This window comes from Henckelia pumila, chromosome 4 (genome assembly GCF_033568475.1).
Source record: "Henckelia pumila isolate YLH828 chromosome 4, ASM3356847v2, whole genome shotgun sequence".
In the NCBI taxonomy this organism is placed as follows: domain Eukaryota; kingdom Viridiplantae; phylum Streptophyta; class Magnoliopsida; order Lamiales; family Gesneriaceae; genus Henckelia; species Henckelia pumila.
The window spans coordinates 115,606,030-115,678,118 of record NC_133123.1 but is presented as its reverse complement, the minus strand read 5'-3'; the positions used below and the strand labels follow the sequence as shown (position 1 = coordinate 115,678,118).

The 72,089-nt window shown below is 37.8% G+C and overlaps 3 protein-coding genes across 4 annotated transcripts; 1 reads left to right on the top strand and 2 right to left on the bottom strand.

Annotated features, from left to right (window-relative positions):
- Window positions 1-41,657: 41,657 nt before the first annotated feature.
- Window positions 41,658-42,260, bottom strand: LOC140861597 (uncharacterized). The gene has a single exon (XM_073264619.1). The coding sequence runs from the start codon at window positions 42,258-42,260 to the stop codon at window positions 41,658-41,660; it is 603 nt and encodes a 200-aa protein (XP_073120720.1).
- Window positions 42,261-46,665: 4,405 nt separating this feature from the next.
- On the top strand, window positions 46,666-55,498 carry LOC140866057 (28 kDa ribonucleoprotein, chloroplastic-like). 2 transcript variants are annotated; one of them, XR_012144794.1, is made up of 5 exons: window positions 46,666-47,064; window positions 47,152-47,250; window positions 52,551-52,841; window positions 54,563-54,717; window positions 55,228-55,498. XR_012144794.1 is itself a non-coding variant. In XM_073270925.1 (4 exons), the coding sequence occupies exons 1-4, from the start codon at window positions 46,672-46,674 to the stop codon at window positions 54,659-54,661; spliced, it is 882 nt and encodes a 293-aa protein (XP_073127026.1). In that variant the 5' UTR covers window positions 46,666-46,671; the 3' UTR covers window positions 54,662-54,832. The 2 variants fall into 2 exon arrangements, 1 of the variants encoding a protein (XP_073127026.1); XM_073270925.1 differs by lacking the exon at window positions 55,228-55,498 and having other exon boundaries at window positions 54,563-54,832.
- Window positions 55,499-61,364: 5,866 nt separating this feature from the next.
- LOC140865549 (transcription factor bHLH71) lies at window positions 61,365-64,204 on the bottom strand. The gene is made up of 3 exons (XM_073270224.1): window positions 63,714-64,204; window positions 62,433-62,822; window positions 61,365-61,660 (listed from the first exon to the last, which is right to left on the bottom strand). Exons 1-3 carry the CDS (start codon window positions 64,053-64,055, stop codon window positions 61,562-61,564), a joined length of 831 nt encoding a protein of 276 aa, XP_073126325.1. The 5' UTR covers window positions 64,056-64,204; the 3' UTR covers window positions 61,365-61,561.
- Window positions 64,205-72,089: the final 7,885 nt, after the last annotated feature.

Here is a 72,089-nt window from a genome sequence, read left to right as displayed (position 1 = left end):
TGGGACATTATAGAGATGGATGGACTCGACGATGAGAGTAGTCATTACAATGACAGACATTGAGGTGATGACCAGAGGCATCCCCAAGACCGCCGTCACCAAAACGATCATCGTAGATTTGATCTGAATAGATCTATCCGGTTGAAGCCTAGACCATTTGAAACGTCCTAGAACTTTTGCTGAATTTTTTTTATTATTAAACTCTCTAACTATAAAATAATGAATATAAATATATATATGCTCATACATATATATACATCATACTTAAAAATAACTTTCCTTAATTTAATATACATAAACACAATAAGTACAATAAAAGTACACGCGTGCAATTAAATACTTAAAATTAATTACTAAATAATAATTTATAAAAATTCCATAATAAAATTCCTAAATAATAATTATACACAAAAATACATGAAAACTTAGAAAATAATTACTTAAATCTAAAATCCATGCGTACTCTAAAAAATCTAAAATAATGAAACGTGTGCGGAAATACGTATTTTAAATCTCAACGTAAATATCATAATAGAGCGATGGTCACGGGTACTAGCCGCCTGGATACTTATACGCCCTCGCCACCAGTCGGAAACATATTAACTTCATTAACATTCTGCTCACCTGCACCATTTAAATCTAGTGAGCCTAGAGGCTCAGCACGTTCTATCCTTAAATAACAAGATGAAACCACATACAAGAACACATCATATAAAATACGTGAATAATAATTATATGTGCATGATCTTAAATTTATATGCATATAAACATGAAATAAATAATTATATTGTTTAATCATCATACTTAATAAATCTCATAAAAATGACTTATCATGATTTCTTAGTTCTCAACAGGTTGTATACATGTCGGTGACCTCATACTAAGCGATTGATCAATCTTAAAACCAACGTACGCGGTGGTGGGGTTTTCACCTCTGTGTTGCCACTTCACCAGCCCTCTCAGCTGGATCCATAAGCTCATCATACATAAACATTATCAGGAAGGTCACCGGGCCCAGGTATCCCGGCCTACAACCACATCACTTTCCACCTTCACTTCAACTTGCATAAAAATGTATTTTTCTTAACATACATTTAAACTTATCATAAAAATTCTTAATGATGCATGAACTTAAAATTCTCATTTATTCCTTTACTTCACGAAAATTTGCCCGTAAATATATATTTAATTTATTTTCTTAAAAATCATCATTTTCTTAAAAAATCATCCTTATATAACTAATAAAATACATGCATGAATTAAATATATATTTACGGACCTTTTATTTTCCAAGGACTTGTTCGAGCTGCTGACCACTTGACTTAAACCCAAAAATTTCTAAACTGGCCCAATAAGCATTAAGCCCAACATGATCTGGCCCATTAATTCTCATTGATCTCCAGGTCCATGACGAACTAATGGGCTCACTTAAAACATTAATTAAGCCCATTAAACTATTTAACTTAAAATTAAACTAATAAATTATTAACTACTTCATTAACCTAGAGATTACACCGTTAAAATTAATAAACCCGACACAACTTGGCCCAATAAATTCTCATGGATCACGCGGCCCATGAAAAACTAGTGGGATCACTTCATTAATTATTTAAGCCCATTAAACTAGCCCAAATAATTTATTTAACCAAGCTCAATCTCATTAATTAACAAATTAAACTCTTAATTAATTAAAATAAAAATAACCAAGCCCAAATGATCTAACCCAAACCGGGACCAAAATAATTTAACCCATAATATTTTTAGACCTGACCCGGACCCAAAACCCAAGCCCGGCCCGAAAAACACCAAAATGTTGGGCTGTCCCATGACCAGCGACCAGCAGCCCTATATGGGCTTCGGCCGCCCGAATCCGGCCACCACCGGCCGGAGCACCACCCTCCATACCTAGCCCACATCTAGACGGTTCCAACAAGACCAACCACAGCCCCTAACTCAACCTATGGCAACGAAACTAGCCCCTTCTTCCTCAACCTATAATCTGCTCGCGTGCAGAACACAAACTCAGCCTTTAGGCCGTTCGGCCGCCCATATCCGGCCATAACCGGCCGGAAAATACCAGTAATAGCTTCCCCAAGGTCTTGGGGTTCTAACCCAACTGGAATCACCCTAAAACACGCCCTGTGGACCAACGAGCCAATCTCCCAAAACTGCTCATCCTGCGCGCACAGCCCTATACCAGCGGCTTTCATGCCTGATTCAAGCCACTCCAGACCCTTTCCACCCACCAAAACTGACCCTAAGGGACCCTAGGACGACCCCAATACATGGATCAGTAGCTTCGATCTATCCATAATCAGAAAACAACCGACAATCTGGACCTATGCAGAAAAACGTGAAACACATGCATGATCTTGTAAGATTTTTCATTCACGCCACATTATACATGCATTAACAGATAAATCATGTTAAAATTAGTGTACTACGATTTGAACGGTGAGCAAGAAGGGATTCAAAATGTGCCTTGTTGAAGATTTGTACAAAACAAAGAAATCGACGCGTATCGGGCTCGCCGGGACGAATGGCTCGTAAAACCTTGCCGAAAACCTCAAGAAAATCGTGTGTGTTGTGTTCTCTGTTGGAACGTGATGAATGTGGTGAAGAACTGATGAGGCAGGCAGCTAAGGGGAAAGAAACGGGGTTTAAGGAGAAGTTTAGATTTAAGTTTAGGCTAAAATAAACTTAATTACACTAATTGAATTAATATGATAATTATACTATAAAATACATTTAAAAACTCATAAATAAAAATATAAGTCTGATAACATGCTGAAAATCCCGAAATAATAAATAAATGGATTTTTAAAAGTCATTAAAATGGCTTAATTTGGGGCAAAATGGGATACTATACATATATACTTAAAAATACTATAATTTTCATGAAATAATACCTTAAAATAATATTTTAAAGTCTATAAAATCCCATAAAATATTTTGGATGAAAGTCCAACATTTCGTTCATCCACGGTCCCGACTACGCGATCGCAAAATAACCTTTCACAAAGAAATCATAAATTCCATAATAGCGATTTAAACGCCGTAATAACATTTAAAACATGTAGATAAATCACATAATTCACATAATAACACATAAAAGTCATTTAACACCTTTTTACTTTATTTTAAAATTATTAAATCCCCTAGTTATGCATGCGGGTTTACGTAGCAAATTTCTGGAGGTTACACCATTGGTGGGCAATAAGACACCGGAGGTTGCAGAAAATTGGTTGGGGTGAATGGAATTGGTGTTTCCAATCTCTTTTTCCGTAACCTGTGAAGATCCTCCACAAGCAGTTGGAGAGATTGTCATGAAGATCCTGCCTCATCTACCAGATAATTGACTCCACATTTGGAAAGATCCGGTAGATTGGTAAGATCTTGTTGATCTTGAGAGAAATAGGTTCTGCCAGAAGTCTACATGGACGCTTAGTAGAGGCAGTCAAAAACCCCACGTTCAAGATCAGCAGATACCAAGAAGCATAAGACAATTAAGTTGAATAGATTATCTTAGACGGAATGTAAGATTTATGCATTTAGTCAGATTGTAAATATTTCTATTGTAAGCAATTGAATCACTTGTATTATTGATTCCAGACTTTTGAAAATTTCCTAGTGGTTGTAACTAAGGATCTGTAATAAAAAATGTATTAAATCTGGTTTAGTGGTTTAATGTTTTCAGTGTTGGATTATTCGGTTAATTCCAGTAATTTCTAGTTTATTAGTGTTCAAATACTGTGACTCATATATTATTGAGTAAACTGGTTGTAAGTAACTGGTATGGTTTGATTTAAATTGAGACATTGTTGGTTGTTGTCAGGGATGATGAGTTTCATTTGGGGCAAAGGGGTGGTTTATACCAAGTGTTGTGGACTGTGTTGGTTTTCGATTTAGACTTTAGAGGAGGCGCGATCCTATGCTGGTGTTTGTTCAGTGAGCATTTTGTGTTCCAGATAGGCTTGCAGGGAAGACTAACATCACTCTTAATATTTTACGCAGTTGCAGAAAGGGGTATAACTACCAAAAGTTTTTTTTCCAATGATAGCTGAATTCATTTTATTAAGTTGGGTACTGGGTTAGTACTAAGAAATTATAGTATATCTATCGTCTGATCCATCATAGATCCGGATTAATGTTTTATTTTGATAGTATTGTCGGAGATAGTGGATCATTCCTTAATCAGAGTAAGTTTAGAAATAAGTATGCAATAAAGTATCTATCTAAGTTTGGACTGGAATTGTTCTGTTGAATAGTTTAAGTCTGGTGTAGTGTTCGTGCCAGTAGTTACTTGCGGTTATCGTCTGACTTTGTCAAAGGTATGAAGGATAAATCTTTGGTATAAGGTTTCTGTAATTCCAACATTCTTGGGAAAGGGTAATTTCTTGATTGAACTGTGATCCCATGAATTGGTCAAGGGAACTCCATGTTTAGAGTATGTCGGCCCATAGTGTTAGATTCCAGCAGGAACCAGGGACCGGAAGCGGTTGACATAAAATTGATCAATATTTTTTAGGCTGAGTATGAGCCTCATTTGTAGTGACCCTTACCCGGATCACCTACTAAATAGAACTTAGGCATGCAATTAACTTAATTAAACAGATATCAGAATAAAACTGCGGAAACCATAAACATTATACAATCCCAAGTAAAGGAATCTGTAATTTATCCAAATAATATACAACCAAATCGAATAGCTGTATCAACCCAAACAACAGTGATAAAACCTAGACGAAGCTCCAGCTGGTCAACCACTGACTAGCCCCTCCTGGATCCACCCTCCTCGTCCAATCGCAAACCTGCCCCATGGAATAGGGTGTCCAGAAACACAGAGTACGAGACGTGAGCATAAAACGCTCAGTACGAGAGTATGAGTATACATGCATGCAAAGTGAACTCCCTATAAACTCGAGGTCAAGGATCAGATAACAGAGACAGACCGGGCCCTGGTATGTAGCACGTTGTGCCGTCGCTTCAGGAGGTGGCTCCCATACCATAATACCAGTGGATATTCCGGACCCAAATCGATGGAAGTCCAACCACTAACAGGATAGGGAAAAACCCTACTAACAGACATCTCGAAGGAGATAGCTCAGTATGCAAATGAATGCAGCATAAATCAATGACATATAAACCATGCAGTCACATAATACATGCATACTCAGTCAGGATATCTCGAATAGTACTTCCGTACCTCAAATCAGTGCAAGTTCTACCAACTCTAGGTCCATGCCTATAGTCTGCTCTACACTGCCAAATGATACTACTATCATTAAAGTGCTCTAAAAGTCTTAACTAAGCTATTGCATACTCCTAAATATTTATAGGAAGCAAAAGCTATACCTTCGTCCGTCGTTAGCCCTTTGATGTCGATGCCTCCAGAACTTGGGCACAACTCCGCTACGACTATCGAACGCCTCGCCAACCGCCGGGTCAAGCCTAGGAAGGCTAGAACAACTCGAATAGACTAGAAAGGAGAGGGAAATACTCGGAATTGGCAATTGGAAATGAAGTCTCGGCCCTCTATTTATAGACAACGATCGGAACGTCCGAACCTCGATCGGAACGTCCGATCCTGCCATCGGAGCTTCCGAAGATCCTGATCTGCCACGTGTCAAAATATCACTTGTTGACTTTGGATAGGGGTGATCGGAGCTTCCGATCTAGCCAATCGTCATGCCTGACGTAATATGATCGGAGCTTCCGATCCTGTTCGGAACTTTCGAACCTACCTTCGGAGCTTCCGAATTCTATTCAAGTAATTATGCTTAATCCCTTAATTACTGATTTTGGTTACGGGCTACTATATTCTCCCCCACTTAAGATATTTCGTCCTCGAAAATAGATCTTAAGTACTGAATGCAATACAGAAATCAGGAATATTCTTAATTCAAATCAAACGTTTACAGAGTTTGCAACTGAATACAACTTAAGAATGAAATCAAAACAACTCAGGATGGTCTTCACGCATCCTGTCCTCAAGCTCCCAAGTAGCTTCCTCAGTGCCTCGGCGCTGCCACTGAACCAAAACCAAAGGAATGACTTTGTTCCGTAAAACCTTATCCTTATAATCTAGGATACGAATAGTTTTCTCAACATAGGTCAAATCCTTGTTCACCTGAACCTCAGACCGTTGCAGAATATGAGATTCATCCGCCACATACCATCGCAACAGAGATACGTGGAACACGTCGCGAATACTGGATAGATGTGGTGGCAAAGATAGTCGATAAGCCAAATCGCCAATGCTCTCTAAGATCTCAAACGGACCGATAAACTTGGGAGACAAATTTCCCTTAAGGCCAAATCTGAGAATCTTGCGGAAAGGTGACACTCTCAGAAACACTTTCTCCCCGACATCAAACTGCAAAGACCTACGCTTGATATTAGCATAGCTGGCCTGACGATCCTGTGCAGTCTTAATCCGTTTCTTGATCTGATCAACAACGTTTATCTCTTGCTGGATAAACTCCGGTCCCTCAGCCTGTCTCTCCCCCACTTCTTCCCAGAAGAGTGGAGTACGACAACGTCGCCCGAACAACGCCTCAAAAGATGCCATCCCAATACTAGTATGGTAGCTGTTGTTGTACGTGAACTCGATCAATGGCAAATGATCCTGCCAGGCTGAACCAAAATCCATGACGCACACTCTAAGCATATCCTCCAAAGTACGGATAGTGCGCTCTGACTGACCATCAGTCTCCGGATGATAGGCAGTACTCAAACTGATAGTAGTACCCATCGCACGCTGAACACTCCCCCAGAATCTAGAAGTAAACCTGGGATCCCGATCACTGACAATGCTCACAGGCACTCCATGAAGTCGAACGATCTCCTGAATGTACAACCGAGCCATACGATCCACATTGTACTCTCGGCTATAGGAAATTAAATGCGCTGACTTGGTGAGTCGGTTCACCACAACACAGATAGAATCACAGTTCCTCGGGGATACCGGCAGATGGATCACAAAGTCCATTGTGATAAACTCCCATTTCCATTCAGGAATAGGCAGACTGTGAAGCAATCTTCCAGGTCGTCGGTGCTCTGCCTTGACCTGTTGACACACCAAACATCTCGAAACAAACTGATAAACACTGTGTTTCATTCCTTTCCACCAGAAACGAGTATGTAGATCCTTGTACATCTTGTTGCTCCCAGGATGAATACTCAACTTAGTGCGATGTGCCTGGGACAAAATCTCCTCTCGCAACTCTTCATCCTGCGGAATCACAAGCCTACCAGACAAACACAGAAAGTCATCTGACTGATAATGAAATCCAGACGAGCTACCCTCGTTAGCTAGACGAGCTAAACGCTGGGTCTTCAAATCAGTCATCTGAGCATCTCGGATCCACGAATACAAAGCTGGCTCAGATAATATCGCAAACATCTGGATACTCTGCATACCTTTCTTATGCTTGAAGGTATAACCTGAAGTACAACAGTCATTGATCGCACTAGACATCGAACAAGTCTGAAGTGCGGATAGTCGCACCTTGCGACTCAAAGCATCAACGGTAAGATTAGCAGCTCCCGGATGGTACTTAACCTCGCAATCATAGTCCTTAAGCAAGTCCATCCAACGTCTCTGCCTCATGTTCAACTCCGCCTGAGTGAACAAATATTTGAGACTCTTATGGTCGGTCAAGATCTCAAATTTCTCGCCATACAGATAATGACGCCAGATCTTCAAAGCGAACACAATGGCTGCTAACTCCAAATCATGGACTGGATAGTTGTCCTCGTGAAGCTTCAACTGTCTAGAAGCATATGCGATCACGTGCCCATTCTGAGTCAGAACACAACCTAACCCCTGAAGAGAAGCATCAGTGTATACCACATACCCTCCAGATCCTGACGATAATGCCAACACGGGCGCAGAAGTCAACCGCCGTCGAAGCTCACAGAAATTCTCCTCACACTCGAAGGACCACTCAAAATCCACACCCTTGCGGGTAAGCTGCGTCAACGGTCGAGCTAACTGAGAGAAATTCAGAATGAAGCGACGATAATACCCTGCTAGACCCAGAAAACTACGGATCTCAGCAACTGTCGTCGGACGCGACCAATTAAGTACCGCTTCAATCTTGCTTGGATCAACAGAAATCCCCTCCATAGATATGATATGGCCAAGAAAGACCACTCTATCCATCCAGAACTCACACTTGCTCAGCTTGGCGTACAACCGCTCATCTCGAAGAGTCTGTAGTACCAACCGCAAGTGAGAAACATGTTCTTCCGTATTACGCGAATACACCAAGATGTCGTCAATGAAGACCACGACAAACTTGTCCAAATACTCCCTGAAGACACGGTTCATCAGATCCATGAATATAGCTGGCGCATTAGTCAAACCAAATGGCATCACTAGGAACTCGTAATGCCCATAGCGAGTACGGAATGCAGTCTTAGCTACGTCCTGATCACGGACTCTCAACTGATGATACCTAGATCTCAAGTCAATCTTGGAGTAAACTGACGTGCCCTGCAGCTGGTCAAACAAGTCATCAATACGAGGCAATGGATACTTGTTCTTCACAGTGACTTGATTCAGCTGCCGATAGTCAATGCACAGCCGCATCGACCCATCCTTCTTCTTCACGAAGAGAACAGGAGCTCCCCAAGGAGATACACTAGGACGAATGTACCCCTTGTCCAAAAAGATCCTGTAGCTGATTCTTCAACTCACGCATCTCTGACGGAGCTAGACGATACGGTGCTCTAAAAATAGGCAAAGTACCCGGCATCAACTCTATGCCAAACTCGACTTCCCTAACAAGAGGAAAACTCGGAATCTCATCAGGAAATACATCTGAAAATTCATCCACAACAGGAATGCTCTCTATCCCAATGCTCTCAGCGGACAAATCAACTGCATAGATAATGTATCCTTCCCCGCCAGACTCTAGAGCTCGACAGGCTCTCAAAGCTGATACCAAAGGCAACGGAGGTCGCACTCCCTCACCATAGAAAAACCAGCTCTCACTCCCCTCCGGATGAAAGCGTACTAATATTTGATAGCAGTCCACTGAAGCTCGATAGGTAGTCAACATATCTATTCCCAGAATGCAATCAAAGTCATCCATCGCCAGGACCATGAGATTCGCTAACAGAATGTTCCCTTCGAACCCTAAAGGGCAACCCATCACTAGACGCTTAGCCAAAACAGATTGGCCCGTCGGAGTAGAAACAGACATCACTACGTCTAGTACAATGCATGGTAATTTATGCCTCTTAACAAAACGTGCAGAAATGAAGGAATGAGATGCACCAGTGTCAATAAGTACAAGAGCAGGTATACCATAAAGAAGAAATGTACCTGCGATGACTTTCTCATTCTCCTCCACAGCCTGATCATGCCTCAAGGAAAACACCTGGCCAGAAGCTCGTGGCCTCAAATGAGAACTCCCAGCAGGCTGTCCCTGCGACCTCTGCTGAACGGTGGCCTAAGAACCCGATCCTGAACCAGAACCAGAACCGCATCCCCCAGACAGTGGACAATCCCTCCGAATATGACCAGTCTCTCTACAACGGAAACAAGCTCCAGAAGCTCTACGGCACTTGTCGGATGGATGGTTCTTCCCACAGTGATCACACTTGTCCTTCTTACCGTAACGGACAACACCAGCAGAGTCAGAGGAAGAAGAAGTAGATCCAGACTTCTTGAAAGTTTGGGCACGGGGACCCAAAGAACTAGCAGGCCTCGACTGAGGGAAAGACCTGTTCCGCCGAATGCTGTCCTCCGCCTGGTGACAACGGCTCACCAAACCCTCGTAGAACATGTCGTCGCCAACCGCCACACGGTCATGGATCTCAGGGTTAAGGCCCTGAAGGAACAGATTATACTTCATCTCTGAGCTATCAGCAATCTCGGGGCAATAGGATAGCAGATCAAAGAACTTCTGCTGATACTCATCGATAGACATGGCTCCCTGTCGCAGACTCAGTAGCTCGCCTGCCTTCGACTGACGGAGTGCAGGAGGAAAGTACCGTTTTTGGAAAGCTGTGCGGAACTCGGCCCAGGTGGCCACTCCTCTCGCCGCCACAAAAGGTGCAGAAGTAAACCTCCACCACTTGCGCGCATGTCCATCCAGAAGATAACCCAGGGTCTCCATATTCTGCTCCTCGGTGCATTGGAAAGTCTGAAAAGTCGTCTCCATGCGGTCTAACCAATTCTCCGCATCCTCCGGAGACTCACCTCCAACTAAGGGCTTAGGACCCATAGCTAAGAATCGACGCACAGTGAAACGCTCGTCATCATGATGACGATGAAGTCGTTCTCGACGATGCTCTCGGTCGGCATCACCCCAATACTGCCATGAGAACTCTGGTCATCACGATTTGCCATCTACAAAAATACCTCATGATGAGACTAAATCCCAAGAATTCTTTTGCATGCTCTGATACCATAAATATAGTGACCCTTACCCGGATCACCTACTAAACAGAACTTAGGCATGCAATTAACTTAATTAAACAGATATCAGAATAAAACTGCGGAAAAAATAAATATTATACAATCCCAAGTAAAGAAATCTGTAATTTATCCAAATAATATACAACCAAATCGAATAGCTGTATCAACCCAAACAACAGTGATAAAACCTAGACGAAGCTCCAGCTGGTCAACCACTGACTAGCCCCTCCTGGATCCACCCTCCTCGTCCAATCGCAAACCTGCCCCATGGAATAGGGTGTCCAGAAACACAGAGTACGAGACGTGAGCATAAAACGCTCAGTACGAGAGTATGAGTATACATGCACGCAAAGTGAACTCCCTATAAACTCGAGGTCAAGGATCAGATAACAGAGACAGACCGGGCCCTGGTATGTAGCACGTTGTGCCGTCGCTTCAGGAGGTGGCTCCCATACCATAATACCAGTGGATATTCCGGACCCAAATCGATGGAAGTCCAAACACTAACAGGATAGGGAAAAACCCTACTAACAGACATCTCAAAGGAGATAGCTCAGTATGCAAATGAATGCAGCATAAATCAATGACATATAAACCATGCAGTCACATAATACATGCATACTCAGTCAGGATATCTCGAACAGTACTTCCGTACCTCAAATCAGTGCAAGCTCTACCAACTCTAGGTCCACGCCTATAGTCTGCTCTACACTGCCAAATGATACTACTATCATTAAAGTGCTCTAAAAGCCTTAACTAAGCTATTGCATACTCCTAAATATTTATAGGAAGCAAAAGCTATACCTTCGTCCGTTGTTAGCCCTTTGATGTCGATGCCTCCAGAACTTGGGCACAACTCCGCTACGACTACCGAACGCCTCGCCAACCGCCGGGTCAAGCCTAGGAAGGTTAGAACAACTCAAATAGACTAGAAAGGAGAGGGAAATACTCGGAATTGGCAATTGGAAATGAAGCCTCGGCCCTCTATTTATAGACAACGATCGGAACTTCCGATCCTTGATCGGAACGTCCGAACCTCGATCGGAACGTCCGATCCTGCCATCGGAGCTTCCGAAGATCCAGATCTGCCACATGTCAAAATATCACTTGTTGACTTCGGATAGGGGTGATCGGAGCTTCCGATCCTAATCAGAGCTTCCGATCTAGCCAATCGTCATGCCTGACGTAATATGATCGGAGCTTCCGATCCTGCATCGGAGCTTCCGATCCTGTTCGGAACTTCCGATCCTGTTCGGAACTTCCGAACCTACATTCGGAGCTTCCGAACTCTATTCAAGTAATTATGCTTAATCCCTTAATTACTGATTTTGGTTACGGGCTACTACATCAGTCGATTGTTATCAGTAGATGATATAGTTGTGTTAATAATGATGACTTGAAGTCCTGTCGTAGTTGAATGTGAACACTAGCGACAATAGCAATGGAATTGATGAATGAGTCTTGTTGACTCAGCTAGTGGTGCTCATAACTTAAACCATGAAGAGTGCTAGAGTTAGCATCAGCTTTGGGGTGCGACAGTGTAAAGTCAGATAGACCTTCAATTGTTCAAAACAAGAGTAAAGCAGATTTTACCTATGTAGATGGGTTTCGCTTCTAATGAGAGAACAAGGAATTTGAATTACTTACTCGCTAGCCTTAACTAAGAAGTTAAGAGATGATATTGTGAATCTTTAGCAATGAAGTGCTTGACAAGGGAGACTTAAGTGCCAGATACGGTGCAATTTTCAGGGATATTTTTGTTATAATTGTATTAGAATAAGTTCTCAAGTCAGTATTGCGGATGTTGTAGTCATGTAAAGGATCTAAACGGAGGTGTATTCAACAGGGTATATTGGCTGCTAGAACTTAAAATTTTCTTGTGCTTTAGACCATTCCTCCGGCTGTTTAGTTGTATCAATTTATTTCCGTTTTTTATTGATTATTATGTTTAAAATTTTAATTGCATGCTTAAGTATGATTAGTAGGTTATCCCGGAGTGGGTCACTACACCTGCACTACTAAAGGAAACCCGCAAGATAGACCTACCTTGGTCGGGTGTTGTGCCAAGTGTGTAGGATCGGTTCTCTTGTGCCCGGAAGCGCAACATAAGTTTAAAATTTTATGTAAAACCGAGCACATGTGTAGCATTCAAAAGTATTAAACATTCATAGGGTGTTTAAGATATTTTTACCTATCAATCACAAAAAATTGATTTATGGCTCCAACCAAGTTGTGAACAACTTAGCTCATGAAATGGTAGACACTATCTACAAGCTTCCAAGAGCACACCTTGCTCAAAAGGATTCAACCCTCCAAGAACACACTTTGTTCGAAATTGACTCCTTTCTTCCAATTAGGTCCACGATTAGTCAAACTAGATTCACTCTAAATATGCACTAGAATATTTAGAGCATTTTTCATTGAGATTTTCTTTGCCTTTTCTCCCAAGTTGAAAAACAAAAATATGGAGAATATTTATAGGAAGGGTTCGGACACTACATGGAAAAATTAGAATGAATATTGCTTGTCTTGGTATTTAAAATATGTGTTATTACAAAAGACAAAGCATGCATGGAAAAAGTAAAAGCATGCATAGAAAAGTGTGCACTTTGTCTTTAACCCTTCATATTCATTTTCTCTCATGTATTGTATATATTATATGTCAAACATATATATATATATATATATATATATACACACACACATGGCCCATGAACTTAATATTTAATTAATTATCAAACTCAAACTCATTTAAGTTTAATCAATTAATTAAATCCAACTTGAACTCATTCAAGCCCACTAGTATAATAATTATATTCAACACTTTTCTATTTGGGCTCTACAAGACCCAATAGTGTTTAATTAATTCAAAACTTTAATTAATTTAATTATTTGGACTCTACAAGGCCCACTAGTGTTTTATTAATTCAACACTTGAATTAATTTAATTAAGTTCATAATAATAATTTCGAAAATCACCATTTTCAAAATTAATTATTTTATTCAAGTCAACTTTTAATCTTGGAACATATTCACAAATTAAAAGTTACTTTCCCATTTATTCTCCTTTAGAAATCATACTTATAATTTATTTCACTTATAAACTCCTTTATAAATTGTTCAACACATTGAACTAATTTTATTCTCAACGGGATCTAGTAAGCTAGTACTTGTGTGACTCTTAATGGTTCATTGATACAACTAGCAGTGGGTTCACATCTCAATGTGATTCGGGATCAACAAGTCCCTTATATGAGCATACCATATATAGCTCCATTCTTATTTATCAAATCCTTGATAATAAGAACGTCAGAAAACTCAAGTCTGATAGTACCCAACCAATCATGTTAAACTTCTAGCAGCATCGCTTACATGACTCCCTAGGTATCAAATGATAGTTCCTCCAATAACCAATCAATTATGGTTAGCGTACAGTACGGTCCCTTCAACTCATATATCCCGATTGATTCGACAACCATTGGTTTATCGAGAGTTGTCATTAAATTGATAACTATGTGTCATGTCGTAGTTGTATTGAAGGTGTAATTCAAGAAACCCTTTCTTAATTACAACATACTCTGATCAGAGATTTCAATCTACATATGCATGAGAACACATAGGATATCCATACCCATAGGTAAGCGGTGAATCCCCGACTACAATGCATTGACTCCTATATGTTTCGACACAACACCCAAAATTGCCACCTGATGACCCCACTTGAGCTGGTAAACAAGTCAAAGTGAAGCTCTAGCATATAGAGTCTCCATGTTATCCCGGGTCGTAAGGAATAATGGTGTACAACCATAAACTAGGACTATTCCACTCGATAAGTGATAACCACTTGGAAAGTTTTTTAGTGAGGGTTGTTCAGTGCACTCTACAAGGAGCACCTATTTGCATGCTTGGACATCACCATTTCCCCTACCAATGAAGCATGGTACTCACATCTCAAATACTAGTCTCAAGCTCAAGCGACTTTTATCCTTCTTTGTGGCAGCTGAATCGACTAGGAACAGTTTAGAATATACAGTATTCCAAATATGAGTTTCATCATAGTCATCACATGACCATCTCATATTATTTCTACTATTTGTATATTCAAGGACTTTATCTATGCAGCTAGCATGTGTATACAGATAGGTGTGCCAAATTAAATAATGTTAAATATTATTAAAATAAAGATTGTCATACAAGAGTTCTCTCAAGTACCATCGGACAACACTTGGCTCGACGGGAACCTACTCTAACAATCTCACACTTGCACTAAAGCCAACTACCCATATGTTTCAAACCCATTGATTCGCGATGCTTTTCGAACAATGGTCCTGGTAAAGGCTTATTTAGTGAATCAGCAACATTATCTGTGGAGGCGAATCTGTCTAATGAGACCTCTCCTCTTTCCACAATTTCCCGTATGATGTTGTATTTTCTCAGTACATGTTTGGATTTCTGATGAGACCTTGGTTCCTTCGTCTGATTCACGGCGCCTGTGTTGTCGCAGTACACTGGGACTGGATGAACTCCATTAGGAATAACGCCCAACTCTTGGACGAAATTCCTTATCCAAACAGCTTCTTTTGCTGCATCTCATGCAGCAATGTATTCTGCCTCAGTGGTGGAATCCGCAGTGCTGTTTTGCTTGGAACTCTTCCAAGAGATAGCAGCACCATTGAGCATGAATACAAACCCCAAAGTTGACTTCGAATCATCAATATCGCTTTGAAAGCTAGAGTCGGTATAGCCTTCCAATTTCAGTTCTCCACCCCCATAGACCAAGAACAAATTCTTAGTACTTCTCAAGTACTTGAGGATGTCTTTCACATCTTTCCAGTGTGGAAGATCGGGGTTTGATTGATATCTACTTGCAACACTCAGTGCAAATGCCATGTCAGGACGTGTAGATATCATCCCATACATGATACTACCAATAGCAGATGCATATGTAATGCGTTTCATCGCCTCTATCTCTGCATCGGTCTTGGGAGACATGGACTTGGATAGGGACATGCCATGACACATTGGTAGATGTCCTCTCTTGGACTCTTCCATCGAGAACCTTTTCACGATGGTATCAATGTATGTAGACTGGGTGAGACCAAGCAATCTTTTCGATCTATCCCGATATATTTGTATTCCCAATACAAAAGATGTTTCACCCAAGTCTTGCATTGAGAACTTACTCGCAAACCATATTTTAGTTGACTGCAACATTCCTACATCATTCCCAATGAATAGAATGTCATCAACATAAAGTACCAGGAATGTCACAGCACTCCCACTGACCTTCTTATACACACAGGGTTCCTCAGGATTTTTAGTAAAACCAAACTCTTTGATTGTACCGTCAAATCTGAGGTTCCAGCTCCTAGATGCCTGCTTGAGACCATAAATAGATCTCTGAAGTTTGCATACCATATGCTCACTTTCGATAGATGTAAACCCTTTAGGCTGAGACATGTAAATCTCTTCCTTAATATTCCCATTAAGAAATGCCATCTTCACATCCATCTGCCATATTTCATAGTCATACCATGCTGCTATGGAAAGCAGAATCCTTATAGACTTGAACATTGCGACTGGAGAAAAAATTTCCTCAAAATCAACTCCTTATCTTTGAGTATAACATTTTGCTACCAATCGCACCTTGAAGGTCACCACCTTTCCATCCACCCCAAGTTTCCTTTTGTAAATACATTTACACCCTATAGGAACAATTCCCTCAGGTGGATCTACAAGATTCCACACTTGGTTTGAATGCATGTAATTCATCTCAGATTCCATAGCTTCAAGCCACTTGGATGAATCGACATCAGATAAAGCTTCCTTGAAGGTTCTTGGATCACATCCATGGTCAGGCTCATCATGGCCTTCTTCAAGAAGCAGACCATATCTCATTGGTGGTCTTGAGACCCTATCGGATCTCCTAAGAGCTTGTATCTCCTCTCTTGGTTGTTCGGGTATGGGCTTTACAACCGTGGGTGTTTCTCGAACCTCTTCGAGTTCTATCATCTCCCACTTTCTATCCAATAGAAATTCCTTCTCCAAGAAGGTTGCATTCCTAGAAACAAACACCTTTTTTTCTTTGGGATGATAGACATAATATCCAATCGAATTTCTTGGATTTCCCACGAAGTAGCATAAAATGGATCGATCATCCAATTTATCTCCCACTGTCTGCTTTACATAAGCAGGGCATCCCCATATTCTAAGATAAGAATACTTAGGAGGCTTTCCCATCTATATCTCATATGGTGTCTTTTCAACTGCCTTTGAATGGACATTGTTCAACAACAGTACCGCTGTTTCAAGCGCATATCCTCAAAAGGATGGCGGCAACTCCGTGAACCCCATCATAGATCGAACCATGTCCATCAAAGTCCGATTACGACATTCTGAAATACCATTCAACTACGGTGTAGCAGGAGGATTCCACTGCAAGAGAATCTCATTCTCCCTAAGATACTCTTGGAATTCAGCACTCAAGTACTCACCACCTCGATCCGATCAAAGTGTCTTGATGCTTCATCCCAATTGTTTCTCTACTTCATTTTGAATTCTTTGAACCTTTCAAAAACTTCAGATTTGTATTTCATCAAATACACATACCCATACCTTGAGAAATCATCGATAAATGTGATTAAGTAAGAATGTTCATGTTTAGTGGTGATGCTAAGTGGACCGCACATATCTCTATGGATCAAATCCAACAGTCTTTTGGCTCGCTCCACATGGCCCTTAAAGGGAATTTTGGTCATCTTTTATTTTAGACAGGGTTCAAAAGTAGTAAGAGAATTAATATCAGACATATCAAACATGCCTTCTCCCACTAGCTTGTTCATCCTTCTTAGGGATATATGACCTAATCGAGCATGTCACAAGTGTTTCGGATTCAAAGTATATTGCTTTCGCTTGTGTTGTTGATATTGCTTGGACATTGTTCAATGGAATATCTTTTTGATGCAATCATAGATAGCCCACATGTGGATCGAGTGGCAAAGGGAGTTCGAGATCCATTGGAGTTGCCACGCGGACCAATCACAAGGAGTCGAGCTAATAAATTCAAGAAGGCACTTCAAATTTTGATGTTAATTTATCAAGATCCATATCATTTGGTATCAAAGCCAAGGTTTTGAATCAAGTAAGTATCTTATCTTCATCTGTTCTTCGTGTTCTTCGTGTTCGTCGTTCTTCATCCTTCGTTTTTCGTTCTTCATCTATCTCATATCAAATTTATGTGTCGTTTTTTTTTCAAACTTGTTATCCAAGTCTCTGTCTTGTGCTACAAGTTATAAATTCAAAAAAAAAAGAGAAAAATCAAAAATTTCAAAAAAAAAAAAACTTCAAAAAGAAAGGGAAGCAAAATAACTTTTGGTCTATTTCTTTGTCTTTATTCATCCTTGAAGCCCTTCAGAGTCAAGTTTTATTACTAACTTTTTTCTTGCAGGTACAATGTTTGAAAGAAAATTCGATGGGTATAGGGAGAGTGAAAGGAGATTTGATCATGTGAGTAGGAGAGATAGAAAAATTGATGTGTATAGAGATGATGATGGTTGTCGTGGAGAAAAATATTTTGAATATTATTTGGATAGAATTAAGAAAAATAAAATTCCGTCGTTCCATGGAGATATGGATTCGGAATCATATTTGAAGTGGGAGAAAAGGGTAGAGTTTTTGTTTGAAGGTCGTGATTTTTCTGAAGCTAGGAAGGTTAATGTAGTGACCCTTACCCGGATCACCTACTAAACAGAACTTAGGCATGCAATTAACTTAATAAAACAGATATCAGAATAAACTTGCGGAAACCATAAATAAAATACAATCCCAAAGAAAGGAATCTGTAATTTATCCAAATATAATACAACCAAATCGAATAGCTGTATCAACCCAAAACAACAGTAATAAAACCTAGACGAAGCTCCAGCTGGCCAACCACTGACTAGCCCCTCCTGGAACCACCCTCCTCATCCAATCGCAAACCTGCCCCATAGAATAGGGTGTCCAGAAACACAGAGTACGAGACGTGAGCATAAAACACTCAGTACGAGAGTATGAGTATACATGCATGCAAAGTGAACTCCCTAGAACTCGAGGTCAAGGATCAGATACAAAGACAGACCAGGCCCTGGTATGTAGCACGCTGTGCCGTCGCTTCAGGAGGTGAATCCCATACCATAATACCAGTGGATTTGCCAGACCCAAAACCATGGAAGTCCATCCACTAACAGGATAGGGTACAACCCTACTAACAGACATCTCGAAGGAGATAGCTCAGTATGCAAATGAATGCAGCATAAATCAATGACATATAAACCATGCAGTCACATAATACATGCATACTCAGTCAGGATATCTCGAACAGTACTTTCATACCTCAAATACTAGGCAAGTGCTATCAGCCCTAGGTCCACGCCTATAATCCGCGCTACACTGCCAAATGATACTACTATCATTATAACGCTCTAAAAGCCTTAACTAAGCTAAAGCATACTCCTAAATAATTATAGGAAGCAAAAGCTATACTTTCGTCCGTCGTTAGCCCTTTGATGTCGATGCCTCCAGAACTTGGGCACAACTCCGCTACGACTATCGAACGCCTCGACGACGACCGGGTCAAGCCTAGGAAGGCTAGAACAACTCGAATACGACTAGAGTAGAGAGAAAATCCAGAATTGGCAAATGAAAATGAATTCTCGGCCTTCTATTTATAGACAACGATCGGAACGTCCGAACCTTGATCGGAACGTCCGAACCTCGATCAAAACGTCCGATCCTGCCATCGGAGCTTTCAAAGATCCTGATCTGCCACGTGTCAAAATATCACTTGTTGACTTCGGATAGGGGTGATCGGAGCTTCCGATCCAACCACACGTCACGCCTGACGTAATATGATCGGAGCTTCCGATCCTGCATCGGAGCTTTCGATCCTGTTCGGAGCTTCCGAACTCACCTTCGGAGCTTCCGAACTATTCCCTAGTAATTATGATTAATTCCTTAATTACTGAGTTTGGTTACGGGCTACTACATTCTCCCCCACTTAAGATATTTCGTCCTCGAAATCAAATCTTAAGTACTGAATGTAATACAGAAATCAGAAATATTCTTTATTCAAATCAAACGTTTACAGAGTTTGAAACTGAATACAACTTAAGAATGAAATCAAAACAACTCAGGATGGTCTTCACGCATCCTGTCCTCAAGCTCCCAAGTAGCTTCCTCAGTGCCTCGGCGCTGCCACTGAACTAAAACCAAAGGAATGACTTTGTTCCGCAAAACCTTATCCTTATAATCCAGGATACGAATAGGTTTCTCAACATAAGTCAAATCCTTGCTCACCTGAACCTTAGACCGCTGCAGAATATGAGACTCATCCGCCACATACCGTCGCAACAAAGATACGTGGAACACGTTGTGAATACTGGAAAGATGCGGTGGCAAAGCTAGTCGATAAGCCAAATCGCCAATGCTCTCCAAGATCTCAAACGGACCGATAAACCTGGGAGACAACTTGTCCTTAAGGCCAATTCTGAGAATCTTGCGAAAAGGTGGCACTCACAGAAACACATTTTCCCCGACATCGAACTGCAAAGGCCTACGCTTAGTGTTTGCATAGCTGGCCTGACGATCCTGTGCAGTCTTAATCCGTTTCTTGATTTGATCAACAATGTCTATTGCCTGTTGGATAAACTCCAGTCCCTCAGCCTGTCTCTCCCCCACTTCTTCCCAGAAGAGTGGAGTACGACAACGTCACCCGTACAACGCCTCAAAAGGTGTCATCCCAATGCTAGTATGGTAGCTGTTGTTGTACGCGAACTTGATCAATGGCAAATGATCCTGCCAGGCTGAACCAAAATCCATGACGCACGCTCTAAGAATATCCTCCAAAGTGCGGATAGTGCGCTCTGACTGACCATCAGTCTCCGGATGATAGGCAGTACTCAAACTGAGAGTAGTACCCATCGCACGCTGAACACTCCCCCAGAATCTAGAAGTGAACCTGGGGTCTCGATCGCTAACAATGCTCACAGGCACTCCATGAAGTCAAACGATCTCCTGAATGTACATCCGTGCCATGCAATCCACAGAGTACTCTCGGCTATAGGCAATGAAATGCGCTGACTTGGTGAGTCGGTCCACCATAACCCAGATAGCATCACAGTTCCTCGGAGATACCGGCAAATGGGTCACAAAGTCCATTGTGATAAACTCCCATTTCCATTCAGGAATAGGCAGACTGTGAAGCAATCCTCCAGGTCGTCGGTGCTCTGCCTTGACCTGTTGACACACCAAACATCTCGAAACAAACTGATAAACACTGTGTTTCATTCATTTCCACCAGAAACGAGTACGTAGATCCTTGTACATCTTGTTGCTCCCAAGATGAATACTCAACTTAGTGCGGTGTGCCTGAGACAAAATCTCCTCTCGCAACTCTTCATCCTGCGGAATCACAAGCCTACCAAAAAAACACAGAAAGCCATCTGACTGATAATGAAATCCAAACGAGCTACCCTCGTTAGCTAGACGAGCTAAACGCTGGGTCTTTGAATAGACATCTGAGCGTCTCGAATCCGCAAATACAAAGCTGGCTCAGATAATATCGCAAACATCTGGATACTCTGCATACCTTTCTTATGCTTGAAGGTATATCCCAAAGTACAACAGTCACTGATCGCACTAGACATCGAACAAGTCTGAAGTGCGAATAGTCGCACCTTGCGACTCAAGGCATCAGCGGTGAGATTAGCAGCTCCCGGATGGTACTTAATCTCGCAATCATAGTCCTTAAGCAAATCTGTAGTGACCCTTACCCGGATCACCTACTGAACAGAACTTATGCATGCAATTAACTTAATAAAACAGATATCAGAATAAAACTGCGGAAACCATAAACATTATACAATACCAAGTAAAGGAATCTGTAATTTATCCAATAATATACAACCAAATCGAATAGCTGTATAACCCAAACAACAGTAATAAGAACTAAGCGAAGCTCCAGCTGGCCAACCACTGACTAGCCCCTCCTGGATCCACCCTCCTCGTCCAATCGCAAACCTGCCCCATGGAATAGGGTGTCCAGAAAATACAGAGTACGAGACATGAGCATAAAACGCTCAGTGCGAGAGTATGAGTATACATGCATGCAAAGTGAACTCCCTATAGACTCGAGGTCAAGGATCAGATAACAGATACAGACCGGGCCCTGGTATGTAGCACGCTGTGCCGTCGCTTCAGGAGGTGGGTCCCATACCGAGATAACCGTGGATACGCCGGACCCAAATCGATGGAAGTCCATCCACTAACAGGATAGGGTACAACCCTACTAACAGACATCTCGAAAGAGATACAGCAAGATGCAAATGAATGCAGCATAATATCATGGCATATAAATCATGCAGTCACATAATACATGCATACTCAGTCAGGATATCTCGAACAGTACTTTCGTACCTCAAAACAGTGCAAGCTCTACCAACTCTAGGTCCACGCCTATAGCCTGCTCTACACTTCGTCCGTCGTTAGCCCTTTGATGTCGATGCCTCCAGAACTTGGGCACAACTCCGCTACGACTACTGAACGCCTCGCCGACCTCCGGACCAAGCCTAAGAAGACTAGAACAGCTCCAAAAGGACTAAAATGGAAAGGAGAACTCGGAATTGGCAAATGAAAGTGAAGCCTCGGCCTTCTATTTATAGACAACAATCGGAACTTCCGATCCTTGATCGGAACGTCCGAACCTCGATCGGAACGTCCGAACCTCGATCGGAACGTCCGATCCTGCCATCGGAGCTTCCGAAGATCCTGATCTGCCACGTGTCAAAATATCACTTGTTGACTCCGGATAGGGGTGATCGGAGCTTCCGGTCCTGATCGGAGCTTCCGATCTTGCCACACGTCATGTCTGACGTAATACCGATCGGAGCTTCCGATCCTGTTCGGAGCTTCCGATCCTGATCGGAGCTTCCGAACTCTACCCAAGTAATTATGATTAATTCCTTAATTACTGATTTTGGTTACGGGCTACTACATTCTCCCCCACTTAAGATATTTCGTCCTCGAAATCAGATCTTAAGTACCGAATACAAATACGGAAATCAGAAATATTCTTTATTCAAATCAAACGTTTACAGAGTTGCAACTGAATACAACTTTAAAGAATGAAATCAAAACAACTCAGGATGGTCTTTACGCATCCTGTCCTCAAGCTCCCAAGTAGCTTCCTCAGTGCCTCGGCGCTGCCACTGAACTAAAATCAAATGAATGACTTTGTTCCGTAAAACCTTATCCTTATAATCCAGGATACGAAGAGGTTTCTCAACATAAGTCAAATCCTTGTCTACCTGAACCTCAGACCGCTGCAGAATATGAGATTCATCCGCCACATACCATCGCAACAGAGATACGTGGAACACGTCGTGAATACTGGATAGATGCGGTGGCAAAGCTAGTCGATAAGCCAAATCGCCAATGCTTTCCAAGATCTCAAACGGACCGATAAATCTAGGAGACAACTTGCCCTTAAGGCCAAATCTGAGAATCTTGCGGAAAGGTGACACTCTCAGAAACACTTTCTCCCCGACCTCGAACTGCAAGGGCCTACGCTTGATATTAGCATAGCTGGCCTGACGATCCTGTGCAGTCTTAATCCATTTCTTGATCTGATCAACAATGTCTATCGCCTGCTGGATAAACTCCGGTCCCTCAGCCTGTCTCTCCCCCACTTCTTCCCAGAAGAGTGGAGTACAACAACGTCGCCCGTACAACGCCTCAAAAGGTGTCATCCCAATACTAGTGTGATAGCTGTTGTTGTAAGCGAACTCGATCAACGGCAAATGATCCTGCCAGGCTGAACCAAAATCCAAGACACACGCTCTAAGCATATCCTCTAACGTACGGATAGTGCGCTCTGACTGACCATCAGTCTCCGGATGATAGGCTGTGCTCAAACTGAGAGTAGTACCCATCGCACGCTGAACACTCCCCCAGAATCTAGAAGTAAACCTGGGGTCCCGATCACTGACAATGCTCACAGGCACTCCATGAAGTCGGACGATCTCCTGAATGTACATCCGTGCCATGCGATCCACAGAGTACTCTCAGTTATAAGCAATGAAATGCGCTGACTTGGTGAGTCGGTCCACCACAACCCAAATAGCATCACAGTTCCTCGGGGATACCGGCAAATGGGTCACAAAGTCCATGGTGATAAACTCCCATTTCCATTCAGGAATAGGCAGACTGTGAAGCAATCCTCCAGGTCGTCGGTGCTCTGCCTTGACCTGTTGACACACCAAACATCTCGAAACAAACTAATAAACACTGCGTTTCATCCCCTTCCACCAGAAATGAGTACGGAGATCCTTGTACATCTTGTTGCTACCAGGATGAATACTCAACTTAGTGCGATGCGCCTGAGACAAAATCTCCTCTCGCAACTCTTCATCCTGCGGAATCACAAGCCTACCAGACAAACACAGAAAGCTATCTGACTGATAATGAAATCCAGACGAGCTACCCTCATTAGCTAGATGAGCTAAACGTTGGGTCTTCGAATCAGACATTTGAGCCTCTCGGATCCGCGAGTACAAGGCTGGCTCAGATAATATCGCAAACATCTGGATACTCTGCATACCTTTCTTATGTTTGAACGTATAACCTGAAGTACAACAGTCACTGATCGCACTAGACATCGAACAAGTCTGAAGTGCGGATAGTCGCACCTTGCGACTCAAAGCATCAGCGGTGAGATTAGCAGCTCCCGGATGGTACTTAATCTCGCAATCATAGTCCTTAAGCAAATCCATCCAACGTCTCTGCCTCATGTTCAACTCCGCCTGAGTGAACAAATACTTGAGACTCTTATGGTCGGTGAAGATCTCAAATTTTTCGCCATAAAGATAATGACGCCAGATCTTCAAAGCGAACACAATGGCTGCCAATTCCAAATCATGGACTGGATAGTTGTCCTCGTGAAGCTTTAGCTGTCTAGAAGCGTATGCGATCACATGCCCATTCTGAGTCAGGACACAACCTAACCCCTGAAGAGAAGCATCCGTGTAAACTACATACCCTCCAGATCCTGACGGTAATGCCAACACCGGCGCAGAAGTCAACCGCCGTCGAAGCTCACGAAAATTCTCCTCACACTCGGAGGACCACTCAAAATCCACACCCTTGCGAGTAAGCTGCGTCAACGGTCGAGCTAACTGAGAGAAGTTCAGAATGAAGCGACGATAATATACTGCTAGACCCAGAAAACTACGGATCTCAGCAACTGTCGTCGGACGCGACCAATTAAGTACTGCTTCAATCTTGCTTGGATCAACAGAAATCCCCTCCCTGGATATGATATGGCCAAGAAAGACCACTCTATCCATCCAGAACTCACACTTGCTCAGCTTGGCGTACAATTGCTCATCTCGAAGAGCCTGCAGTACCAACCGCAAGTGAGAAACATGCTCTTTCGTATTACGCGAATACACCAAGATGTCGTCAATGAAGACCACGACAAACTTGTCCAAATACTCCCTGAAGACACGGTTCATCAAATCCATGAATATAGCCGGCGCATTAGTCAAACCAAATGGCATCACTAGGAACTCGTAATGCCCATAGCGAGTACGGAATGCAGTCTTGGCTACGTCCTGATCACGGACTCTCAACTGATGATACCCAGATCTCAAGTCAATCTTGGAGTAAACTGATGTGCCCTGCAGCTGATAAAACAAGTCATCAATACGAGGCAACGGATACTTGTTCTTCACAGTGACTCGATTCAGCTGCCGATTGTCAATGCACAGCCGCATCAACCCATCCTTCTTCTTCACGAAGAGAACAGGAGCTCCCCAAGGAGATACACTAGGACGAATGTAACCCTTGTCCAAAAGATCTTGTAGCTGATTCTTCAACTCACGCATCTCTGATGGAGCTAGAAGATACGGTGCTCTAGAAATAGGCGAAGTACCCGGCATCAACTCTATGCCAAACTCGACTTCCCTAGCAGGAGGAAAACCCGGAATCTCATCAGGAAACACATCAGGAAATTCATCCACAACAGGAATGCTCTCTATCCCAATGCTCTCAGCGGACAAATCAACTGCATAGATAAGGTAGCCTTCCCCGCCAGACTCTAGAGCTCGACAGGCTCTCAAAGCTGATACCAAGGGCATCGGGGGTCGCGCTCCCTCACCATAGAAAAACCAGCTCTCGCTCCCCTCCGGATGAAAGCGTACTAATCTCTGATAGCAGTCCACTGAAGCTCGATAGGTATTCAACATATCTATTCCCAGAATGCAATCAAAGTCGTCCATTGCCAGGACCATGAGATTCGCTAACAGAATGTTCCCTTCAAACTCTAAAGGGCAACCCATCACTAGACGCTTAGCCAAAGCAGATTGGCCCGTCGGAGTAGAAATAGACATCACTACGTCTAGTGCAATGCATGGTAACTTATGCCTCTTAACAAAACGTGCAGAAATGAAGGAATGAGATGCACCAGTGTCAATAAGTACAAGATCAGGTATACCATAAAGCAGAAATGTACCTGCGATGACTTTTTCATTCTCCTCCACTACCTGATCATGTCTCAGGGCAAACATCTGGCCAGAAGCTCGTGGCCTCAAATGAGAACTCCCAGCAGATTGTCCCTGCGACCTCTGCTGTACGGTGGCCTGAGAACCCGATCTTGAACCAGAACCAGAACCGCCTCCCCCAGACAGTGGACAATCTCTTCGGATATTACCAGTCTCTCCACAATGGAAACAAGCTCCAGAAGCTCTACGGCACTTGTCGGATGGATGGTTCTTCCCACAGTGATCACACTTGTCCTTCTTACCGTAACGAACAACACCTCCAGAACCAGAGGAAGAAGAAGATCCAGATTTCTTGAAAGTTTGGGCACGGGGACCCAAAGAACTAGCAGGTCTCGACTGAGAAAAAGACTTGTTCCGCCGAATGCTATCCTTCGCCTGGTGACAACGGCTCACCAAACCCTCGTAGGACATGTCGTCGCCAATCGCCACACGGTCATGGATCTCAGGGTTAAGGCCCTGAAGTAACAGATTATACTTCATCTCTGAGCTATCAGAAATCTCGGGGCAATAGGATAGCAGATCAAAGAACCTCTGCTGATACTCATCAATAGACATGGCTCCCTGTCGCAGACTCAGTAGCTCGCCTGCCTTCGACTGACGGAGTGCAGGAGGAAAATACCGCTTTTGGAAAGCTGTGCGGAACTCGGCCCAGGTGGCCACTCCTCTCGCCGTAACAAAAGGTGCAGAAGTAAACCTCCACCACCTGCGCGCACGCCCATCCAGAAGATAGCCAAGGGTCTCCACCTTCTGCTCCTCGGTGCATTGGAAAGTCTGAAAAGTCATCTCCATGCGGTCTAACCAGTTCTCCGCATCCTCCGGAGACTCACCTCCAACTAAGGGCTTAGGACCCATAGCTAAGAATTGACGCACAGTGAAATGCTCGTCGTCATGGTGACGATGACGCCATTCTCGACGAGGCTCCCGGTCGGCATCACCCCAACGCCCACCAACACTGCCATGAGAACTCTGGTCGTCACGATTTGACATCTACAAAAATACCTCAAAATGAGACTAAATCCCAAGAATTCTTTTGCATGCTCTGATACCATAAATGTAGTGACCCTTACCCGGATCACCTACTGAACAGAACTTATGCATGCAATTAACTTAATAAAACAGATATCAAAATAAAACTGCAGAAACCATAAACATTATACAATCCCAAGTAAAGAAATCTGTAATTTATCCAATAATATACAACCAAATCGAATAGCTGTATAACCCAAACAACAGTAATAAGAACTAAGTGAAGCTCCAGCTGGCCAACCACTGACTAGCCCCTCCTGGATCCACCCTCCTCGTCCAATCGCAAACCTACCCCATGGAATAAGGTGTCCAGAAAATACAGAGTACGAGACGTGAGCATAAAATGCTCAGTGCGAGAGTATGAGTATACATGCATGCAAAGTGAACTCCCTATAGACTCGAGGTCAAGGATCAGATAACAGAGACAGATCGGGCCCTGGTATGTAGCACGTTGTGCCGTCGCTTCAGGAGGTGGCTCCCATACCGAGATAACCGTGGATACGCCGGACCCAAATCGATGGAAGTCCATCCACTAACAGGATAGGGTACAACCCTACTAACAGACATCTCGAAAGAGATACAACAAGATGCAAATGAATGCAGCATAATATCATGGCATATAAATCATGCAGTCACATAATACATGCATACTCAGTCAGGATATCTCGAACAGTACTTTCGTACCTCAAAACAGTGCAAGCTCTACCAACTCTAGGTCCACGCCTATAGCCTGCTCTACACTTCGTCCGTCGTTAGCCCTTTGATGTCGATGCCTCCAGAACTTGGGCACAACTCCGCTAAGACTACCGAACGCCTCGCCAACCTCCGGACCAAGCCTAAGAAGACTAGAACAGCTCCAAAAGGACTAGAATGGAAAGAAGAACTCGGAATTGGCAAATGAAAGTGAAGCCTCGGCCTTCTATTTATAGACAACGATCGGAACTTCCGATCCTTGATCGGAACGTCCGAACCTTGATCGGAACGTCCGATCCTGCCATCGGAGCTTCCGAAGATCCTGATCTGCCACGTGTCAAAATATCACTTGTTGACTCCGGATAGGGGTGATCGGAGCTTCCGGTCCTGATCGGAGCTTCCGATCTTGCCACACGTCATGCCTGACGTAATACCGATCGGAGCTTCCGATCTTGCCACACGTCATGCCTGACGTAATACCGATCGGAGCTTCCGATCCTGTTCGGAGCTTCCGATCCTGATCGGAGCTTCCGAACTCACCTTCGGAGCTTCCGAACTCTACCCAAGTAATTATGAATAATTCCTTAATTACTGATTTTGGTTACGGGCTACTACAAAATCCATCCAACGTCTCTGCCTCATGTTCAACTCTGCTTAAGTGAACAAATACTTGAGACTCTTATGGTCGGTGAAGATCTCAAATTTCTCGCCATACAGATAATGACGCCAGATCTTCAAAGCGAACACAATGGCTGCTAACTCCAAATCATGGACTGGATAGTTGTCCTCATGAAGCTTCAGCTATCTAGAAGCGTATGCGATCACATGCCCATTCTGAGTCAGGACACAACCTAACCCCTGAAGAGAAGCATCCGTGTATACCACATACCCTCCAGATCCTGACGGTAATGCCAACACCGGCGCAGAAGTCAACCGCCGTCGAAGCTCACAGAAGTTCTCCTCACACTCGGAGGACCACTCGAAATCCACATCCTTGCGGGTAAGCTGCGTCAAAGGTCGAGCTAGTTGAGAGAAGTTCAGAATGAAGCAACGATAATACCCTGCTAGACCCAGAAAACTACGGATCTCAGCAACTATCGTCGGACGTGACCAATTAAGTACCGCTTCAATCTTGCTTGGATCAACAGAAATCCCCTCCTTGGATATGATATGGCCAATAAAGACCACTCGATCCATCCAAAACTCACACTTGCTCAGCTTGGCGTACAACTGCTCATCCCGAAGAGTCTGTAGTACCAACCGCAAGTGAGAAACATGCTCTTCCGTATTACGCGAATACACCAAGATGTCGTCAATGAAGACCACGACAAACTTGTCCAAATACTCCCTGAAGACACGGTTCATCAGATCCATGAATATAGCCGGCGCATTAGTCAAACCAAATGGCATCACTAGGAACTCGTAATGCCCATAGCGAGTACGGAATGCATTCTTGGCTACGTCCTGATCACGGACTCTTAACTGATGATACCCCGATCTCAAGTCAATCTTGGAGTAAACTGAAGTGCCCTGCAGCTGATCAAACAAGTCATCAATACGAGGCAACGGATACTTGTTCTTCACAGTGACTCGATTCAGCTGCCGATAATCAATGCACAGCCGCATCGACCCATCCTTCTTCTTTACAAAAAGAACAGGAGCTCCCCAAGGAGATACACTAGGACGAATGTACCCCTTGTCCAAAAGATCCTGTAGTTGATTCTTCAACTCACGCATCTCTGACGGAGCCAGACGATACGGTGCTCGAGAAATAGGCGAAGTACCCGGCATCAACTCTATGCCAAACTCGACTTCCCTAGCAGGAGGAAAACCCGGAATCTCATCAGGAAATACATCTGGGAATTCATCCTCAATAGAAATGCTCTCTATCCCAATACTCTCAGCGGACAAATCAACTGCATAGATAAGGTAGCCTTCCCCGCCAAACTCTAGAGCTCGACAGGCTCTCAAAGCTGATACCAAAGGCATCGGGGGTCGCGCTCCCTCTCCATAGAAAAACCAGCTCTCACTCCCCTCTGGATAAAAGCGTACTAACCTCTGATAGCAGTCCACTGAAGCTCGATAGTTAGTCAACATATCTAATCCCAGAATGCAATCAAAGTCGTCCATCGCCAGGACCATGAGATTCGCAATCAAAATGTTACCCTCGAACTCTAAAGGGCAACTCATCACTAGACGCTTAGCCAAAGCAGATTGGCCCGTCGGAGTAGAAACAGATATCACAACGTCTAGTGCAATGCATGGTAACTTATGCCTCTTAACAAAACGTGCAGAAATGAAAGAATGAGATGCACCAGTGTCAATAAGTACAAGAGCAGGTATACCATAAAGCAGAAATGTACCTGCGATGACTTTCTCATTCTCCTCCACTGCCTGATCATGTCTCAGGGCAAACACTTGGCCAAAAGCTCATGGCCTCAAATGAGAACTCCCAGCAGGCTGTCCCTGTGACCTCTGCTATACGGTGGCCTGAGAACCAGATCCTGAACCAGAACCAGAATCGCCTCCCCCAGATAGTGGACAATCCCTCCGGATATGACCAGTCTCTCCACAGTGGAAACAAGCTCCAGAAGCTCTACGGCACTTGTCGGATGGATGGTTCTTTCCACAGTGATCACACTTGTCCTTCTTACCGAAATGGACAACACCTCCAGAACCAGAGGAAGAAGTAGATCCAAACTTCTTGAAAGATTGGGTACGGGGACCCAAAGGACTAGCAGGCCTCGATTGAGGGAAAGACCTGTTTTGCCGAATTCTATCCTCCGCCTGGTGACAACGGCTCACCAAACCCTCGTAGGACATGTCGTCGCCAACCGCCACACGGTCATGTATCTCAGGGTTAAGGCCCTGGAAAAGATTATATTTCATCTCAGAGCTATCAGCAATCTCGGGGCAATAGGATAGCAGATCAAAGAACCTCTGCTGGTACTCATCAATAGACATGGCTCCCTGTCGCAGACTCAGTAGCTCGCCTGCCTTCGACTGACGGAGTGCAGGAGGAAAATACTGCTTTTGGAAAGCTGTGGGGAACTCGGCCCAGGTGGCCACTCCTCTTGCCGCAATAAAGGGTGCAGAAGTAAACCTCCACCACCTACGGTCTCGCCCATCCAGAAGATAGCCAAGGGTCTCCATATTCTGCTCCTCGGTGCAGTGGAAAGTCTGAAAAGTCGTCTCTATGCGGTCTAACCAATTCTCCGCATCCTCCGAAGACTCACCTCCAACTAAGGGCTTAGGACCCATAGCTAAGAATCGACGCACAGTGAAACGCTCGTTGTCATGATGACGATGACGCCGTTCTCAACGACGCTCTCGGTCGGCATCGCCCCAACGACTGCCTATACTGCCATGAGAACTCTGGTCATCATGATCTGCCATCTACAAAATTAATCTAACGGTTATCTTATGTAGAAACTAAATCCCAAGAATACTTTTGCATTCTCTGATACCATAAATGTAGTGATCCTTACCCGGATCACCTACTAAAGAGAACTTAGGCATGCAATTAACTTAATAAAAAAGATATCAGAATAAACTTGCGGAAACCATAATTAAAATACAATCCCAAGGAAAGGAATCTGTAATTTATCCAAATATAATACAACCAAATTGAATAGCTGTATCAACCCAAAACAACATTAATAAAACCTAGACGAAGCTCCAGCTGGCCAACCACTGACTAGCCCCTCCTGGAACCACCCTCCTCGTCCAATCGCAAACCTGCCCCATAGAATAGGGTGTCCAGAAACACAGAGTACGAGACGTGAGCATAAAACGCTCAGTACGAGAGTATGAGTATACATGCATGCAAAGTGAACTCCCTAGATCTCGAGGTCAAGGATCAGATACAAAGACAGACCGGGCCCTGGTATGTAGCACGTTGTGCCGTCGCTTCAGGAGGTGGCTCCCATACCATAATACCAGTGGATTTGCCGGACCCAAAACCATGGAAGTCCATCCACTAACAGGATAGGGTACAACCCTACTAACAGACATCTCGAAGGAGATAGCTCATTATGCAAATGAATGCAGCATAATTCAATGACATATAAACCATGAAGTCACATAATACATGCATACTCAATCAGGATATCTCGAACAGTACTTTCGTACCTCAAATACTAGGCAAGTGCTATCAGCCCTAAGTCCACGCCTATAATCCGCGCTACACTGCCAAATGATACTACTATCATTATAACGCTCTAAAAGCCTTAACTAAGCTAAAGCATACTCCTAAATAATTATAGGAAGCAAAAGCTATACCTTCGTCCGTCGTTAGCCCTTTGATGTCGATGCCTCCAGAACTTGGGCACAACTCTGCTACGACTATCGAACGCCTCGACGACTCCCGGGTCAAGCCTAGGAAGGCTAGAACAACTCGAATACGACTAGAGTAGAGAGAAAATCCGGAATTGGCAAATGAAAATGAATTCTCGGCCTTCTATTTATAGACAACGATCGGAACGTACGAACCTCGATCGGAACGTCCGATCCTGCCATCGGAGCTTCCGAAGATCCTGATCTGCCACGTGTCAAAATATCACTTGTTGACTTCGGATAGGGGTGATTGGAGCTTCCGATCCTGATCGGAGCTTCCGATCCAACCACACGTCACGCCTGACGTAATATGATCGGAGCTTCCGATTCTGCATCGGAGCTTCCGATCCTGTTCGGAGCTTCCGAACTCACCTTCGGAGCTTCCGAACTATTCCCTAGTAATTATGATTAATTCCTTAATTACTGATTTTGGTTACGGGCTACTACAGTTAAACATGTCTTACAAGATTTTACTGACTATGCTTGCACTTGGTGGTATAAAGTGATGGTGAATAGGAAAAGACATGGAATGAGTCCTATTTCTACATAGGATGAGATGAAAAGAGCTATGCGGACACGTTTTGCTCCTAATGAGAAGAAAAGTGGGTTTTCCAAGCGTGAACATCAAGGTACACCTAAACTTTCAAATTCTAGTACCTTTGATATTGCATGCTTATGGTGTCATAGAAAAGATAAGCATGATATGAGCCAATTTTTTAAGGAGGCTATGATGAAAGTGGCGGATTCTTGTGTGGAGATTGAATCTAATGTTGTCGTAGAGGTTGACTCAAAAATTGAAGTAGTTGATAAAATTGAGGATGAAACTTCATTGATTGATGATGTTAGTGTTGAAATTTGTGCGGTGGAAGGTGAATGGTTTGATGAGAAATCTTCTATTGTGCATGACGTGGTTGATAGTGATATTAGTGTCGGCAAATATGAGGTGGTAGGTGAGTTTGTAGGTGTTGAAGAGTCATCTAATATTTTTGTGATAGATGAGAGTCTTATGGATGTTCAAAGTGAGACTAGTAATTTGTTGGATGAGTCTTGTAATATTGCTATTCAATTGAGTCCAAAAGAATTTCTTGAGGATCAATTGGAATTTGAAAATTTGAGTGATATTGCTGAAAAAAAGTGTGGTGAAAAAAGTGAGATAGCCATGGAAAAAGAAAAAGAAAAAAAAAATTAGAGGCTGAAAGAAAGAGAGTTCAAAAGAGTGAGATGACCTTTGAGGTAAAAAAAAAATAGAGGAAAGAAAAGAGGGGAAAGAGACCAATAAAAAAAAATATTATGGTCCAAAATTGTGAGGATGAAACTTTTGTGCAAATGAATAAAATCCCTAAAGTACTTTTGTACAAAGAGATTTTATCTCATTATCATGATTTAGCCGGTTCAATCCCGAGCATCATTTGTTCTTTTTTGCAGGATTTTGGAGATGTGTTGATAAAGAAGCAAAGGAGATACAATACTAAAAAGCTTAACATGTTGGATCCATGTGAAGGTGAGGTTGGGGGTTTGAAGGTTGTTCCATTTGTGAGGTATGATTTCAATTCAAGTCTAAACTACAAATCCAGTGTCAACTTCCAAAGGTATGAACTCAATTCTATGTTGCATGGATTTAATTACTTTATTGAAGGATTTGAGAAAGAATTAACTAAGAATTATGTTTTGATTTCAGATCTTGATATTAAGTCTCTTGAGTTTCTACATACTAAAAGATTTGATGAGTTGGTTTGTGTTGATGTGGGTCAATTGTACATGAATAGTATAGGTGGTCCGTCTTATTTGTTTGAGTGGTTAGTGATGACTTTTGGGCTAGCTTATGTGCGTAATACTTTCATGGGTTTGATGGGTTGTGTTTTGCATGCATCTATAGGTAACTTTGTTGTTGTATGCTTTGATTATATCTTAGTATTTATCAAAAATTTTAATGTGCATGTTGAACATTATCGAGTTATGTTAATCATGTTGGATATGAAGTTTTTGAGTCATGAGCATGTTAGAAAGTTGAATGTGTTTTGTGCAAGAGAACTTGTTGATTTTGGTGTAAGTTCTCATGGATTTAGAGTTGTTGGTGAAGCGTTGATCACGTACCAATGAGGTACGGAAAATATGGTAGTTACTACACTATCACCAAGGTATGAATTCTTATCTTTTTTGGTTACGAGGTGCTTATGATTTGAAAATGTTAAGGAGTTGAATGCATTGAATAAATTGCTTGTTGAGGGAGAATGCGTTTTGAATTTGAGGTGTAATTTTTAGAGATACAAAAGAATGAGTCTAGTAGATGAATATTTGTTATGGTTACACATGAAGAGATATATCAAGATGGAGTTGGAGCACTTGAAGATCAATTTGGAAGTTGCCTATGTATTCTTGAAGTGTAAGGAGTCAAAAACAGTGAAGAAAATAACATTGAGGCAGAAGAGGTCTCGCTTGAGCGCAACCAAGTCTCACTCGAGCGAGCGCATTGAAAGTTTTCAGGCAGAGTGTTTCTCGCTCGAGCGAGCGCAGAGGCAAGTGCGAGGCAGAGACTTCCTCGCTCGAGCGAGCATGCACCTCCGCTCGAGCAAGCAAGTTTTTCCGAAAACTTACACACAGTATGGCATGTAGTGTGTGTTTTTGGATTTTTGAGTATTTATGATATTCTTTTCTATTTTTGAGAGTTTTAATTATACTAGGAAACTTTTAAGAGATATCTTTGATATCTTTAGATATTATTTTGCTATATCTTTTATTATTTTGTAGTTGTATTATAAATACAACAAATACATTCATTATTGAATAACATAATTCAGATTCAGTTTATACACAAATTATTGAAATTCTCTCAAGAATTTTGTTCAAAGCTTTGCTTTGCTTTTCAAATCAAACTTTTTCCGGTTTAATTACTTGGAAGCGTTTGTCGATTGTTTCTCACTGAATATTGTCAGATACAAGTTATCTGGAGGTTTTCTTTGGTTTCAATTGTCGTGATTTCTGTTGTTAATCGTACTGTCGATTAAAGGTGGAAATCCAAAATCCTATCAAATTTACTTGTTTCAAAGATTGGACAAAACTTTGTTTCTTTTGTTTATTGATTAGAGGGTGCGATTCAAATTGTAATCGTGTTTGCTAATATTACACATCAAGATTCATAACACTTTCAATTTTAAATTATAGAGATCGTTTTCCAAATCGCCTGTATCAATTAAACTTTCATTCTTGTAAATATTGCAAACACCTTTGCCAAATAAACAAGAATATCCATCTTTATCAAGCATAGAAATGGAAACAATGTTTTTACCAAATCTGGTACAAACAAAACATCACTCAATACTAATTTAAAATCATTGTTCAAAAATAAGCAAACATCTCCCACGGCTTGTGCAGCAACTCTTGCTCCATTGCCCATCCTCAAGGTCTCACCTTCCCTAAGCCTCTTACTTCTTGTCATCATCTGCAAATCATTACAGAGATGTGAGCCACAGCCGGTATTCAATACCCAAGAAGAAGAGTTAATTGAAATGTTTACTTCAATGTAGAACATACCCTTTCCATAACCATTCTGGTCAAGATATTTCTTGCAATTATGCCTCCAATGTCCAGGCTTCTTGCAGTAATGACAGACGTCACTAGTCTTTTCAACCTTAACTGGTGTGGCTGCCACAACGGGACTCGGATTTTGCATCTTCAAGGGCACTTTCTTCTTGGGAGGAGGAATAGAACGTTTCTTTACCTTCCCACGTGGTCCTTTCTTCGCACCAGATGAAGAACCCACATAAAGAACCGACTTCTCTTTCTTGATTGTGGACTCATACGTAACAAGCATGTTAACCAACTCCTCAAGGGCCGGTTCCATCTTGTTCATGTTGAAGTTCACCACAAAATAATCAAACGATCTTGGCAGTGACAAGAGCAACACGTCCGTGGTCAACTCCGCTGGCAACACAAGATCCATGCCAACGAGCTTCTCCACAAGCCCAATCATCCTCACACCATGCTCATGGACCGAAGCCCCATCTCGCATGTGCAAAGTGATCAGCTCCTTGACTGTTGCATGTCTAAGTGGGCGTGTTTGCTCACCAAAGAGCTCTTTGAGATGCCAATGAATGTCAGCAGCATGCTTTGCACCTTCAAAACGCCTCTGTAGCTCATCATTCATAGAAGCATGCATATAACACTTGGATCTCAAGTCATGGTCACACCAATCCTTGAAAGCCTGTAGCTCCTCAGGGCTACATCCAGTCGGAGCCTCAACAGGGGCGACTTCTCAAGTGTATATGCAATCCTCTTCGAATTCAAGGCGATTTTCAAATTTCTTAGCCAAATGAGGTAATTTGGACCAATCAGTACATGTTTGTCGAGTATTGCAGATAACGGATTGCGAATTGATGATATGTCAAAAACTTTTGTACTGAAAAATAATAACAGATAAATATTAATGACTATTTTAAAATATTTAGTAAGATATAAAGTATGGACTTTTACTTTATAAATTTTATGCTCCCACTGTTTTGACATTTTCACCACCCTCTACTGAAAAAAGAGAAACTCCTTTCCTCAGTACGTAAGGTCCAATTAGCCAATCATGATCCCGAATAATATCAACCAATCACAATTCCTAAAAGGTAGTTTCCAATTGCATCTTCATGCAACTCTTACGTAAACTTTTGTCTCACGCTTGATTAGGACCCAGTAATATGACGTCGTTCATCTTTACGTGTCAAGCCTTACCCATCGATATTGAACCTTAATCGACGGTCGCCATGAGTTCTCCCAATAATATGAGCCGAAATCATGGGAGCTCCACGTAGTTCACATCACCATGTCAATGGAAGTAACAGCTTTCCGGCGTCCAAGCTCCCCCAATAATATGAGCCGAGCATTGACCACGGGTAGCGTTCATCATGCAACCATTGTCGATGGAAGACATGAAAATTATAAACAACTTTATAATTCCCCTTTTCGGGCTTTATATAAATTTTGAATCTTATTCAAAATGAGGGTTTTTAATTTTGAAAAGGTCTCATCATTAATTTTAAAAGCTCGCCATGTTTGTTTGTATATTTTTCGGATTCATGCAACTTTTTTATTATAAAATAATAACGCACATACTCATTATTTATAATATATCATGCATATATTATAAACATTAAATAAACAAGGATGATCAATCACCCCAATACTATTTGGCCCATGTGAGCCAAACACGGGCCTAGGTCCAATCCTAGGAAATGCACGGGATGCAAATGCAACAATTACATAAGTTTCAAATATTTACATGTCTTGGATCTTCATAATTCATAATGGCCCACCATCTTCCAATCTTGATCTTTCACTATCAAATATTTTACATTAAAATATCCATGCCAAATAGGGATACATCTCATGGGGTGCGAACAGACTATAAACCAAGCCCACTTTAAATTTGATAATCATTACAACCTATTCAACACAAAATATCCTAGCATAAACCTAGAAAATTGGGCTTGGGCTTTTGATCATCCTTCATGCATAATATCATATATCATACACCATCAATTAATTATCACAATAATTAATTGATCAAATATTATATATCCTGGTCCAATGAATAACCGCCACAATTATAAATTAAATTAACAAAATAAACAAGCACCTTTGTTTACTTTCCAATTAATTTATTTATAACCGAATTTCTTATAAATCACCATTTACTATAAATAATCAAATTCCCACTTTAATTATTTATTTCATGAGAAAATACATTATAAAACTTCATTTTTCACAAAAATTAAAATTTCAACAACTTAGGGCCCTTGACACTTGGATATCCCAAAACACCTTTTGAAAACTCTAGTCGTCAAAGTCGTTGCCGCAGCTCCGTCGCGGGATTCCAACCAACAAAATTTTATTTTTTTTAAAAATGTGGCAGCCGACGGGATGCCCTAACAGCCCCTTGGGCTGCCCAAAAAAACGTCCCCAAAAATTTTTCAAAACAACCCCTAAGTTGATGGTAATGATTTTCTCATGCGGTTAGAAATTGACCTCAACATAATATTCAACAAATGCTACACAATAAAGAGAAACCTATCTCTGATACCACTTGTAGGATCGGTTCTCTTGTGCCCGGAAGCGCAACGGAAGTTTAAAATTTTATGTAAAACCGAGCACATGTGTAGCATTCAAAAATATTAAACATCCATAGGGTGTTTAAGATATTTTTACCTATCAATCACAAAAGATTGATTTATGGCTCCAACCAAGTTGTGAACAACTTATCTCTTAAAATTGTAGACACTATCTACAAGCTTCCAAGAGCACACCTTGCTCAAAAGGTTTCAACCCTCCAAGAACACACCTTGTTCGAAATTGACTCCTTTCTTCCAATTAGGTCCACGACTAGTCAAACTAGATTCACTCTAAATATGCACTAGAATATTTAGAGCATTTTTCATTAAGATTTTCTTTGCCTTTTCTCCCAAGTTGAAGGACAAAAAAATGGAGAATATTTAGATGAAGGGTTCGGCCACTATGTGGAAAAATTAGAATGAATATTGCTTGTCTTGGTATTTAAAAAGTGTGTTATGACAAAAGACAAAGCATGCATGAAAAAAGTAAAAGCATGCATAGAAAAGTGTGCACTTTGTCTTTAACCATTCATATTCATTCTGTCTCATGTATTGTATATATTATATGTCAAACATATATATATATATATATATATATATATATATATATATATATATATATATATATATACATGACTCATGAACTTAATATTTAATTAATTATCAAACTCAAACCCATTTAAGTTTAATTAATTAATTAAATCCAACTTGAACTCATTCAAGCCAACTAGTATAATAATTATTCAACACTTTTTTTATTTGGGCTCTACAAGACCCAATAGTATTTAATTAATTCAACACTTGAATTAATTTAATTATTTGGACTCTAAAAGACCCACTCGTGTTTTATTAATTCAACAGTTAAATTAATTTAATTAAGTTCATAATAATAATTTCCAAAATCATCATTTTCAAAATTAATTATTTTATTCAAGTCAACTTTTAATCTTGGAACAAATTCACAAATTAAAAGTTACTTTCCCATTTATTCTTTTTTAGAAGTCATACTTCTAATTTATTTCACTTATAAACTCTTTTATAAGTTGTTCAACACATTGAACTAATTTTATTCTCAACGGGATCTAGTAAGCTAGTACTTGTGTGACCCTCAATAGTTCATTGATACAACTAGCAGTGGGTTCACATCTCCATGTGATTCGGGATCAACAAGTCCCTTATATGAGCATACCCTATATAGCTCCATTCTTATTTATCAACTCTTTGTTAATAAGAACGTCAGAAAACTCAAGTATGATAATACCCAACCAATCATGTTAAACGTCTAGCAGCATCGCTTACATGACTCCCTAGGTATCAAATGATAGTGTCTGCAAGAACCAATCAATTATGGTTAGCGTACCCTTCAACTCATATATCCCGATCAATTCGACAATCATTGGTTTATCGAGAGTTGTCATTGAATCGATAACTATGTGTTATGTCGTAGTTGCATCGAAGATGTAATTCAAGAAACTCTTTCTTAATTACAACCTACTATGATCACAAATTTCAATCTACATATGCATGAGAACACATAGGATATCCATACCCGTAGGTAAGCGTTGAAACACTTCGACACAACACCCAACATTGCCACCTGATGACCCCACTTGAGTCGGTAAACAAGTCAAAGTCAAGCTCTAGCATATAGAGTCTCCATGTTGTCCCGGGTGGTAAGGACTAATGATGTACAACCATAAACTAGGACTATTCCACTCGATAAGTGATAACCACTTGAAAAGTCCTTTAGGGAGGGTTTTTCAGTGCACTCTACAAGGAGCACCTATTTGCATGCTTGGACATCACCATGTTCCCTACCAATGAAACATGGTACTCACATCGCAAATACTAATCTCAAGCTCGAGCGACCTTTATCTTTATTTGTGGCGGCTGAATCAACTAGGAACAGTTTAGAATATACAGTATTCCAAATATGAGTTTCATGATATTCATCACATGACCATCTCATATTCTTTCTACTATTTGTATATTCAAGGGCTTTATCTATGTAGCTAGCATGTGTATATAGATAAAAGTGTGTCAAATTAAATAATGTCATATATTATTAAAATAAAGATTGTCATACAAGAGTTCTCTCAAGGACCATTGGCCAACACTTGGCTCGACGGGCACCTACTCTAACAAAGTGTTGCAAACATAGAGTGCTAAGAAGAAATCATCCAAGCTAAGGATGATAATGAGTACTATAAAGCCTTATTGACTGAGTACAAACTACAAGTGTAACAACCTCTGAAGCTGGAAGCCTGGATCCTCTTGAATTAAAGGGACTGAAGTTGACGATACTGGAGAAGAATCTACTGATAGTGATAATTTTAATCTTATTTTTGGTTTTTATGTTTTTTGTTTTTATTAAGCTTGTTTAAGTCTTAATATATCTGCTTTATACAATGTTTGCTGTATTTTTATGTTGTCGTGGCGCATTGAGAGTTTTTAGAAAGCACTTCTCATCTTTTATTTAACAAAATTTTTAACTAAACAGAGTTTGGTAATATACTAATTAGTTAATATTTGACTTTAATATAAGAAATGGTTTTTTCATGCTTTTGGTTTTTTTTCCCCCATTTTTCACATCACTAACATTATACGTGATATTGTTAACGTGTATAAAACTAAATTTCGACCAACTAAAAAAACCAAAAGTCCATGCAAACTAATTGAGTTTATTTTTGGCAATTTCCCCAAAAGTTTCGATTTTTTTTTTTAAAAAAGAATTTATTATATCCCTCTATTGTCCAGAAACTCTCAACTAACTGTTCATATACTATTTTTTAAAATAATCTGAAATCAATTTTTTTTTTGAGTACAAGTACAACGGATTTCAAATTACATCAAATTGTATCACTAAAGAATGAAATTGTCCGCACACAACCGACGAGACTTAAACATGGACTCGAAACATGCTTATCTCGAGCTAAGAAAATAACTAAATCAACCTAAATAAATTAGGAAACTAACCCGCAGCCAGCGAAAATCGAATCTAAGACCAAGTCTTGACCACTAGGTCAAGACCTCATTGGCCTGTTCATATACTATTATTTTGACAAAGCTGATTTTTTTTATGGTATTAAAAAATCCCTTATTTTACAATCAATGTTTGGTCAATTATATTACAAGTAGTCAAATGTCAATAAAAGTAGTTTGCATTATTTGAAAATATTGTGGCCCTTTTGACAATTCTTCCAAACAAAATTAAATGATATCGCACATGCTTCATAGTTTAACCACAAATTGTTCGCATGTCCATGTCAACCCAAGAGCCAAAATTTTATTTTCTTCCTAAAACAAAATGACAGCAACCTAAAATCGAGTAAATATTATATTAATTAATCCAAAAAAAATACACAATTTACTAATAACATTTTTTTATCACATTAAAAATATATAATTTCAAATATTTTTACAATATGATACTAATTAATTTGGGGGGGAAAAAAAGAAAAGAAAAAGAAATTTAGTGAAATATCAACCTCTATGCAAAGGCGATCGATCTTGAACCATAACCTTGGCGCTCCGAAACACCTTCATCGGGCTCGGAAAATTCCACCATTTCCACTTCGCCGGAGACGAGCCCACTTCGGTCCGCCGGAAAACTGTCGCCGCCGTCGTGGTACTGACGGACCTCGATCTCGTGATCATCCTCGAGAAGTCTTCGATCCTGCTTTTGCTTTCGGAATTATCATCAATAATATCAATATTGATCATATTGCTGTGATGATCACTGAATTCTTCCTTCTCTTTCGTCTTCTTCGTCCCACTTCTCTTCAGGACCGACACGAACGACGGCGACTTGGAGCGGAGGCTCCCCGACCGGATGAAGGGGATCGCGACTGACCTCGAACGGCGGAGGGACGGTTCTCCGTCGCTGAAGAATGAGGATGAGGAAGACGACCCCGCAGGGGAAGGGCAGGGGCAGGGGCAGGGGCAGGGACGGGAATTCGCGCAGTTGGGGCAGAGGATGCCGAGGCGGTGGCGGAGGCAGGCGGGGCAGACGCCGCTGCGCTGCTTCTTGGAGGGGTGTTTTGGACATTTCCATGCTTCCTCTTCTTCTATCAAATAGAGCGCCATTTGTGTGTGAATATATTTACTGTGTGTATATAACTATATATATATATATATTGGGGGGTGTTTGGCTCACAAACTTTTACCGACTTTTGGCGTCTAAAATTAAATGGATACTTGACATTTTCTTTCCTTCTTTTTTTTGATGAGGATACTTGACTTTTAACATACAAAATTTCCACCTAATCTAAAGTGGAGTTAACTATTTGGCCAAACAACTTTGTTTAGGTGTCAAAAATCTATGTCCACCTTTCACACTGAGTAAATATTTTTTCTCAAAAATTAATATAAGACGGTTTAAGAGTCAATTTTATGAGATAATCTCTATTTAGATTATCTATTAAAAAGTATTAATTTTATTTCAAAATTATGATTTTTTTAATTATAAATATGCATAGATAGGGTTGACTTGTTGGATAAATAAATCCGTGAGACCGTTTTACAAGAGACATAGTTATATTTTTTGTTGCTATTATATATAAGTAAGATCAATTTTTTTTACAATATTTCTAAAATTTCTAACTAATATTTGCTTTTTGCCAAAATAAATAAATAAAAAATAAAACTAATATTTGCTTAGTGGCCGATTTTATACCGTATACTCCTTCAAATCCAAGCGTAAGCTTCATGAACACATTTCTGTATTATTGTGTTCGACCTATTTCATTAATATAAAATTAGGAGAAATCTCATATATAAAAGACAATAAATCAAAATTAATATCTGAATTTATAAGAACGTAAATAGATTGAGATTTGATTTACCATATGTCAGATAAATATAATCAAAATTTGTTTGGGACGATGAGAAAAACCAAGAACATATTTCTACATATATCAAATTCGTCTTATATATTTGATCTAAACAAAAATAAAATGATAATGGAATCTCTTATCAAATTAGTATTACTATTGGACCAAGTTTTAGCTATAGAAAAATTAGTCTGGTCTTCCTAGATCATCTTCATTGCCAGATCAGTTCAGTCTGCCAAACCAAGTTCAGACATTCAGACCAGATCAATTATGTCATTAATTCAATATCGATCTAGGTTGCTGAAGAAAAAGCAAAGAAAATAAAAATTTTATTCTCATATCTAGTTATATTTCAATTGTCTGGTACAGTCAGCATTATATTTGGAAATAAGACAAAGGCATGTGGCGCAATATACTTAAATGTCGGCTAATGTCCAACGTTTTAAAATCTAACATGTGGAGATATGTTCCAAGAATAGCCAACATTTAAGCATATTCTTGGAACATATCTGCACATGTTAGATTTTATAACGTTGGACATTTTTTATTATAAATATCTGAAGATTAAAACAGTTACACTCTCCTAAATTTTTTTTAATGATAAAGCATACAAGTGTTCTCAAATCTTTCATATTCGATATTCAAGCAAAGAACCAGATAAAACACTTAATTCGATCTGCTATCACACCCTTAGTTGTCTTATCATATCAATATGAGTGGTCAACTTATGATACTTATTCAAGTTTTGAAGATCATACTTTAGCATTACTTCTTGTTTGTAACTCTATCAGAAAGTGTTCTGATGTGAGATAGTGTCGCTAAGAGTTTCAGTCAAGGGTTGATTGGATTGTGATGATGTCGATTTTTTTACCTCGGGTTCGGTCTGGTAGAATGGATCCTCCAACTTCTTTATAAAACAGGTCGGGTCGGGTACCACCAAAATCTGCACACACAACAACTAGGTCAAGGGGCGCCGAAGGTGTTTTCGGCGTGACCCCTCCGATGCCTAAGTCAGTGGCTTGAAGGCAGAGGGTGTAATTAATGCAAAAACTGAGATATATGAGTGTGTGAATGTAAAAGTGAGAGTGAATGTGTGATGAATAATAAATAGTAAGTAATGAATGAACACAACCATAACAGCACCTCTATTTATAGTGGAAAATAGAGTAAGTTACCTAGTCGAATTATAACATGTCATGTATTAGGACTCTTCATCCATTGGATCCTTCTTAAGTTTATCTCTATCTTGTGAATATTTGAAAAGATTCAAGCTTATCTCATATATATCAGAGTCCTACTTGAACTATAAAAAAGATACATGCGGCCCATTAGAAACAGCCCAGGTCGGCCCATAATGACCAGTCTTGATCAAAGTCCAACATAGCCCAAACTGGGCTGGACCTTGACATGTTGGGCCATATCGAGTAGACCCCTTATAAATGTATATGTTGCTGCAATCTTTTTCTTTCGTTCAAATTTTTTTCACGAGGTTTTATTGTCAAGCTTTTAACGAGGCAGCACTTGAGTCCTAATGAAGTTCTCATACATCCATGTTGCCAAATGAAGATTTTGAAGAATCGATTATCTATGCAAATAATCATCTAAGGGGGTGTGTGATAAATATATTGTTATTATAGATGATTATCTTTATCTATGTAGATTTGGAAGATTTGTGATCAATATAAATATTTCAAGATAATATGTGCAAAGAATTGTATTATATTATTTTCTCCTATAAATAGGATTGATTGAGTTCAATAAAAATTGTATCTTAGTATTGACTCATATAATTCTCTATTCTCTCATAAATTCTCTCTATCAACTCTCTATTTCTCTCATGATTTTTAACATTTAATATTATTTATTTTTTGTGCTTTTCTTATCTAATGATATTAACAAACCTAAACATATATTTTCTAGTGATTAAAATTTTAGATACCTTAAAACAGTCAATTAAATAATATCATTGTAAAGTGTTGACAGAAACTTGAAGTTGGAGTGTAAATAGAACTTTCTCGTAATAATTATGTATGTTTTTTTTAATATATTATATTATATACGAGTAACATTCAATTTGGTAAATTAACTCTTGGAAAAATATCAAAATTGATATAGTAACTATTTAAAATAATTTAATTGACACATGATCAAGTTATAAAGTTAATTTTACTCTTTATTTCAATTATTTTTAAGTTCAATATTATTGTTAAATTGAAATAGATACACAATTTATTTGTCAAGATTATTTTATTTATTACAATTATAATCATAAATTTATATTCATTTAAATATATATTATAATAAATATATCGTACTTATGGTTTAAAAAATTATAAATATTAGTGTAACGATGTACGCGTTGTGTGTTTGTACAATCTTTTTTAATTAATTTGATTGTATTCAAATAAAAATAATATCATAGTTGTAAAAATTATTGAGGGACTAAACTGCAATTTAAAATATCTAAATTAAAAAAAATAGAGCGAACGAAAGTGTAATATCTATATTACATAATTCATAAAGACAATTTTGGCAAAAAAAAATTATTTTTTGTCTAATGGAAAAATTATTTATATTTAGTATAAATTAATTAATACAAACACAAATATATATATAGAGTTTTGATCACATGTGCAACCACCATGAGCAACTACGTGAGCAACAGCTTACGTGGCACCTTGGACATCCAATGAGTGATTGCCACGTAAGTTGTTGCTCACGTAGTTGCGCATGGTGGTTGCCCATATGATCAAAACTATATATATATATATATATATATATATATATATATATATATATATATATATATATATTAACTGATAAATTATATAATCAAAATTAATATATATTAAAAATATTTATAAATATATAATATAATAGTATTTTTTCTTTATCTATGCTATAATATTATATTTTTATGAATAAAATTAAAATTCAATAAATCAAAATATAAAGGAGGTCAAATATAGTTTATTATATTTAGAAAAATATTATATAGTGAATATTTTTTATATTTTTATATTTAATTAAATATACAATTTTAAACATCATGTAATTTGTTAGAAATACCTAAATCAAGTAAAAAAAATGTCAACCATAATCGTGCAAATCCAAACAATAAGCAAGATCCACGTGATGTCGTGTTGATGTTCCGACTTCCATAGACTATCGATTTTTTTCAATGATATGTGTGTGTATGTCTGTTCATTTATGATATATAAATTTCATATTGAATATTTTTTCGAATGCATGATATATAATTTTTTTATTATATTAGAGTAAACATGTATTTATATTTGTACAATTTTAATCAATAAAATAATTTAAAAAGAAAAGTATCTATATAGTTGAATTTAATAATAATATTGAGCTTAAAATCAATTTAAGTGAAAGAAAAAAATTGACTTTTGAGTTTGATCATATATCAATTAAATAATAAATAATTAATGCACAAATTTGACATTTTATCATTTATTAATGTAACAAAATAATATTTATTATATTTTTTAAAGTAATATTTATTATGTTTTTTTTTTTACAGTGTAATATTTATTTTATGTTATATATACATGTAGACTTTTTTTGTTTTTTTTGGCAAAAAAAACAGAAAGAAAAAAAAAAGTAGATATTTGGTGGATAACAGAAATAAAGTATTGGCAAAATTTATGCGACTCCTCACTTCTTACTTGCTCAGCTTACCACTCCTCCGAGCTATGGCTCTGCCGGCAATGGAGTCACCATTCTACGTCGGGTCCTCGTACCCTTCGACTTCTCCAAAATCATATCCCTGTCGGGAATCTCCATCCTCTGTGAGATTCCACACAACCCCTTTTGTCCCCACAGTCTCCCTAAAATTCCCTCTCTCTCTTCTGCCCGCCAAAAGACATGGCTTTAGATTATATTCCTCTGTAGAAAGCGCGACTATCGAAGAAAATGTTGAAAAATCAGAAATATCCGATAGCAGGAGAAAGCTGTTTGTGCTGAATTTGCCTTGGTCCTTCTCTGTTGTTGATATAAAGAATTTGTTTGGTGGATGTGGCTCAGTTGTCGATGTTGAGGTATGGAAAAGAAGATAAATGTTCAAAATATGGTTTTGCTGTATACTTTTGGCTCATGGGTTTTTTGTTTCTTGTGTGTGAGTTTAGATTATAAAGCAGAAAGACGGAAAGAACAGAGGATTTGCATTTGTGACGATGTCTTCTGGGGATGAGGCACAAGCCGCCATTGAGAAATTCGACTCTTTTGTATGTTCTTTATTGGAACTTAAATTTCTTGAGGCATTCTTTTCTTTTCTTGCTCAATTCTTTTATTTGGTTATTTTTTGTTTATAGCTTGTGTATGCATCATGATATAATGTTTCACAGTTGAAATGTTATAATTTGTTAACATTAACACTTCGATATAAATAACCTTCTAATTTCTAAATTCGTCAATGCTCTCGAACGATGGTGCAAGCGAGTTCAATTACTGGTAAATAACTCATGAGCGTCTCGGTCAAAACTCGACTCGAGCTTGATTTGATCGATCTCAAGTCGATTTCGAGCAGATCGTTTTCAATTGTTTCTACTTTATTTGCTCGCGAGTTACTCGAGTAACTATATATTATCATGATTTTAAAAAAATATTTATATCTAATTTAAGGTAAATTTGTCCATATTAATATAAAATTTAAACATTAAAATTATGCTAATGACACTTTTCGATACATTCAGGAGTTGACCTCGACCTTGAAGTTTAATACTTGATCAAGTTCGAGTCGAGCTCTAGCCTACAAAATTAAAATCTTGTCAAGCTCAAGTAGTATGATATTCGGGCTCAACTTCACTCATACGCACCCCTTCTCTCGAATATTCATAATTAAACTTTCAGGAGCAGTAAGACTTTGAAATATAACAATATACCAATTTTTGCTATTAATCAAATGCGGAAATGTCTTTATTTACATTGGTGAATTAAGTTTGTCTAACTTGACTAATAAATATCTTCATTTGAGCGAGTCTCGCGTTGATGTGTACAACTTCATGCTTAATCACATGTGCTCGATGTTTGTTCTGTACATTTGCACACGTATGTGCTACTAGACCAAAGTCCAAATTGAAAAAGCTGATAAGTGCTTTCTAGAAGTTCTCCAAAACACTACCTAAGGACCCTAGCACAAGCTATTAAGAACAAAGCACAATAAACATGAATGAATCCTATTTACTTCTATCTTGCCTAATTATATGATTGCCTTCTAAACCCTTTCTTCTTCTCCAAGTTATCTGTTCTAGTTTGCTCTTGATAAGTGGATAGGTCCAATATATCTAGGCCCATGATAATAACCTCATCATTGCTTATCCAGCCCATTATTTTGGAGTACCTAACATTATCCACATGGAGACTGTAACACAATGCTTGTTAATCAGAATCATGGTTTTGAGGCAGATAAATCTTTGGGCATTACATATTCTGAAAGATACACCTGTATGGTAAAATTATAGTCACAGGATACATTTTTTAAATACAAGCTTTTTGGTCAAGATTATGACATCTCGTTATATTCATTTTCCAGATGTTTGTGTAAAAATTAAATCATAGAATATATAAATGTAAGTTAAGATATTCCTCATGGTAAAAAGGGGAACAATATCATTCCTACCAGGGAATTTCATAATCCCTCTCTCCATTCAATTAAAGCTTGTTCTATTTATCTTATCTCTAGATCATAAAAATTTGTAGAGATTTAGGAGAGTGCGGATATAGCAAAGTTAGTTGATTGTGGCTGCTGTACATGCAGGACAAGAAATAGATTGCATTGTGTTAGATCTAGATCTCCTAACACGATTCATACTGCAAATATTCACTACTAGAAAAGAAGAATAGGTTGATATAAAAGGACTATAATCTGGAAAATACCTCAGCAAAGGAAAAGAAGAATAGGTTGATATAAAAAGGACTATAATCTGAGAAATACCTCAGCCAAGGATAGAATCCTTTTACAAGAAGAGTACACTCACCCTCCTTGCCCCAAAGCTAGTAAGATTTAAACACAATAAACATGAATGAATGCCCCTTCCTTTCTATCCTGCCTATTCTGTCTTCTCCACCCTAATCTTTTCCTCTTATCCAGGTTAGTGTTTTCATAATTCTCTTGATAATTGGAGAGGCCTAATTTATCCAGGCCCATGATTATAACCCGAGCTTTGCTTATTCGGCCCAATTTTCTTAAGTACCACATTTTCACAAAAAGAATCTGAAGTCCAAATAATATGAATATATGGTAGCCAGCTATAATTAACCTTTATTATTTCTCTTATAGCACAAATTAGGCTATCATTGAAATGTTCCTCCCATTACCTATGGCCATCAAATTTGTTTTGAACTTTGGGCAATTCCTTCCTATAGTGGGAAAGCATTCAGTTTTTGGGACAGTGATAAAAAATATTCATCCTTTTACGGTGTTGCTTCCTTTCTATATCTCCTATAACGGGTATTTCCTAATTTGAATAGTCCTTCGACCTACCTTTGCCAGAAGTGGAGCATTGATCATTTGATCTTACTTGCCTTCCGGTGTCCTAATGGTCCTCTTCTTGCTTCTTATTCCTCTAACGTGGTTTACTAGAAATCTATTAGATATGGCTTCATTTGGCACACCCCCACTCCTTGGTTGTGTTTGGTGGATTTTAATTGAACGTGGAATAAAATTCATCATTGAGTCGGATTCTACTTAGCCCCATCTCTCTTAGTTTATTTCTTCCTTTCTACCTTTGGGATGAAGCATTTAGGTTAACAGCTCCTCCTGGTTCTTGATTCATTATTCATTTGCTAATGAGTAGACGTGAAATTTCTGTTCAACAGCTACAAAGATAACAAAGTGTTATAGGGACTGTAACCATGTTTGTCATAGAGTCAGAGAGATAAATTTGCTTATATAATTACCTGAATATATTCTTGTATAAGCGATAAGCATGAAGAACGAACTTTATCATTGTTCATGTGTAATCTTTAGATACTCCTTTAGAAACTCTCCTTTTTGGCATAGACCGTGATTTGTATGTTTTAACCTTCAATTTTTCACATTATCGACCAATAACAAGAGCAGCAAAATTTGGGAGGGTAAAAATTTTTTGATCTAGAAGAAAGTTCCTAATTTAACCAGCAAAAGGAGTTCAAGATGCGATTGTTTAGTCACCCTTAAAAAGCTAGTAAATTTTTTGCCAGGATATAATTTGCCTCTGTAACTCATGATCCTATCATTTTGGTGAACAGTTTTTTGTTTTTCCGTAATCTTTATGCTTAGGAATTTGTCATGTTCATGTTATTTCTTTCATATCAATGCAATTCTTTAAACATTATTTATGATCTAACATCGAAAGTACTGTGGCCATTTTCTGTGAGAATGCATTTTTGTATATTCAAAATGATTGGTTTTCAAAATGATAACAAAATACTGTATGTACATAATTTTGTATGTACATGACCTTTTAGTTACTGGTTAAAACTCTCTTTAAATGTGTTGGATCATTATTAAGTGATAATTTATTTGTCTGAATGTGAAGCAGTGCCCTGTGCCCTCCTTTTGATGCCCAGATACAGTCTATCTGTAGCGACCCGACCCGGATCCACTACCTAATCAGAGTTAAGAGCATAATTAAGCATGCATTAAATAAAATCGCTGCGGAAGACTTAAATACAAGCAGACCGGCAGAATACAACCGGCTAACAAACTCGATTTATACAACCCAATCGAATTACTTAGATAAGAACCTACAGCTAAGTACTGCTGTCTTCAAGGTCACTGGCTCCTCCAGGCTCCTGGTGCTCAATCCTGCACCTACACCTGCTCCGTCGAATAGGGTATCAAGATACACAGAAAATACTGGACGTGAGCTCTAAGCTCAATACGAAAGCACGGATAAACATACAAATATGATGCATGCAAATGACAGGGTATCCATATCTGGGATAACTGTATACGAACTGCTCAGATTGGCGCCTGGAATATAAGCTCGTCACATCGGGGTAGCTAACCACTGTGTGCGACCACTCATTCCCGAATCACGGACGCGGACCACGGAGTCCTTCAGGTATCAGTACCTAAGGGTACTCTTAGGTACTCGATATCAAACGTTCTAACAGGGCTGAGCAACCCTAACTGGCTCATCTCGAAAGATATACAGACGTACAGGCACAAGATGATATGCACATGCCGCATAACAATAATAACATGCAAACACATAAATGCAACATATAAGCATGCATATCCGCTGACAATCTCAGTCAGTACTTACGTACCTTTCTAAGGCAGTCCTAGTAGTCCTACTCTAGGTTCCAAGCCTATCATCAAGTCTACAATGCAAATACCCATGCATCATTCAATAAGCTCTAAAAGTCTTAACTAAGCTATTTTATACTTCTAAATAATTTAAGGAGACCATAGCCATACCTGCGTCCGTCGTCAGCCCACTGATGGCGACTATCCTGCAACTAGGGGCACACCCCTGCTGCAGCTCCACAGCCTCGAGCACTGCTCCGCTACATGAGCACTGCTCTGTTACTGTGTCAGACACTGTCTGACTATACTAAAATATGTTCCCTACTCCAACTCTAAAATAAGAGTACCCAAAGCCCTAAATAGAACCTTGCAGGCGAAGGAGAGGAACTCGGAATTGGCAAGAAAATGAGGAGCTCGGACCTCATATTTATAGAGCACGTTCGGATCGTCCGATCCTGACTTCGGATCGTCCGAACTGCTTCGGGCCGTCCGATCGTCTCATCGGATCGTCCGATCTCCGCCACGCGTCCAACCAATCGCATGCAACCATACACCTGTCCAATACACTGTTCGGGTCGTCCGAACTGGCTCTTCGGATCGTCCGAACATCTCCCGGATGACGTCACCAATGACGTATTAATTTGGGACAGCTGGCCGCATGAGTTCGGATCGTCCGAAACCACTTCGGACCGTCCGAAGTCTTCAGAGCCTCCGAAGCCTGGCTCCGTCCATGTTCGGATCGTCCGAACTCATGTTCGGAGCGTCCGAACCTGCCGAACCATATCCACCATTTTTGAGTGTCCTGGATCCATTTCTGGACTCCGTTAATTCATCTGGAATTTTCTTAATCATGTTTTACTTAATCTCAACATGAATATACGATTAATTACTCATTAATCGTTAGTTTTGGATACGGGCTACTACACTATCCCTATGCCAACTTTGAATATGGGCTCTGAGTTCTCGAGTGTATAAACCATTAATTCATATGTTAGTTAGCATGTTGTGTTATATGTTGAACTAGTTAGTACTGTTAATGAGTATGTTTTAGATCAGTTACGTTAATGGTATCTTGAAATGTCAAATTTCAAATTTTCCATTGACTTGAATCATTCTTGTTTTTAGGAAATTTAACTGTTTAACCCAATTGAGAGTTTTTACTTTTAATTCATCCTTTCTACTGAAATTTCAGAGAGTTCATGACTTGTACAAATAAGAAAACAATATCTCTTCTCTCCGTCTCTCTTTCTTGAACATCTGATCACATTATTCATATGACTTTATGAGCAGGAAGTGTCCAGTAGGATCATTCGGGTGCAGTTTGCTAAGAGATTCAAGAGACCTCCTCCACCCCCTCCTGTACGTCGTCCATCTACAGAGACACTCCATAAACTTTATGTTTCAAATCTTGCATGGAAAGTGAGGTCCAACAGTCTACGAGAGTTCATTTCCACCAGTTGCAATCCCGTTTCGGTTAGAGTTGTGTTTGATAACCCTTCAGGAAAATCAGCTGGATATGGGTTTGTTTCATTTGCCACAAAGGAGGAAGCTGAATCTGCAATCTCTGTGTTAGATGGAAAGGTGACCAACTATCTTCAATACTTCTGCTCTTTCTTGGAAAAATTGGAATCATTGCTCCTATGAAATGTTAAAATTTCATAAAACCTCCTATCTTAAATTAATGTCTTTTACAAATCAGTGTTTATAAAAATCGGGCACATATGTCCCAGCAAAACACGGTTTTAAAAGCTCATTAAATTCATGTGAGAGGTTAAGTATTTTTTTTTCACTGAAGTGCTCATTGCTATTTGCCCTCTCTGTCTTATTTCATCTCACTTTCTACTTTTGATTCATGATATGCTTGTATCGATTTTTAGACTATTAATGATCCTACTGATTTAGTCCTTGGGCTACTTTGCACCATATGATGATGTTGGGGTTTCCAAAAACCTTCACTAGTGCAATAAAAGAACTTTTTAGGTTTAGCCTCCCGAAGTAAATGGTGGTTTAAAAATTTGTCCAACAAATGAATTCAATACAGCAAATATAGTAATACCTTAGGAATTACTTGCGTGTATTGTTTTGTTTGTCTTCACTTTTCAAACTGCATCGGTTGATTCTTTGCCCATTTGTGAAACAGTAGGTTAGGTAATCTCCGGTCCATCATCCAAATGGATTTTACCTCCATTTGATCGGCAGTTGGCCGCAATCTTTGTGAATAGCACATACAAAATCATATTCTATCTACGGTCAAAACATTTAAGGATTAAGTATGGCACACGATACAGGGATTGCTGGGAAATTCTTGCCAGAGACCTTCACTGAAATCGAGGGGCAGGGGTGCTAGGGCTTGATATGGTTTTAGCTGAAAATATCTTGTAAAATTTGTATTTATTTTTTAAAAAACCAGTCTTCTTTACACGTTTATTTAGTGTATGGGTTTGGGCCTGTGAACTTCTTCCATCATCAAAGGTGTTGTATATAAGGTAAAGTTCATATTTTTTAGAGCATTAGTATCATAAATGGGCTATGAGATGTATTTTCGAGCTCAGAATAAATTTCCTTAATTGCATCCCAAATCTACTTCGCAGTCTGGTAAAAATATATGTCCGGCCAACGCTTGGTTCCATAGAACTGATGAGCCAAGCTCCCAAGCGCTATAACCAGTTGTGGTTTTCCAGGGGCAGTATGGGCCAATGGATCCAGTCTAGTAGCCGATTGTCCTCTTCCCTTAATGACATGTATCACAGACTGAAACCATTCTAAAAAATTCACACCATTGAGTTTGTGCTGCATAGTTTGTAGAGACTGGTTGTCAAACGAAGGAGTGGAAGAGGATTTGGATACGGCTGAGGTTTCCACGGCGGAGGATGTTTCGGAGGTCATTTTGTGTAAATAAATGCAAAAGAAAATAAAAATGCATGGGGAAATTTAAAACAAAGGAGAGTGAACCTGCCTAGCCATCATTCATCTAGTGCCTCGACTTATCGATTATGGATTATATAGATGTATCAAAATACTAGCCTTTGCCCTTTTTTGAATGCAGCATTTGATGGATCGAGGTTTAAACTGAGAGTTGAAGTTAGGATTTTCATTTATGTTCACATTGTTATTGATTAAAAGTAACAACGAATCTGTAATACCATTCCATTTTCTTAATACCATCAGCGAATTCAGACAAGTGCCTGATTGCCGAAAACAAAATAGTCATTTCTAGCAATTGGAACTCCAAGTACAAATTATTTTTACACTTTATTTTATGTATTGACGACTTTCTTTATTTTCATACCATTTTAATGCAGGAGCTGCTGGGGAGACCAATTCGATTGAAATTCAGTGAAAGGAATGCTAATTCATCTGAAAGCATAGATGCATCGAATGAAGAACTTAAAGAGTTGTAGTTCCGAGGCAAGGCTTGAGATGATGTTTACATGTACGTACATGGAGACAAAAAGAAGTAAGAAGATGTTTTTTTTCGATCTATATTTAACATACTAGATGCAATACCAATTAGTCGACTTGTTTGCATGTCATTTTCGACTCGTTTTGATCTGCATGAATTTTAAGCTTCCTGTCTGGTTCTGAGTACATTGCTTTATCCTCATCGTCGACATATTTTACTTTTAGAAGTTTCTTTCTTTTCTTTTCTTTTTTCCCTGGTTGTTTTGGCTTATTTATGGGATTTGCTCGTCTTTCGAGTTTCGATTCCATTTTATAGTGTGCAAGTGGCAAACATTACAGTTTCAGATGCGAATACAAAATATTTATCATCGCCTACTGAAACTCATAGAATTCTCGAATACAAAATACAACAGACACGAATTACTTCTGAAAAAAGACTCTTCTCTCAAACTTTACAACACTTTCACTCTTCAAAGATTTTACAATGGTTTGCACTGAGCACAAATATGATCTGAGTATTTGATAAATCGTTTTGAGTGTGAAGAGTGTTTCGAGTATTTTGTAGGAAACTTAAAGATTGATGGATAGTTGATAGCGGATGTTTCTCTACTTTTCTCGATGGAGCCAAGAAGCAGGCATATACATTTTCTTCAACGTTAATAAACATCTCTTTAAGGCTCTCATTTAATGTACATGTATCAAAAACTAGACTTTACTTAGCATCTCCTTTCTTTCATACTCAAAATAGGAATAAACAATAAATGCTACGGTACGGTGCATTAAATGTGGTGTACTATATATCAGAACGACTAATAAATAAGAGGGCTACTGAAATTTTTTTACTCTGTATATCTCATATTGATGTTTACTGATTTTATCTTTAGTAGAGATGTGGTTACTGCTTTCAATTGATATCGATTATGCTTTTCTTTACTACTGTTATTGTCTATTGTTTTAGAGCAGTTATGTCTACTGGTTGTCATCACCAAAACTTAAATTACTTAACACCAATTATTTTGCATTTATTTAAATAAAAACTTATACATTTACTTTTATATTCTAATCAATATTTGACTTTTACATTTATATCTTTATATGTATTTACTTTTACATAAAATAGTGTAGAATAAAAAAACAAAGTTGTAAATTCACAATGGTAAAATTTTGCCCTTTTTTATTCACACTTTGAGATAAGTAGTAGGTAATAATAATAATAATAAATATAATATAATATAATATAATATAATAATAGGTAATAATAGATAGATAATAGATTGATTTCTTTACATAAATATTTCTTTTATTTTATTTATTTAGTTAATTAAATGAAAACAAATCTCACCTAAAAACTGAAATGATGGAAATTTATTTTAGTATTGTAACATTTTTTTTTATTCATTTATTCTAATCAATCTACTAATACTCACTAATGAATGCATTTAGATAATGTGTAAAAATTAGTAAGTCATGTATTTTGCATTTATTTATATAAAAACTTATACATTTACTTTATGTCCTAGCCAATATTTGATTTTTAAATTTATATCCTTATATGTATTTACTTTTTACATAAAATAGCGTAGAGTAAAATGACAAAGTTGTAAATTCACAATTGTAAAATTTTGACATTTTATTCACAATTTTAGATAGGTAAGTTAAGATAAGATAAGATCAGATAAGATAAGATAATGGATTTCATGTTAGCTATGATGGATTTTAAGTCCACACAATAATGGTGTGATTTAAAATTCATTCTACTTTATATCACTAATGTGTGAATAAATAGTGTATAGATTTAGGATTTTGATCTATTGTTTCATTGTTAATATTGAAATATAATCGAAATCCGTATATTTGAAATCATTTTATTCAAGCGTATGGGAGAGATCTACGAATTTGATGTTATGAATTTACTAGAAATCTAGAATCCAACCCTTCAAAAGAAAAGGATTTATGGTACAAAATTTCAAATCACTCCATTTATGAGAATTTGAAATATATTATATCAAGTTTTCAAAAAAAAGAAAAGAAATATATTATATCAATCAGTAATTAGTAAATGATTACAAATGTGAAATTAATGGGGAATTTCAAAGTCATTTTAAAATTCGCGATTTCGTTATATTTAATTTATATAATTTAAAGAAAAAACATTCAAATCAACATTTTACTTATTTACGTTACAATATACTAATTACAATGGAATGTATAATTATAATATGAACAAATAGGACATAGATTTTAATTTCTTCTATTTAAGTTTTCTAAATAATAAAAACACATTTGAAATCATGGTCGATCCAAATGCACCTTTGAAATCTAAAATCACTGATGAAGTTGAATCTTGAATTTGAAATTCTCCATCGAAGCATCTTCTTAAACAGTTTAACTTTGTTACTGCACTTTGTATGACCAGACCAAAGTCGTGCTAGAAACCTGATGAATCGAACCAGCCCAAAGTGTTGACAAATGATATATGTAATAAAAATAAAAGATACTATGTGACAAATTTGAAATCAAGGTACAAGCCAAGACAAACTTCTAGTACCCGTGCCCACATGGTGCATTCGTATTTTCTTAACTTTATTATATAATGTAAATACTAAATTTCATGGACCATATTAACTTGGGAGCAATATTACCAATTAATTGGATTTATGAAAACACACACACACAGTGACACACCCCCTATGCTCACAATTCAGGTTTTGCGTCACATTTCCGTTAATTCGTTTGCTCCATAAATTGGACTTAGCATTGAAAAACCAAAAAATTAATTTTGTACTTAATTTTCCTCATATAATTTTATGTTGCGTCTTATATGAAACAATCTCACGAATCTACATACATAAAATGGTCTCACTTGATTCATACTAGAGTGAAAAATAATATTTTTTTTAATAAAAAATTAATATTTTTCATAGATACGATAGGGTAACAAATCCATCTAAAGAAATTGATCCATCTTATATAATTTTTGGTGATAATTAGTTATTGACCACGTGAAAATGAATAAATTTATTCGACAAATGATGGTTTTGTTATATTCGACGTTACTAATTATTTAAGTCGTTACATCTATACTATTTATTTAAGTATCAGATTCTTTAGAGGCTTCACACACACACACACACACACTGAATATATATTTACATATTACAAATTAAATGATACTCATCAAACTACAAAAGTCCAATACCACCTACGATAACAAATACATATAGGAATCTGCTACACATCTTGTTGTTATTGTTGTTATTATTATCATTGTGAAACAAAAGTAGAATTAAAATAATGTACGTATAAAATAGGCCAGAAATGTATATATTTGGTAAAATCATAATTATAATTCTAAATATAGCAATACATTTGTAATTATTTTATATTGAACTATCCCAATTGAACAATGGCAATATTAATATAGAGCACAGATAGGGAAATTGTATGTATTTTCCATTTTAGTGTCTGAATCACCAAATCTTGCAAGTTTCATGGTAAGTAAATTGTCCATTTCACAACCCCAAATCCTTCCATCTGGACAAATTTTGAAAATATCATTATTTTGGTTAATTTCCAATCCGGAAATCAGTGGCCGTCAGTTGCTTGGCTACACAATACGATGATAATGAATTTAACTAGCTCCAACTCATAGTAATTTTTTTTTTCAAAATTTAATAATGGATTTTGAAAATTTTCATTTAACTTGCTATTTGAATATTTGTGCAATAATTACTTTTATGGGCACCCACGGTAAGCACTTATGTGAGTATCGGCTGATATTGTGTCCTCATGATTACATTACTGGTAATTATATATGTAATCTGGCGAAACTTGGGTACCTCTAATTATATAAATATTATGTGAAAATTTGCTAAATTCTGGTGGCTAGCTAAAAATCTGATTTTTCTTGAATTTTTTAACATCCAATATTAAAAGTAAATTTTAGATTATAATTTTTAGGGTTACTTAAAAGAATGTGGAAGAGAGATATGCATCCAAATTCACCCCACCGGAGTTGGATACCATTTCTGGTCCCTATCAAAGTACCACAAAATGACACAATCCTTAATGAGGCTGCAGATTTATTTTACACTAAGAAACAAAGCCTGAAAGCAATTTGCATCGATCCTGCAAATTCTTGTGCAGATTTCTCTGAACCTAAATATACAAATGGGACTTGTTTTTCTTTTCTTTTTTAAATATATATATATATATATATTAAATATTGCAGACAGTCTATATTTCCAGGGTTTATATATTTTGTGTATATATATAAAATTTCATGACAGCTAGCTAATTTTAGGGTGGGCGATTCAGAGTTTGTGCATACGCTTAATCCCAACACCACCTCTTCATTCTGTGGAGCTCATTGGTTTCACAAAATATATATAATATATAGTATATATGTATGCATATACATACATGATAATGCATGCATATCTTGAGAGATATATGATGAAAACAAATTTCTTTTTTTAAAATTTTTTTTTTTCGCTCTATATTCTGTGATATTCGGATAGCCCTGGACTAAATCGGAGTTGAACTAGGTCGTTTCCGGTCGACCATGATAGAGTGAACGCTCTCGTACGTGATCTATTGATCTCTTCATGCACAAGTCGAAACAAAAATCTTACTTAAATACATCTTTGTGTTACGTTTGTATTATTAAATCTAGCTAGGGGTGCAAACGAACCAAGTAGCAGTAGCTTGGCATGCCAAAAATTACATACTCAAACGAGCTAGCTCGATCAATCAGTAAATACTTGGTAAATTTTGAATGACTCATAGTCAGAACAAACCTAAAAAGCTTGATTTTCGTAACCATCAACGATCGAGCTCTGGTCGAGCCACTCGCAATTCAACATGCGAACATACAGAAATATCAATCGAGCTGATCTAGCAGCCTCATCTAACTCGAGTATTTATTTTTAAGACAATTTAAAATGGTTTGCTCGAAAAAAAAAATAAAGAAAATATTTATAATTAGGAAATGGACCACATATAGAATTAGCTAGGAACATGTATAAATCATATTTCGTTGTTTGTTTCAATCATGAAAAAGACTAGACATCATTCGGATGGTTTTGTTCTTATTATCTCCTTCATAGACATGCATATGCATATATATACATTCCTTGAACGAGATTTAACCAAGTTTTCAGAAGATGCTTTCTGTTCCCCGAAACAAAGATAATACAACTCACTCTTTATTAAAATAAATCAGAAAGATTTTGGAAATTATGCATTGCATGTGTGATCGGTTACTAAATAAATCGAAAAAAAATAAAATAACTTTCGGTAAAACAATAAGCATTCGAATTTATAATTGACATCAGAGTTAAAGGTCGATCACTCACATGTTTAATCCCGATGAATTGCAAGGTTTTTCAATATTGGCATAGTGATTGTTAGTGATTAACAATTAGTAGAGATCGATTGAAAGGTAGCGTCACGGTTTAACCTTATTTGATTTGCATCTTTACTGCCATGCTAGCTACATATGTATATATATATATTTTATAAACGAAATTAATTACTTCTTAAAACTCATATATATAAATATAAACGAGTGAGGACTTTGTGGATAATGTACGAGAAGAGGATGCCCTCACATAAAATATATAACGTACCGACGGAGCATGAAAATTTAACTCGCCATGAAGAAAAAAATATGGTAAAATTAACTGAGATGAGAAATGTTGGTAATTAATAATTTTATTCTGTTACGTACGTACACGGGACGTTAATGTCGTGATTTTTTTTTTAAAAAAAAATTCGTATTATATCTCACGCAGTTCGTATTATTTAAAATTTATGCACTTAATATTTAATAACATGCATGCCCGATTAACTAAGAAAGCTAGAATTTATTTTAAAACTCTTTGGAACTGCATGAAAATTAAAAACCGTGAAAATAGGCTAAAGATGCAAAAATTAGAGAATATTTTTGAAAAAAGTCCAAAAAATCGAAGGGAAAATAACGGATATAAGCAGTAAAAAGTCTTATACATTCAATTCCATTTTCATATTCTGTTCGTTCAGTACACAAACTTCTAACTAAATTTATTGTGTTATTTTATTATATACATGTTTCAAAATTTTTTGTACTTGATGTGCATGGGATTAGACCTAGACTCGGCAATGAATATCCTCATGGGATCCGACGCCACACCATTCATTTATTCTTCCATGCATTAATTAATGAGGACGAGGTAAAGTTAGTTAAGCCATGATGTCGATTTTAATATATATGAATTATGCTACATGTACAATAAAAGTTACATATAAAATTATACATTTTTTTTTGAAATTATACGAAATTATCTCAAATGTACTATAATTGAGAAGAACTCTTTTAATTTAGCGCATTTGGAATAGTTTAGTAATTTTAAATTAACTTGTAACCATGTGCATAACCTTAATTGTACATATAGACAAGTTATCATTTTTTTTCCTTTCTATACATCCAAATAATTCCAACCAGCATGATTCGATCGCTATCCTAACATGAGTAATAACTGGCTCGAACGACCCAAATGTTTAGTAACTAAATTATGACTGATCAACAAAAGTTGGAAAAAAAAAATGTTCGAGAAATATCCCTCGATTGATCATATATATTAAAACCATTTCGCAGTAATTACCAAAAGAAAGCACTTTAAATTAGTTCCAATTATTTTTGAACAAAAGTGACATCTCCAAACCATATATACCATAAATTAATACAAGGCTACGCATGCGATATTGATAAATAGAAACCTATTAACAATCGAACAGAATAGACAGCAAAAACGGGAAAAATAAAAATAATAGTAATTAAAAAAAAGTTTGATAATTTACTAAGAAATAAAAATATAATAACATGGGATTATTATTATAGGGTAGGTGCGTAGGATTAATTAACAACATAGGATGGCTTCCTCTTCAATTATTCTAAGCATGTGGTGAACTGCACTAGCTATGTCATCCGCTGAATTCAGTTGGCAACCTTCTTCCACCTGCAAAGTCAATTTAGTAAATTATGTTTAATCATTAATATAAAAACATATATATATTTCCTAAATTATTCAGAATCACTATTCACTCACATATATAATATATATTGGGATCCAAATGTCTATGTTTGACCATACTACTACGTAGGGGTGAAAGCACACTGGTTGTTGCATAAAAAACTGTCAGGATGATGGATAATAAAGTTATGACTCATTATTATAAATATTAGCTGCATTAATATTGTTCAAAACGAATTATTTGACTTGGTTTTGCCCCCTTGTGTACGAAATAAAGTAGCAATGCATGAATGGACCCAAAAAATCAAATTATTTGGCATCATTTAATTTGCCCTATTGTATACGAAACAAAAATAGTTCGAATGACCCAAAAAATGATCATATTCAAAAAAAAAAACCCAAGATCGATATATACAAGTATATATATCATCAATCTAAATTTTAAAAGTAAAATCATGCATGGTTATTTATAAATATATATATACGAATAATTTGAGTCAAATCTGTACACAGTATCTGATGTAAAAGTACGTGTAGCATGTGTAAAAGTAGATTCTTTTGCATGCTCTTGTCATTTTTCTACAGTTTCTGTTTTGTTACCACTCTACAGTATACATACCAAACACCACCCCACCCCACCACACAACCCACCTACCCCCGTCCTCCCGCCAAACACCCAAAAAAACACACACACATATACATACATATATATGAATTATAATGGGGTGTGGGGGATTGTACGTAATTAAGTAAGTACCTTGGCACTGATAGAGTAGAGCACAAGCGAGTCGAGCGTGGTGACATTGAGGTGAAGTATGGTGAAACACACTGAATGAAAGGCGGCGACGATCTTGGAGAGCTGGCGGACCCTCCTCCGTGACAGGATCCGAATGCTGGCGTGTGTCTCGATCAAGGTCACCTCGATGTCCGCCACTGCCGCCTTGCTCTGCGACGTGTACTTGTTGTTACCGCCGCAGCTGAACTGCGGATACGTGAAGAATTGAGCGAATGGGTTCTGCGGATCGGCCTTGTTGGGTGACATTTTGGCGTGGATGAGCTTGTGTTTCTTGGCTTCAAGCGACTGCAGTGTTTGTTCCAGTTCCTTCACGAACTCTATGGCGCCTCCCACTATGGACGCCTGGTCACCCTGAGAACCAATTTTTTCAACTTAAATCATCCTCTATATTAATTGTATATATATTCTCATGTTTAAAAAAACGAAACAAGTTAGGAGAAGCAATGATTCTTAAGTTAATAAGTGACAAAATAAATGCATGGGATTAATTAATATTAATATAATAAAAATAGAGGAGATTCTAGTCTTCAGGTTGATTACTAATTACTATTACCACTTTGTCATATATGTTTGGCTTCTACCTCACAGAATTATAACAACAACGTACGTCCAAAAACAACACAACATGTGAATATTAATTAATATACGAGCTAGACTCACTGGACTATATAGCAATATTAACCATTTCATAATGATACATACATACATACATACATATATATTTGCTAAATAAATAGTTGGAGATATTAAATACACTTTAGCTCTCTAATTTATAACTAAGGTAATTTGAAAATTAATTGCTTTGAAAATTAAATGTGATGCATGAATTTGTTTAATTTCTTCAAAAATTCTACATTAATTCTTTGCACAATATCATTAATTGTGGATAGATTTTCCCTTTTTTTTTTTTTTTTTTAAAAAAAACACCATTTTCACCAACAAGTTTTAAAATTATTTTTAATTAGTCGATCGGATGTCCAATTATGCTAAACTAGACCCCCAAAAAAAAAAAGTAAATTGGCGGTTTAATGAGAATTGAGAAGCAAAATACTTTTGTAATAATTAAACCCAAAGGGAAAAGAAAGTAACTTAAAAAAATCAAGAATGATTATTCGTGACGACACATAAAAAATAAGAAGTTATAAGAACCCCTTTCAATTTCCAAAAAGAAAAAAAAGAATATTTATTAAAAAAAAAAAAAATTGTGAAGAACACAAAATGGAAGAAAAAAGAAAAGAATACCCTTTGCACATAAGATTCAGGCATGAGGGATCTGAGGACAGCCAAATGCTCATTCATCTGCTTCCGTCTGTTCCTCTCCACAGCAATGTGCGTCATTCTCTGAGTCTCAGCTTCCTCCTTGTTCTTGCAAACCCTCGGCCTCCTCCGCCGCTTCTTCCGGCCCTGCACCGCCGCAGGCCTCTCGGCGGGAGCCTCGCTGCAGCTCCTCTGGGCGGCTGCGGCGATTTCTTGTGGGGCTAGCAGTACTGCTGCTGAAGAGGAGTCATCATTGCACACACCAATTATTGAGTCGTACATGATGAAATTCAAGAATTCATTGGAAGAGAGGGCTTCTAAAGCCATGTTTGGGGATTTGCTTTTTTTTTTTTTTTTGATTCTCTTTTTATACTGGCCTGGCCTGGTCTGGTCTGGTCTGGGGGACGGAACAACCCCCACCCCCTATATACTATTTGACTTGCTTTTCTATATTGCAAAAGGCTTCAATCATTTTATTGTCTTTCTTCAAACCTTTTTAAAGAGAGATATAAGAAACTTGAGGTCATCCCATCCTCTCTCTCTCTCTCTCTCTTTAACTGCTTTTTTTTTTTTTTTTTTTTTAAATATTAATGGTTATTTGTGTACACTTGTATTTTATGGATTATCATTCGATAAAATACTTATTGTTATTAATAGTTTGTACTCCTCCAACTTAATAATATAGTACCATAGTACGTGGGACACGCACATTATATGTGTTAAAAAATAATTATTGAGTTTGTTTTTTATGAGACGTGTCGATTCAATACGTATTTACGGTAAAAAAATAATATTTTCTCAATGGTTGGGTGAGGTCGATGATGTATCTCTAAAAATTGATATGTGAGACTACGTCATTAGAATTTTTTGTGTTTTTTTTACATGGTGAAGATCTACATAAAATAAGTTGTAAATTAATGAAAAATAAGTATTACTTTTTGTAACAAAGAAGTAGTTATGCCAACTGAGCAAAAGTAATAACTAGTGTATTCCCTTTTTTTTATGTGTTATGTACTTGTATAACTCGAATAATTTTCTAAACAGCGTGCAAAATAACATTATTATATGTAATATATGATTTTACTTTATATATTTATATTAAATTAATACAATTATTTTAAAAGATGAAAGATATAAATGGATGATCTTTTACACCAGGGTTTTTAATTATGCGACCATAATTAGTTTGATAAATACATCTGCAATCTGCATACGTCGTTTCCTTTTTTTTCCACCAACTTTTTTACACAACACCTACGTGTCCTCTCACGTGTGGGACATATGATATTATGCACTTTGACCCCTCCAATTTTTGTGTTTTAGCAGCTTGAGTCCTTTCTACTTTGTCACTCTCACACGTGTGAGAGCATATGCCTACACGTCATGGGAATATATACAAACATATATATATATATATGTATATATATATATATATATATATATATATATATATATATATATATAGCTGATGTGCAAATTCTCGCTTAGGCTTATAGTATATATGCATCACATTGTAAATGGATTGATAATATAATATACCAATATTATATATTGATTAAGAAAGGTCAAATTAAATTTTCAATACTTTAGTTTTTCAAATAAACTGAATCAATAAGTTTGCGGATTCTATTATAAAATCAAGATACAACAATCGATAATGTTAGATTCTTTATCGGATTAAATAATCATACACCGTATCCTTTCATATATCTTTTTCCTTGTTTAAATCGTTTCTATTCATATATATAAAATGACTCCACAATCGAATGAGTGTTCGAGTTAGGATAATAAATCATTATTTAATCAGTATTGTTAAGAAGTTTGATTCATCTTACTACATACACTTTGTCCAATGTGATTTACCTAAACAATATGGTTTGCAAGTTATTGTGTTAGCATGAAAGTTTATTCAATACAAATGACTAGAAGTTATAATGTTTAACATAGTAGGAAAATTATATATATATATATATATATATAATGTGATTGGATATCATAAAGTAATTTTACGTGGCGATATATGTAAAGATAATAAGCATGAAATTCGATAAATCAATTAATTATATACGATAAGAACTTAAAATAAAGCGTTTTAAATATTTTATAAATGGAAAAAAAATAAAGTACCTGTTTGAATCAAATTTTTGTAAAATTTTTCAAAATTTTTTAAATATTGTTTTTCAAATATAATATTTAAATAATAATTTAGAGATGTTTTTTTTCATGTTTTTATAATAATAAAATATTTCATCAACTTTAAAAATATTTTTATAAAATAGTTGTTTAAACATATTTTTATTATTAAAACAACTTTTAAAATATTTTATAAAGACTATTTAAGTAAAAACATTTTATGAATAATCTCATTCGTTACTTTTTTAACCTCTACACTAAAAAAAAAAAAAAACAGAAGAAGAAGAAAGAAAACGGAACTTAATTAATGGCTATATTAATTGAGGCCTATTTAATGTTTATTAATTTCAAAAAGATGAGTTTGAAATTCTGGCAGAATGTCTGCAAAGTAGGAGTGTGTGGGACCCAAATCTATTTTGAAGTTTATGCATAAAAACAACACATCAAAGCTGTACAAAAAGCCACTGCTCTTCAATCTTTTAGATGATATTAATTAATATTAATTATTTTATTATTACAAAAATAATAATATATTTCTGTATTTGGGATCTGGAAAAGAGGCTCTGTCTCACTGCTCACCGTAGATAATACTGTATGCTAATAATATAATGTATACTATTATTTATATATATGTATACATACACAAATTGCCTATACGTCCGCTGTATCGTAAAACGTATCATTACTTTTTATAACATTTTTTATATTAACCAATTATTTATGTATATCTGATTGAGGAATTATGCTAAAACTTGTAGTTTTTTTTTTTTGAACAAATGTTAAAACTTGTAGTTGAGCATTTTAAGGAGTGATATTTTATTTAATTATTTATTTAGTTAGAGCGACTTTCTGAGTAGGAGTATTTTCGTTAATTAAATGTGTAATTATATTGTGAATTATTATTATTTAATTAGAAGATCGTAATGATAAGGGGTATATTAGGTATTTTAAAATTTTGATATTTTGGCCATTTTAGTATGTAATAATTATTTTGTAAATTATCATTGGTAGAATAAATTTTTGTAGTAAGGTGTTAAAGGTGAATGCAATTATTGTTTTTGTTTTTGTTTTTGTTTTTTTGAGTTGAGGAAAGAGAATTTTGTTACAATTAAATCTCGATTCGATACCTCGTCTCATATTTGGGACTTTGGTGTCAGATGAGTTACACATCATCGGCTTATTGTTTTTGTTGAGTAGATAAATCGAAGTATAATATTTGAGTTGATGTACAGTTTAAAAAATTTGTGTTGTATAGTTATCGTGAGTTATAAAATTTGATAAAACGAAAAGTATCTGATACTTCCAATACAATATTTAAAAATTAATATATTACGACATCAAATAATTACATGTTCTTATCCCTCGACTGAGAAATATAAGTAGTATACATAATATCGATATCTATACATGTCTCAATTTATGTTTTAAAGAGTTTCATAAATATTTAATTAGAAGGATGGAAGGGTGAACAATAATTTAATAGTGGTCATTATTATAATTTTGGAGAAAATTTACAAATTTTATACACAAAAACTTTATATACGAGATAGTCTTACAAATGAAATAGATTTTCGATTCGATTCGATCAATAAAAAAATTTTATTTTTAACTGCACATGTGAGTCAGATTGACCCATCTAAATTTATGAGATCGTCTAATAGTATATCTACTCAATTTAATATTGGTACTGATAACATAGTCATAATTAGTTTGTATCTCTTAATAATAATAATAATAATAATAATAATAATAATAATAATATTATTATTATTATTATTATTATTTAATATTATTATTATTATTATTATTATTATTATTATTATAACAATAGCTGCAAAAAGAAATAATATGATTGTTAGGATAAGTTTTGGTGTTTGACAAAACACGAAGGTATATATTCAAGCAGTCCAGTCGAAGTTCAAGCATTCCAAGATTAAGAAATCCAGTCAGATATTGTATTTATGAAGTTCAAGACCAGTTAAAAGAATCAGTTCATATGATCAGTCCAATATCAGGACTGCTCAAGAGATTAATCAATCGGACAAACTGGTGCATAAAAAGCCAACTTCCTAATAAGAATATATTACCCGACTGCTCGAACATCCACAGAAAATGGAAAAATTATTTCAAATATAAGAGTCGTTGTATGATCCACACATTTCTATCAAAAGATTTGCAACTTCATTAAAAGCTCTCATAAAGACATGTTGAAGATCTAGATACAATGGAGACAAACATTAAAGTATATCAAGTCGAACTTTGCAAGATGTATGCATATATATATAATTAAAGAATGAGAGAGAGAGAGAGAGAGAGAGAGAGAGAGAGAGATATACACAAGATATAAATTGTCAAAGTACTCTTCGAGCATCCTTTTTAATTGGTGTGATGAGATTATTAATGTATAGATATAATGTTGGATAAAATAAGAGATAGTAAAATTTGTGATAATTTTATTATTTGTTTGGTAGTATTTTTGAGTTATTGATAAAATCAGTGATTATTCTTGCAATGACCATTTTACCCCTTCTTTACCATTTTTTTTCCCCAAACCAAACAAAGCTGGATATTGGTAATAAGCATCCTTCTCAGCACTATCCAGATCGAATATTTCCATCTCGTTCTCTACTGATACCGTTGCGCTAGATTTGGATCTTATACTCCAGTTCATATGTTCCTTCCAATCCATTTTTTTTACGACGACTTCCGATCCATCTCGTTCTCTCCTAATACATGTTGTTGTTCTTGTTTCGGAAGAGGAGATAGATTTCGAGACTCAATCTGGGCACGACGCAATGAAATAAGAAGGTAAGAAGAAGGTGGAAGAAGTTTGCGAACCGAATCACTGATAAGTTCGCTGACGAAGACGAGTTATTCACGCAAAGGAAGAAACTCAACATCAGCTCTAAGAAGCCTAATCTTTAGACTGCGGTTGTTTATATTTCTGATTAATCCATGTTAACTTGTCTATTGGTTTTATGTTCTTGCCCAATCTTTTGTCGGTTAGCATCTATTGAACATTGTAAAAATCGAAAGAGAAAACTGATTGGGCGAAGAGAGTTCAGACCTTCGAAGCGAGAAAAATGAAGGGAGGAACAAGCGTCTATGAGAGAGTATGATGGTGGTTGCATTAACAAATATTAGGCCAAAGGGTAATAATGCCAAAAAATAACTAGTCCTAGGCACTGTACACAGCCGGCTTAATAATACTACCTGTGAAGCGTGGACAATAATACCGCATTTTTCAGTTGCTACAGTGGTTTTTTAACGGGCCCTGCGGATTACCTATTTTCGTTAAAATGCTACCAAACACTTGATTATCCCCTTATCCGAAGGCAATTCGAGCTATCAAACGGGGCCTTAAAGAATCATATTATATGTAGTGACTTTGCATTAAATCACCTACTAACTGACAACTAATAGCATGCATTAAACTTAATAAAGCAAGAATGCTTAACAGAGTAAAACGTGCGGAAACATAATCCATAATTTTACATATTAGCTTAGTAAAACGTATCCAGGCTTAATACTGTAGTGATACAACCAAATCGAAAAGCTTAAAAGTAAACATTATACAGCTATATCGAATCTTGTTGTATAAAATCCCCTGAAAAGTTCCGGCTCCCTAGTCCTGCCTCGAGCTATCGGCTCCGTCCATCCTGCGACTTGCCCGGTGGAATAGGGTGTCCAAGATAACAACTAGGACGTGAGCGCTAACGCCCAGTACATAAACATGAGTACAAGTATATATATGATGCATGCAACATGATGACTGGTAAATGGTCATATGAAAAGTCATGCTCAGTACCGGCGCCGCATGAGTTCTGCCACCGCATGGATCAACCTCTGGGTGCAACCATACTCGTCTAGTACACCAGAGTAGTCAGACATACAAGTCCCCGCCGTCGCGGTACTCTAAGTGGCAGACTATCGAGTATAGAGCTGAGCGGCTCTATAATCAGGTATAACAAAGTATAGGCTCAAAGTGTATGTGCACATGATATATGAATATAGAAAGCGGTAAAACATACATCATGCCACATAATAATGCCAAATAAATGCAACATATAAACATGTATACTCACTGGAAATCTCAGTGAATGTGTACGTACCTCTAGGCTAGTTCAAGTCTAGTAGGATCATAGGTTCCAAGCCTATATTCAAAAGTTCAATGTATCACTACACAAGTTCTATAAGTCTTAACTAAGCTAATAAATACTCCCAAAACTTAAATAGATTCTCGGACCATACCTACGTACGTCAATAGCCCTTTGGAGTCGCTAGCCACGGATGACTATAACCATGCCTTTATTATTCTAGAACCTTACTATAAACCGATAGAGCCCTCAAGTTTATACCTCACACTATAAAACTGAAGAAGAAAACTCGGAATTCGTAATTCAAAATGAATCCCGGAGACCCCTATTTATCGGCCAAACTCCCGACCACGACCGAAGCTTCCAATCCGGCTCACTGAGTGCATGCGTGACACATCAGGATCGGATCTTCCGATTCGGAGATCGGAGCTTCCGATCTGCTCTACGTTTGACACTTGTCAAAACTCGTGGCTGAGTCATCGCACATTGCTGGGAGCTGAGGATCGGAGCTTCCGATCGTGCCTTAGTTCTGAAGTAGTCAAGCTCTTTTCGGTGCTTCCGATCTGCAGGGTTCAGAACTTCTGATCTGGGTTCGGAGCTTCCGATCTTGTCCATGCTTGGAAGTCCAATTCTTAACTCTTAATCATGATTATTATATTATTATCTTAAAATGGAATCTGAGTTACTACATTCTCCCCACCTTTAAACATTTCGTCCGCGAAATAAAATATAAAGACAAATCAAGATAACAATATGAAACATCAAACCATGTTTTATTACAACAACTGTAATTACATCTTTACATGATAATCAAAAGTATAAAGCAAACAACTCAGGATATTCTTCTCGCATACGGCTCTCGATTTCTCAAGTTGCTTCTTCGACGCCTCGACACTGCCACTGTACCATCACAAGTGGTATAGTCTTGTTCCGAAGAACTTTTTCCTTCCTGTCTAGGATACGGAGTGGTCGTTCAACATACGACAGATCTGGTTCTAGCTGAACATCAGTAGGCTGGATAATATGTGACTCATCAGCTATATACCGTCGAAGTAACGATACATGAAAAACATCATGTATACTGAAAGATATGGCGGTAACGCCAAACGATAAGCAATATCTCGAATCTTCTCCAGTATTTGGAAAGGCCCAATGAAACGAGGTGACAACTTGCCTTTCACACCGAATCTCATCACCTTCCTGAAAGGTGATACTCGCAGGAACACATATTCACCAGGCTCGAATTGAAGTGGTCTGCGGTGAATATTAGCATAACTGGCTTGCCGATCTTGAGCAGCTTTGATCCTACGCTTGATCAAATCTACCTTGTCTACAATCTGCTGCACCAGCTCGGGACCCTCAACTTGCCGTTCCCTGACCTCATCCCAGAATAGCGGAGTACGACATCGTCGAACATACAATGTCTCGAAAGGTGCCATATCAATACTCCGATGATAACTATTATTGTAGGCAAATTCTATCAAAGGTAACTGATCCTGCCAAGACAAACCAAAATCCATGACAGAAGAACGTAGCATATCCTCCAATGTACGAATCATCCGTTCCGACTGCCCATCAGTCTCCAGATGATATGCAGTGCTCAAAATCAGAGTGGTACACAACGCCTGTTGAAAAATACCCCAGAAACGTGAGGTAAATCGCGGGTCTCTATCACTGACTATGCTCACTGGAATCCCATGCAATCGCACTATCTCCTGGATGTATAAGCGTGCCATGCGATCATAAGAATACTCCTGGTTGTAAGGAATAAAGTGTGCTGATTTCGTCAAATGGTCAACAACGACCCAGATAGCATCACACTGACGTGAAGTCATAGGCAAGTGGATGACAAAATACATAGTCACATGCTCCCACTTCCATTCGAAAATCTCAAGATTCTGCAGTAATCCACCTGGTCGTCGGTGTTCAGACTTAACCTGTTGACAAACCAAACATCGAGAAACAAATTGATATACACTCCGCTTCATCCCTTTCCACCAGAATCTAGTTCGCAAGTCTTTATACATTTTCATAATTCCAGGATGAACTAACAATCGACTCATGTGAGCTTGAGAAAGAATATCATTCCTGAGCTCCGCAACATCAGGTACAACTACTCGATTCGATAAGC

Coding starts and splice junctions, on each gene's coding strand:
- LOC140861597 (XM_073264619.1), bottom strand. CDS start 42,260: ATGGCGCTCTATTTGATAGAAGAAGAGGAAGCATGGAAATGTCCAAAA.
- LOC140866057 (XM_073270925.1), top strand. CDS start 46,672: ATGCGACTCCTCACTTCTTACTTGCTCAGCTTACCACTCCTCCGAGCT. Junction 47,065..47,151: donor GCTCAGTTGTCGATGTTGAG/GTATGGAAAAGA, acceptor GTGTGAGTTTAG/ATTATAAAGCAGAAAGACGG. Junction 47,251..52,550: donor TTGAGAAATTCGACTCTTTT/GTATGTTCTTTA, acceptor CTTTATGAGCAG/GAAGTGTCCAGTAGGATCAT.
- LOC140865549 (XM_073270224.1), bottom strand. CDS start 64,055: ATGGCTTTAGAAGCCCTCTCTTCCAATGAATTCTTGAATTTCATCATG. Junction 62,823..63,713: donor CTGAATCTTATGTGCAAAGG/GTATTCTTTTCT, acceptor ATTGGTTCTCAG/GGTGACCAGGCGTCCATAGT. Junction 61,661..62,432: donor TCTACTCTATCAGTGCCAAG/GTACTTACTTAA, acceptor TTGACTTTGCAG/GTGGAAGAAGGTTGCCAACT.